Source organism: Vigna unguiculata, chromosome 11 (assembly GCF_037176805.1).
Source record: "Vigna unguiculata cultivar grain cowpea cultivar isolate G323 ecotype 2 chromosome 11, ASM3717680v1, whole genome shotgun sequence".
NCBI lineage: Eukaryota > Viridiplantae > Streptophyta > Magnoliopsida > Fabales > Fabaceae > Vigna > Vigna unguiculata.
In genome coordinates, this window is record NC_140802.1 from 10,936,133 (window position 1) to 11,008,221 (window position 72,089).

Here is a 72,089-nt window from a genome sequence, read left to right on the forward strand (position 1 = left end):
ATATTGGTTTTGTAATGCTCACATTGAAATAGGGGATCACTAATATCTTCGTAATGCTTAAATATATAAAATATGTATTTAGTAAAGATTAAATATTATTTTCAATACAAATATAGTTTGAAGTTAAAAAAATATATAATCTTATGTATGAATCCATTGTTGTTTGCGCCACTTCATCTACTAGTATTTATTTATTATCAGAATTTATTTGTGTGCACTAACATATCTAATCACATATCAGTAAAAAATTGTTAATAACAACTTAATATATGGTAAAATAGTAACCAAGTAATGAATATATATCATTCTGCAGTTGTATAACAAATATTAAATAACACTTTTTGGTTGGCTAATGAAATGCTGAAGTATTATATTTATCGTATCCATTTTAGTATGATGGATCAAAGGGATTGCTGTGTCTTTTGTTCATATGATGATTGTTTTGTGACTTATGCTTGATTAAAAAAATCATTGATATATATATATATATATATATATATATATATATATATATATATATATATATATAACTTGTGGAAACACATTAGTTATTATTATTATTATTATTAGGAAAATTTATAGAAAGGGAATAATAAGAGGACACTTGTCACAATAAAGCATGGACTATAATTTATGTGAATCAAGATCTGAAGAACTTGTTCACGAAAGAGAAGATGATTAACAAAAAATTCAAACAAGACACATGACTAAAATAATTTTTTTTTTCTAATTTATCTTTCTAATAACTACTTTTTTAAATTTAAATAATTACTCAAAAAATTATTTTTCAAGTAACTATTATTTTAAATTCAAATGATTAGTCATAATAAAAAATTATTTACAAAATAAAAAATATATAAAAAATATTTATTTTATGATTATTTTTTATAACAATTATTTTATAATTTATGAATATTTTTATTTCAGAAAACTATAAACATTTTATAGTTTAATAAAAATTTTGTAATAAAAAAGGGTGAAGAGGAAGAAAAAAAAGGTTTAATTATGTCTTTCGTCCCCATTTTGGAGTCAAAATCTCAAAATGGTACCTAAATTTTTAAAAGTCTCAAAATGGTCCCCTTTTTTGTTGAAACGTCTCACATCTGCCCTTCCCGTTAAGTCAAGGTTGACGCCGTTAGAGGGAGTGTCACGTGTCAGTTCCTCAATTGTTTGAATTTTTTTATTAATTTTTTTTGAATTTTTTTTATTTTTAATTTTTTTTTGAATTTTTTTAAAAAAATCAAAAAATTGTCACGTGTCAAGCTGTCTTCGTGCCACGTGGCAGTGACAGTGACACGTGTCAATATTACACCACGTGTCATTTTGTTAGTCTCAATTTGGTCCCTTTATTTTAATTTGTCTCAATTTAGTCCCAATTTTTTGTAAAAAGGAGCAATTTTGTCCCCCTTCAAATTGAAACAAAATTTAATTTTATATAAATGTTATACCAATATTTTTATTAAATTACTTTACTTAAAATTGTTTTCAAATTTTAAATTTATATGTGTTTTATTGTAACATGAACTAAGTAATTTATGATTTTTTTTTCTATTAACATTATTTTCTATTAACAACTTTTAAACCATTTTAAATAAAGTTCAATGTAAAATATTAATTAAATGAACTTAATTTGGTTAAAAATATTTACTTGAAATATCAATTTTGATGGAAATATTTGTGTACATTTATACAGAAATTAAATTTGATTTCAATTTGGAGAGGGATAAAATTGCTCCATTTTTACAAAAATTGGGACTAAATTGAGACAAATTAAAATAAAGGGACCAAATTGAAACTAAGAAAATGACATGTGGCGTAATACTGACACGTGTCACTGTCATTGCCACGTGGCACGATGACAACTTGACACGTGACAATTTTTTTAATTTTTTTAAAAAAATTCAAAAAAAAATTAAAAATAAAAAAAATTCAAAAAAAAATTAATAAAAAAATTCAAAAAATCGAGGAACTGACACGTGGCACTCTCTCTAACGGCGTCAACGTTGACTTAACGACAAGGGCGAACGTGAGACGTTTCAACAAAAAAGGAGACCATTTTGAGACTTTTAAACATTTGGGTATCATTTTGGGATTTTAACTCCAAAATGGAAACCAAAGGTATAATTAAACCAAAAAAAAAAAAGCCTATGCACCTATTATTTTCTTACTTATCGAAAAGAGTAATCGCACTCAGAAGGCAAAAGGGTCGTTTCTTTTGGGTCTTTTGCATCTCAAAGCCCATTTAAAGAAATCCGCATTAATCCCATCACAAAATTCAAATTCAAACTCAAGTCTCTCCCTCGCTCTTTCCATTCAACTCCACTCCATCACCTCCACACCACCGTCACCGTCTCCATTATGTCGTCCTTCACCGTCGCCGATTCCGACACTCCCCCCTCACTCACCTCAACACCGTCGAAAACCCCGTCGTCGAAAATGAAGAGTCGGCGGAGCCAGGCGGAGTCGAAGTCGCGGTTCGAGGCGTACAACCGGCTACAGGCCGCGGCTGTGGCATTCAGCGAGACGATGCCGATCCCAGAGATCGTGGCGGTCGGAGGCCAGTCAGACGGGAAGAGCTCGCTCTTGGAGGCGCTCCTCGGGTTCCGGTTCAACGTGCGCGAGGTCGAGATGGGCACGCGCAGACCCCTCATACTCCAGATGGTTCACGACGCCTCCGCTCTCGAACCACGATGCCGCTTCCAGGTTTTCAATTTTCCCGTTCTCTTTTAGTGAATTGAATGTTGCAGAGTGGATCTTCTTTCAAGAATCCAAGTTTGGTAGAGATATTGTTTGGTTCCGTTGGGTTTCTGAATTTTGAATGTTTCTTTCCTCATTGGGCTTGTATTTGCTGCTTGAGTCAGAGAGGAGGGTGACATTGGGTGTATTATAGCAATATACTTATACTAGTTTGTATTAAAGTTAGGAGAGGTTAAAGTATTTTTACTCTAGAAGCAACATATATTTTCTTCTCGATTCATGGTTTGAAACGAGCATATTTCTATTGGAATTTGAAAGAATACTTTTGTAATTTTCAACCAAATATGTACTAAGTTCTCGAAGTTCTATCTATTGGTGGATTTGGTTTAGAAAGGAAACTTTCTTGCCCGAAATTGGAAATTCGAACAATTTGTTGAGGGGAATGGAATATACTGTTGTCATGTTCCATTAATTCAGGTGTAGAACCGATGGAAGCAAATGTGTTTTTGTCATATGAATTGGTAAATTGAGGATGACATACAATGGAAAGACCTATGCTTTTAGTTTCTCTAAAATTGGGATTGAATATCTCTCGAATTTAAGATAAAATTAATTTAGTTCCTCAAATTTGAATAAAATACTTCTTTAATATGAACATCTTTTCAGATTTGATGAACTAAAATTTCTTTTTTGTTAAATTTAGGAGATTAAAATCGGATTTACTCCAAATTTCACTAACTAAAGACATAATGAAGCATATAGTAGAAACTAGTGAATCCTATTTCATGTTTATCTCCTTCATCTTAAGGAGTAAATGGAATTGAAGTTTTGTGTCATTCAATGGTAACATCAAAAAAATGTAATGGAGATGTTTGTTTCATCACATTTTAATTTTAATAATGCATTCCATTTTATTCTTTCTCATTCTATCAATCCAAGCATAATCTAAGTTAACCAATTTGATTCCTAACTTCAACAAGTATCAGTCAATTTAGTCAATAAAACTAAAAAAAAAACATTGCAGCATGTTGCATTTCAATCTATTTGTCTGTTAAACACTCACAAAGGTAGGTTTTGGTGAAAAAATAGAATGAAATATATCAAGAGTTTTGTATAATGTGTGGTGTACTTCAAAAGAAATTCAGATCACGAGATTAAAAAGTGATAAGATTTTAATTTCATTAAAAGTACAAAACTAAAAACAAAAAATTAAAATGGGTTCTTCTATTTTGTATTGTTTATATGCCGCCAAGCTAGGTTCGGGTTGATTGGTTCTAAGCTTTGACTCTTTGAAAAGGCATAACTTAATTTGGTTGAGATTAAATTAAAATTAGTTAGGTGTTTGGTTCATAGTTTGACCATTTGGCAGCATTGGTTTTGAATTTACATTTCTTTTTGTTTTGCCAATATGTTTTATTCTCGAGTATTGGAAACACAGGAGGAGGATTCAGAAGAGTATGGAAGTCCCATAGTTTTGGCATCTGCGATTGCTGACGTTATAAAGTCCAGAACTGAGGCACTTTTGAAGAAAACAAAGGCAGCAGTTTCTCCAAAGCCAATTGTAATGAGAGCCGAGTATGCACATTGTCCTAACCTTACTATTATTGACACACCTGGGTTTGTTCTTAAGGTGAGTTCTTGAAATTCTTGGCCTGTGAGAAGTGAAGGTTTGACATTTATGCCCGCTGAATTGTATTTATGGGAACTCATCTGACACTGCAGGCAAAGAAGGGTGAGCCAGAGAACACACCTGATGAAATCCTTTCCATGGTGAAGTCCTTGGCTAGTCCTCCTCATCGCATTCTCTTGTTCCTTCAGCAGAGTAGTGTTGAGTGGTGCTCCTCATTGTGGTTGGATGCCATTCGCGAAATTGACCCAACATATAGACGGACAGTGATTGTTGTCTCCAAATTTGATAACCGTCTAAAGGTATGGACGAAACCTTTTTGTTGCAACAGTAAAAGTTTGACAAATCTATTTTACTGGTTGGTTGGCAGAAATTGTTAGAGAGATTTTATGCTGAATGTTATTCCTGAGAATTTAGTATTCATTTTAATGTGATCCATGTAGTCGATTTCACGCAATGTGATAAGACTTTTGTGGTGGTATGTCTTTGGCTCAGGAGTTAATGAATCACACTACTCATCAAGTTATGACAGGAAAGGAAAATAAACTATTAGTATGTAATCAACAATCGATGTATATCTTGAGGTTGATGATATTGCCATTAGGCTGCATAAGCATGGATTTAAATTGTGATTGCAGTTGTGGTTGCATTGTGGCAATGCAGTCAGCCGTAACGGCCACTTGATGTGGTTGTAGTAGTGGCAGCCACTGAGATGTTTCATCCTTCATCACACCATAGTTTGATGCATATAATGGTCACATAGTACGCTGTATTTTTAGAGACTGGTTTTAATGATCAGCTTTGCAATGCTTGCAGGAATTTGGTGACCGGTGGGAAGTGGATCGCTATTTGAGTGCGAGTGGTTACCTTGGGGATAGCACTCACCCCTTTTTTGTGGCACTTCCAAAGGATAGGGGTAATGTTTCAAATGATGAGTTCCGGAGGCAGATTTCTCAGGTGGATTCAGAGGTTCTTCGTCATCTGCGTGAGGGTGTAAAGGGAGGTTTCGATGAAGAAAAATTCAAATCTTATATTGGCTTTGGCCGTTTGAGAGATTATTTGGAGTCGGAGCTTCAGAAGAAATACAAAGAAGCCGCCCCAGCAACGCTTGCTTTACTAGAGCAACGCTGCAGTGAAGTGACTTCTGAACTTGCTAGAATGGATTCGAAAATACAGGCCACCTCAGATGTTTCCCATCTCAGGAAATTTGCAATGATGCACGTGGCTTCTATCAGCAACCATGTGGTGGGTAATCATTATGTCTAATATTTTAGCTAGGCATGAACTGATGTTGAACTAAATTAACAATTAGTATTGAACCATTTTTTTTTTGTGATAGCACTTATCTATTTGAAACTTTTTCTTCATTGATGGCTAGTTATACGTAACAAGTTTCTTCTCGTTTTCATTTGTTTTCTTCTGATGGATAACGTATGAATAATGGTTTTCATTGCCTTACAACCTTTAACTTTGGACACTGGTTTAAAGTAAACTATAGGCATGTAGCTTCTTTGCACACCAATGACCTGCAATATTAAGCATCCTTTTAGAAAATGGTTTCAAGGATTACGGATGTTTATTTGAAGTTAATAACCATTTCTTTTGCACTTTTCCAGGGTGCATTGATCGATGGTGCTGCAGATCCTTCCCCTGAGCAGTGGGGGAAAACAACAGTAGAAGAGAGGTCACAAAGTGGTATTGGCGTTTGGCCTGGTGTCATTGCCTCTGTAAATCCTCCCAATGCTACTCTTCGTCTTTATGGAGGAGCTGCATTTGAGAGGGTGATGCATGAATTTCGTTGTGCAGCATATTCCATAGAATGCCCCTCAGTGTCGAGGGAGAAGGTGATTTACTTTTCATAAACGTGTGAGGAATATATTCCTTTATCATTCAATTTTCAACTTCGAATTCTTAGGTATCTTTTATAACAGGTTGCAAATATATTACTCGCCCACGCTGGTCGAGGTGGGGGAAGAGCAAGAACAGAAGCTGCTGCAGAGATTGCTCGAGCGGCTGCTAAATCATGGCTATCTCCTCTTCTTGACACTGCTTGTGACCGACTTGCTTTTGTCTTGGGAAGTTTATTTGATTTAGCTTTAGAAAGAAACCGTATTCAAGATTTAGAATGTAAGTGAAGAACCTTAGTTATTAGGTTCTGTCTTCATTACTTAAATGTTACAATTTTCTTCGATAGCTGTTCCTTTTTCTGTTCTAAATCATGGCATCATGTCATTCTTCGATAGTTAGCTATTTTAGTCTAAGAAATGCAACGGGTTATTTAATGGGACAGCAATTCATTAGGTCCAATTGAAGGTGGGATTTTGTTGGTAGACCAGCTGTATATAAATAAAGGAGGGATGTCATGTCAACTCAAAACTTAGGCCTCTGGGATGGGAGGGCCTTGAAGTTCTGCAGGGTAGACAGTGTATTGAGGGAGAAATCCTATATTCTTTCTTGTTGGAAGTCCCATATGCACTAGGAAGGAATAAGTTCAAATTATAATGTATAAGTGCAATGCAATTCTTTCTTTACAGGCTAGTTTTGTGAGATTGATTAGGCATAAACTCATTAAGATTTGTAGTCAGATACCGGTTTCTATCAGAGGTTATGATTTCTTCAGCTTAAAGATTCTTACAAAAAATGCCATTGGGAGGAGTTGAAACACTAATTTTATTTGTTTAGGAAGTTGAATATTTCTTGTCCTTCGAGAACTGAAATGATACAACAATTACAGAGTGTTACGCTATCTTCTTTTTCACTATGTTCCTATGGTTAATAATTCATTTTCATTTTATGTCAATTTCATGGAATTAGAAATTGAAAATTTTCTTGTCCTCCGAGAACTGAAATGATACAACAATAAAAAAGTATTGTGCTATCTTCTTTCACTATGTTCCTATGGTAATAATTCATTTTCATTTTATGTCAATTTCATGGAATTATTTTTATTATCTCGTGTATATTTTGAGAATGCTCTTGTTCAATTTTATCCTCTAGATTTTGTGTATATGCTTCCCTGTAACTGATTAGAAAATCTCTGACTGGTGCTTATGTTCGTGAAGGTGAGATTAAAGGGGGAGACATGGATGGCTATGTAGGTTTCCATGCTGCTTTAAGATGTGCTTATAATCGCTTCATAGGGAATCTTGCCAAGCATTGCAAGCAGCTTGTAAGGCACCACCTTGATTCTGCTACTAGTCCATACTCACAGGTCTGCTACTTCAATGACTATGCACCCTCTTATAACAAATTCAGCCAGGCTTCAGCCTCTTCGTTTTTCCTTGAGCTAAGTGATACTGGTTCAGCTTCCCACGATGCAAGGAGGGATCAGGAAAATATACCTCCAGAAAACAATGCACAAGAAACCACACCAGGTAAAGCCGCAGAAACTAGAGATCCGTTGAGAGAAAGTCACATAACTATCCCTGAGACCCCATCTCCTGATCAACCAGGTGATGCAGTATATGGGGTGGTTAAAAAGGAGCTTGGAATTTGCAATGACGTGGGACCAAGAAAGAGAGCGTCCAGAATGGGAGGGAATAGCAAAAATTCTGACTATGTTGCGCTGCAAAATGGTGGCGCTTTATTTGGAAATGGAGAGAGATCAAGTTCAGCTTACGCGGATATCTGTATATCAGCTGCTCAGCATTTTGCACGTATTCGTGAAGTTCTTGTTGAGAGAGGCGTGACATCAACATTAAATTCTGGATTTCTAACCCCTTGGTAAGCTTCTGTCTTGTTTGAAATCAGTTTGTGCTTACGCAAATGCGGAACTTAACTAGTTTTCTATTGACTAAACCGCTATATAAAATTATGTAAGGACTAAAACTTGGAAAAGGAGCAACTACGGGGTATAGTTTGAACCCTCAATTATTTTAAGTTCGCGTACACTTGTGCAATTACATGACATAATAATTCTGTCTAAATGGTCCACATACCTTAGTACATTTAACTTTCATTTTCTATGGGACAATAGCCTTATTTGTTATGCTACCTTGTGCAGCCGAGACCGGATATTCGTGGCCCTTGGGTTGGATTTATTTGCTGTAAACGATGAGAAATTCATGGACATGTTTGTAGCTCCTGGGGCCATAGATGTGCTACAAAATGAACGAGAGTCTCTCATGAAGCGTCAGAAGATGCTTCAATCTTGCTTGAATGAATTTAAAAGTGTTGCTCAGGCACTGTGATCAGAGTTACTAGCTTTCCAAGGAGCCAAGATTTTTTGGCTTGGTTATGCTTTTGTGAATTAGTGTGCCAGGAGTTCTTAATCAATTGGACAATAATGACGGTATGCCAAAGTATGTAGTTTAGAGAAAGCATCCCTCTACCTGTGTTTTATTGTACCCTACTTTGGTACAACTTTCATTTAATGAATGAATGCAACTTGGGCAAATTCTCGCTTTGGTTGCTTATGGAAGCATTTGTGTAACTGCTTCAGAGTTTCACTTGAACTCTGTTTGCATGCTTGACACTGATTGGTAAGGTACAACTTTCATCTAGTGTGCCAAATTCCAAGATCATGGCTATTCTAATTGCAGGTTATAGAATGGGTAGGGAGCTATTGCCCCTTTTGGGGTTGAGTTGCAGACTGTCAATGAAAGAAGTGCAAGTTTACGCTTCTAGAAATGGATGACCATTTGAATTTTAAATGCTTTCATGATGATCGTATCATTCTTGAAAGAGAAAACAGGCCAAGACTGCAGTAAATTAAATAGGGGACAGCCATAATGTAAGCACTCTCTAAACACAATTTACGAGCCTCTGAAATGGCAAATTTAAAGTTAGTTTGAAGTGATCTTCCTGATTTCCAAGGTCTAAGTGAAAATAAAATATTAGACTTTCTTTAAATATTGTAGCATAGAATACAAAATAGAGGTCAATTTCAATATTTGAGTTGCTGTAGTAATAAAAATTGAGGGTTTAAGGATTCAAGAACATGAAATGTAAACTGAAAAACTAAATTAAATATTAAAAGCAAATTTCAGAAGATTCAGATAGATCTATCTACATATTCAGATAATTAAACAATTCAAAAATCATTGTTTTCTAAAGATTAGATCTAAGTTTAAATAATTAAAATTAGTCATTTATAAGAATTAAATTTCAATGTCATTCAATTAATTTGTATTCAATTATTAAATTAAAATTCAATGAATTCTTAATTTCAATTATAATTTTAGAAATGTAAATTGGTATCATAAGTTAATAAGTTAATGTCAAACGTCATTATAAATTTTGATATCTCAATTATGGTGATATCACAAAACTTATCTATCATTTGCCATCACATGAAAATTTATTAAAATAAATTAACAATAAAAGAATACAAAAACTTAGGGGGACCGTAAGAAACCCATGATAAGAAATTATACTTCACAAAACATAAACAACTTGAACTTATTTTAAAAAAGGAAAATCATATTTTGACTCCTATTTTGTACTCTCTCTCCTTAATGTGACTTTAACGTGAAGCATTGATTAATGTACTACTATATTTTTCTTTGAATGAATCAAAGTCCAATACTAAGCCAATTCAGGGAGTACAAAATGGAGTCAAATTATGAGAGTCAAAATATCATTGTTCTTTAAAAACATCTAAAGAAATATATGGTGACAATACATCAAACCACTTATATTGTTCTTGATGAGTAAAAGTCAAATTAGTTAACTTATCAACAAAATGATCACCCTCACGAAAAACATGAAAAACCTTAAATTGCAAATGTTGAATAAATGAACAAGCATCTGCACCATATCCTTTTAAGAGCACAAGGTGCCACTCGTTGATCCACAAAACATTTATAAACCAAAATAGAATCATTATCCAACCAAAGCGTCGAAAGCCTTCCCTTCATGCATGCTTTAAAGCATAAATATCATTGTTCTTTAAAAAAAATCTAAAGAAATATATGGTGACAATACATCAGACCACTTATATTGTTCTTGATGAGTAAAAGTCAAATTAGTTAACTTATCAACGAAATGATCACCCTCACAAAAAACATGAAAAACCTTAAACTGCAAATGCTGAATAAATGAACAAGCATCTGCACCATCTCCTTTTAAGAGCACAAGGTACCACTCGTTGATCCACAAAACATTTATAAACCAAAATAGAATCATTATCCAACCAAAGCGTCGAAAGCCCTCCCTTCATGCATGCTTCAAAGCATAAATAACCCCTATAAACTCAACTTAAAGTGAAGTTTTACCCTAAATAAACTGAAAAACTAAATATATCTCCTTTGTGTCCTCGAAAAATTCAAGTACACATAGCCAAAGCAAAACATCACTGAGTTACACCATCAATATTCACCTTAAGCCAATTAGCATATGGAACCTACCAGATAATTTCCTTAAACGAAATTGCTTTGCTCTCTCGTGTATGAATATTGAAAAATTTCAGCACTAAAAGAATAAAGACAAAGTTACTTACATGCTTATTAGATTTATTCCCTACCATTCACACCAACCCTTTAATTTGAAAAATAGCATAAGTAAATGTAAAAAAGACCTGAAATCTATTATAATTGTGCTCCAAATCATCCAGATAACTGCAGTAACCGCAACCACCTCAATCACATTAACTAGAGGACTAGAAAGAGTCCTCATAAACTGAACAACCGAATCCAGAGATGAAAACCACAAATCCTAAAATGGACCTTGTAACACTCTCATAATCTCATAACAACAGACTAAATGAAGAATAAATGAGAATGAGATTCAAAATCTCATCCACATAAAAAACACAAAGAACATAGAAAGCCCCTTCTTTTTTGTACCTCCAAATTAGTAGGTAATTAACTGTATAAAAGCTTCCAAAGCACCAAAGTTTTAGCACGTGACACTACATGCAACCAAATAAGTTTCCCCCGATCAACACATGCCACATGAAAAGAATAAAAATGTTTTGCAAGTTTTTTAGAAGGCAAGCCAAAAGCATAAAAAACCCAATTGAGTACGTCATCATCATCATCATCATCATCATCATCATCATCATCATTAACAATAAAGGAAGAAAAATCACATAAATTGGTAACAAAAGAAGGAAAATTCGAACCAACACTTATCCAAGTAGAGTGAATAACATAAATTAATTTGACCTATCAAGGTAAGGTATTCTTGCCAATTTAAATATACAAATGTCAGAACCCCAACGATCATTCCCAAAATTAATATTGTCATCTTTACCCAAAATCAAAAACATATTTTCCAGATCAATATCATATGGATTCTTAACACCATGTCAAATTGAGGACAAATTATAGTACAAATACTTTTGATATTTTGATTTAAGAAAAAATGAAGCCACATGAGCTCTACCAAAGTCATCTTAACAAATATTTAGATTACCAACTGAATCCTCCTTATCATGCTGAGCAACTTTCCTTTCAAAGAGGAGAGCTTAGTGCGGATCTTATCAACAAAAGGCTAGAAAAAATCAAGTCTTAGGAGTCCCCACAAAAATTAGCAAACAAAATAATAAAAGGAAGACGATATTTTGTTTAATGTTTGTAACGTCCTAGCCGGAAATTATTATTATGGGATTGTTTTTCAGCCCCTTTGGCTGCCTTAACGTGGCTGCTAGGTTCCCTACCTCTTTCTCTTCTTTGTCAAAAATCAAGTTTAGCAAAAAGAAAACTTAATTTAGGTCTCACCAAGGTTTGAACCCCTAACCCTGCAAATATTAAGTCAATGCTAACCATCATGCCAATTCATGTTTCATGCTAAACTAACATAACTCAATTACTATATTCTTACTTAACATGCACATTCATATTATTAAAACAATAATAATTAAATAACACATAAGTGGCATACATAGGACTCGAACCCAAGTCCTCTCACACAACCAAAGTACTCTCAACCATTTGAGCTAATACTATTCCACATCACATCAACCACTATTAAATGCCATACAGGCTTCCACGACCCGCATTTATTAATTAATTATTTATTTAATTATTTATTTATTTAATTAATTAAATTTCACGGGTCTTACATTCCCCCACCTTAAAAATTTTCGTCCTTAAAAATTAGTGTTTATTAAAAATTAGTTGCGGTTAAGACTATCTCATTAAGTCCTCCATCTCCACAGTCAGATCCGTCATGAACCTAGATCTTGTTAGCTTCAAACACATGCGGAGGGTCTGCAATGTACTTCTGCAATACTTGACCCCTGCGTACACATGCCTTTCCTCTAAATTGCAGAACGTCGTCTTTACCCATCCGCTTCAGAAAACACTACACTGCACCGTCTACAGTTCATAATGACGTGATTGTCCGATAACCAGTCCATGCCAAGTATTACGTCCAGACCCTCCAACGGTAAACAAACGAGATTCACTTTAAACTTGTGTCCTGCCACTTCAATAAGACATCCGACGCAAACTAAGTTGGTCAAGACTTCTCCCGAGGCAAGTGTCGAGACCGCCAGTTCGTACCCCAAATCTTGGACTACTAGTCCCAGTCTACTCACACATTCTTGTGAGATGAACGAGTAAGTAGCTCCAGAGTCAAACAGTACCAAAACATTGTTATCAAACAATAAACATCGGTCAAGTATGAGATTACCTGACTTAGTGGCCTCAGTATTGGTTAATGCAAACACTCTCCCTGCTGCTCGAGGTCGATCAACTATCACCCTCTGCTGCTTCTGCGATGATGGTGTTTCTTCGATCGCCTTCTTATCTGGACATTGACTCGCATAATGTCCCATCTTCTCGCACTTGTAGCACTTCACATATTCATTACTAGCACCTGAACTACCCGGAGCCTTAGTACAGTTCCTGCGAAGGTGGGGCCCACCGTAATTATAACATCTCAGGCCTGAAGATGGCGACGAAGACCTGTCGTATGGCGCCTTCTGATGTCTGGTCTCAAAGGTATTCTTCTGCGTCCTCGTGATTCGACTAGATCCAAACTCTAACTCCTCCACAGTCCTGGCCTGCTCCACCAGAATTGGAAACTCTCTGATCCGTAGCGGCATCAGGAATATACGCAGCTCATGCCTCAAGCCTCCCTCAAACTTGCGACAACGCCATTCCTCTATGATCCCTTGCGAGTAGAATCTCGCCAAGTACTCGAACCGGTCTATGTAAGCCTGTACTGGTTTACTACCTTGTTGTAGTGTCAGAAACTCCGCCTCGAGTGCATGTTTTGCCAAGTCTGGAAAATACTTCTCCAGGAACCTCTTCCTGAAGTTTACCCAGTTCACCTCTTCTTGTCGGGTCTGTATTTGTTGCTACATTCCTGTCCACCAGTACTCAGCATCGCCAACAAGTAGGAAAGTGGCGAAATTCAACTATTGTGCCTCTGTGCACTACAGTACTCTAAATATCTTCTCACACTCCTTGAGCCAAGCATCAGCCTCATCAGGGGTAGCTTTGCCGTTGAACTTGGACGGCTTGTGTTTCAGAACATCCTCCATAGTCACTGCTCTAATGGGTGGCACTATGGCTCTAGGCTGTGCCGCAACAGGCTGCATGGCATCAACCATTCTGTGGATCGCTTGAGCAATCTCATCAGCGCCTGCATCGCTTCTTCTTCTCCTATTCGCCATAGCCTGTATGCGCCACATTGTAACTGATAAATCAAACAACTTGTATTTTTTTAATTTCATACCAAGGTAAAACAATACATACACATATCAATACGATAGGCTCACTCCCCAAAGACCCCATGAAATCATTGAAATCACGGCTCTGATACCAAATGTAACGTTCTAGTCGGAAATTACTATTTAAAAATAAATAAAAAATAATATTTATAAAACATCGCATTTATTCTCGTAATTTCCCAAAAACGCGGGAAAATTAAAAGTTCAGCATAGCTTCCATAGTAATTAAAATCATACTATTCCGTTATGACAAAATCAAACCATAAAAAATTACAAAAGTAAATCATAATAAAATTGAGTAAATAATCTCGTCACGATCCCCACTTCGTCTCTACGTATCCGCCTACTCACCTGCATTATCATCTGCTCCCATGTAACAAGTTACATGATCATCGCCACACACATAGATAGGGTGAGCTCATTTAAATAAAACCAAACACATAAAATAGTAAATACAACATGGCAACCTTAAAACCCCGAGTTAGTGTTCTTCTCCCTTGTTCCTTACTTCTCCACTTCCAATACTTTCATTAGACGTCTATCATTTCTATACCCTTTAGGTGAGGACGATGATCGATCTTTGCTGCACGAGTGTCTACTCGCCCCTCCGACTACAGGCCACCACCTGATAGTCCACACGTGGGAATAACATTGCCACAACATCTCACCGTGACACCAAGTGGAGTTCCCCGAAACAAACATGAAGTTTGTAGCTGTTCCAGACTACCAAAGCTCTATCAGAATCACTCTGAAGAGGGCAATCACCTGAACCTCGCTGTACGAGCCACAACTCCCACACTCCACTGGACTTCCTAAACCACCAGGCTACAACCTAGAGTGGTCACGTGTTACCCCAATACAAGATTACACTCGTAACTAGGCCCCTAGCCAAAGCATCGCATCATGAACAACCCCCAAAGCTGTGTAGAAACATTTCCTCGCGCACCATCACTGAACCAAAACCGCTTGGCGCGCATCCCACGTCGCCAGGCACACACTAGGTTCAGACCGCCTGGCGAGCATCACACACCGCCAAACGCCACGCGCCCGCAGAATCATCACTGCACTGTCACCCCTGGTGGGGGACACGTACCGCCAGGTGCCACGCGCCTGCAGAATCATCACTGCACCGTCACTGCCTGGCAAGGGACACGTACCGCCAAGCGCCATGCGCCTGCAAAATCATCTCTGCACCATCACCGCCTAGTGGACTTCGTCCCGTCGCCAGGCGCCACTCGTCGCCATCGCCTGGCGCACCCGTCTCACGCCGCCAGGCACCAGTCTCCTTCCAGCCCCTCTGCTGTTCCATTCTGCCTGGCGGAACCCTCCCTACCGCCAGGCACCACGCGTCAACAGTGGCCACTGCCACTGATTTGTGTTCCGTTCACCTAGTGGCTCGCTTGCGCTGCCAGGCGCCATACTAGTAGAATAGTGCTATTGGTTTCTTGGCACTTAAACAGATCCCCAAGGGATCCCAATCATACAACATAACAATTTACAACACAACCTGGTTTTCCAGTTATACAACTATAATAAGATTACACCACACCCATTCAAACATGCCATCAAATCAAGTATTGTCATGCACCCATACTCTCCTTCACTTACCCCTTTAAACATGCCACATATAATTCCACATACACCCCGTCTTAGGATCATACAGTCTGATATTTTTATAAACTCATGACACCACTCTTTTGTCAATATTGCATATGTACCTCAATAAAAATTCACAAGCACAAAACCACGACTAGGGTAAAGTTTCACCATCCATATCATATCTCACATAATTATCTCACTCGTACCCAATTAACATACATTCTGAATTTAACTTACCACATGCACCCAATTATGCTTCATTAGAAGTTACTTGAACTCATCAAAGGCTTATTCATGTATTTTACAAACTCCAAAATCATCAATATTAAATAATGTATATCTCTAGCTACTGACCTTCAAATCCAATCTCCTCCGTTCAAAGTGAAGAACCACATGTTATGGACCACCTGTCAAAATTTCACCTAAATAGGACGATTAACGAATCGGAAAATGCAGTTTTACGAAAACTGTGCGAACCAGAAAAATTGGTGGTGCCTAGCGCCCAGAATCAGACGACTAGCGCCAGCGGGACTAAAATACCACCCGGCGGTTACTGTTACGCGAAAAGTACGAAAAATAGCGTTTTTCATGAATCAACACACCATGCACCTCTGGTGTGGCGCCTAGCGGCCAATATGGTGCCGCCAAGCGGTTCTTGCAGTTCCAGGAACCCAGAAATATCCTCAACACCTTCAAACCTTATTCCAACCCCTACAATTCTGATTCCACTTGATTTACGATCCAATAGGCGGCCTTCACATGTTTATATTCATTATTCCTTAATAATACTCCTCCATATACGAAATTCCACTAACCTTACCACTTAATCTAGTGCGACTATGAAATCCCCAATTAATCAACCCACCAATTGATATTCATGCAATTTTCAAGTTCATGCAAATTTCATCAATTTAGTCACTACAAACAATAATTCATCATGCAATTGATGTATGTGCAATAAGAATTCAATCCAAACACAACATCACTGACCAATCACCCAAACGAGAAAAAAAAAATAGCAACAACAGTATAGCGCCCGACGGGTCACTCCCGACCGCCAGGCGGATCATCCGCAAACCCAGAAAACTGGGTGTAACCACATGTGCCGCTAGGCAGCAATTCATGCGCCGCCAGGCGGTTTCTGAAAAAATCCAGAAAACGTGAAATAAAGCAGAAATTGAGGTTTTCCCAATTCAAGTATGGCCCAAAACACATCTTCATACAATATAGAAATAAAAAATGCAATACGAACTCCCCTAACCTGGGTTTTCCGTAGCTTTTCCTTAGCTCTCGCAAGCTTTCCCTTGACCGCCAATGTCTCCCTTCTCCTTTCTCTCAAGACAGCCCTCAGTTTCACTCAAAACTCACCCAACTCACTCCCTTCCCTCTGATTTCTCTCCCTTCTTGTGCAATAGCAGTCCAGACCAAGAAAACCCTCTTTCTCCCTTCAATTTGTCTTTTAATTACTTCTTAATGAAGGTTAATTAGCCAAAAACGAAAATTGGTTTTAATGCTTGTGATAAGTGTCATTCCAGACCATTATGGGATTGTTTTTCAGCCCCTTTGGCTACTAGGTTCCCTACCTCTTTCTCTTCTTTGTCAAAAATCAAGTTTAGCAAAAAGAAAACTTAATTTAGGTCTCACCAAGGTTTGAACCCCTAACCCTGCGAATATTAAGTCAATGTTAACCATCATGCAAATTCATGTTTCATGCTAAACTAACATAACTCAATTAATATATTCTTACTTAACATGCACATTCATATTATTAAAACAATAATAACTAAATAACACATAAATGGCATACATAGGACTTGAACCCAAGTCCTCTCACACAACCAAAGTACTCTCAACCATTTGAGCTAGTACTATTCCACATCATATCAACCACTATTAAATGCCATAAAGGCTTCCACGACCCGCATTTATTAATTAAGGGTCTTACAATGTTCATTATATGAATTGATCCTTATAGATTTAGTTCTTCATTAGGAAATAACTAAAATGCAACAAAAGAATATGAAAAGATGAAAATAGATTATAACTTATGCAATTAATTTTTATGTGTTGTTTTTAGTAGAATTAGGCCTCAAATAGGTTGTGAACCTAAACCATAATTTTGCAAACCCAACAAACCCAACAAACCCAAAAACATTATGGGTCTATTATGGCCTCTATCAAGGTTTAGAAGCTCAATTACAAAAGTAAAATCTACCTCAACTTCTAACAATCGTAAAAAATATTAGAGGAGTCCAAATCCAACAATACATTTGTCCATTTTGAAGCCCATAAAATACAACTAGAATAAGCCAAAAAGATATTTACAAGGAAAATTATGGCTCTAATAACAAACAAAGGTTAGATAAGATAAAAATACAAAATTAAAACAATTATATTAAATGAACCCAATTTGTTACTAATAATAAAATTAAACTAAAATTGGAAATAAGACAAATGGAAATTTTAATCAATGCATAATAAAACTATAAAAGGTGTGTACATAATAAAATTATAAATTATCACTTATTTGTTTTTTTCATTATAACTAGCTTTTCAAAATTCTTACTTTTTTTTTTTTGAAAATAAAAGAATGTTTTGACAAACTTGAAAGAGTTACTATATCCATATAGGAAAATGATATATTAACAACCTTTTTTTAACAACTTCTCTCACTACCTGACATGGCAGTGATTTTTTAATTTTTAATTTTTCTTTTCACACTTCCACGTACGAGAGAGAAAGAGAGTGAAAGAGAGGTTGATGGAGTGACAAAAGTAAGAGAAGCAAGGAGAGAGAGAGGTTGAGAGCGAGAGAGAAAGGGAGGTTGATTCGGGAAAGAAGTGGAAGTCGTGAGAGAAGTGGAGAGCAGTTTGTTTTTTCTCCATCCCCAATTTTGTTCTTCCTCCTTCCCCTAAGTTTTTTCTTCCTCCATCTTCGAAGTGTCTTCTTTGTCCATCCCCTAAGTTTCTTCTTCCTCCATTCCCCAAGTTTGTTGTTCCTCCGTTTTCGAAGTTATTTTTTGATGGGGTTCGTCATTTCCCCGTTGGTGGAGCAGAAAAAGTATTAGGTTTACCCACTGCAACAAATTCGTGGTTTAAGGTTTAGGTTTGTGGAAATGAGGCATTTTTTTCCCTTTTTGGTGAATATTTGATAAAGTGTGGATTTTTTTTGTAACAGTATTGTTCAAGAGCGGAAGCGGAAGGTCAGTTGTAGAAAATAGTCACTTTAAAGCAGAATCTGCAGGATTGGTGTTTCCAGTTTATGTGCAAAGCAATGGGTTCGTAAATGCGAACCTGCATTTTTCTGCATTACCTTGGTTTGCACTTCAATCCAAGATGAGGAGTGACACAACCATCTATTGAAATGGGTTCACCTTATACCAACCCACCTCATCCACGAACCAAACATGTTAAATTCTCAAAACTTAAGAGCTACTATTTTCATGAGGGTGAGGGAAAATAATGTAATGTAGAAAGTGCAGGTTTGCACTTACGATAACATGACTTTGCACTTAAACTGGAAGTTTTTATTATGCAATACATATGGCACCATCTGCAAAATTTACAAATATAATTCCTTAGTACTTGGTGTGAGTTAACTTTATTAATAAAGTGTATAAATTACTCACGCCACCAACGGGATACTTATAAGCCAAGTGAAGAATGGGAAAGATTTTGTTCAAATCATTTAACGTAGGTTAGCAAAGTACACACCTTGGTTTGCACTTAAATTCGGGATCACGAGTGACACTACCCTTTCTTGAAATGGGTTCACCTTATTACATTTCACCTCAACCATGAACCACACATGTTAAATTGTAAAAACTTAATGGCTACTACTTTAATGAGGGTGAGGGAAAACAATGTAATGCATAAAAGTGCAAGCTTGCACTTACGATAACACCCTTTTTCACATAAACTGCAATTTTTTCGTATGCAAGACGTATGGTACAATCTGCAAAAATTTCTCGTTATAACTTCCTCTTACATCACTTAATTAACAAATTTTATAAATTATTGATGCCACCAAGGGGACTGTTTAAAGGGATACTTATAAAGAAAGTCAACGAGGGAAAAGCTTTTGTTCAAATGATTTAGCGTAGGTTAGCATAACCCAAATCATTACTTAGCATTTAAATGTGGGACAACGAGTGACATAACCATTTTTTTAAATGGGTACACCTTATTCCCACCCACTTCAACCATGATGCAGACATGTTAAATTCTCAAAACCTAATGGCTACTACGCACACCACGGTAAGGGATAACAAAGTAATGCAGAAAAATGCAGGTTTGCATTTACGAACCCATTGTTTTGCACATAAATCGGAAGCACCAATCCTGCAGATTCCGCTTTAGAGTGATTATTTTCTACAACTAACCTTCCGCTTCCGCTCTTGAACAATACTGTTACAAAAAAAATCACACTTTATCAAATATTCACCAAAAAGGGAAACAAAAATGCCTCATTTCCACAAACCTAAACCTTAAACCACGAATTTGTTGCAGTGGGTAACCCCAATACTTTTTCTGCTCCACCAACGGGAAAATGACGAATTCCATCGAAAAATAACTTCAAAAACGAAGGAACAACAAACTTGGGGAATGGAGGAAGAAGAAACTTAGGGGATGAATGAAGAAGACACTTCGAAGATGGAGGAAGAAAAAACTTGGGGGAAGGAGGAAGAACAAATTTGGGAATGGAGAAAGAACAAACTGCTCTCCACTTCTCTCACGACTTCCACTCCTCTCTCTCCTTGCCCTTCACTCGCTTTTCTCCCGAATCAACCTCAATTTCTCTCTCGCTCTCAACCTCTCTCTCTCTCTCTCTCCTTGCTTCTCTCACTTTTGTCACTCCATCAACCTCTCTTTCTCTCTCTTTCTCCCGCGTACGTGGAAGTGTGAAAAGAAAAATTAAAAATTAAAAAATCACTGCCACGCAGGTAGTAAGAGAACTTGTTAAAAAATGGTTGTTCATATATCATTTTCCATCCATATTTGAGTCACATTTTGTCTTTTCTTTTTTTAATTTTAGAAAAAAAGAATAAGATTAGATGAGAAACTTGATATGGGTTAACCCATACAAACTAGATAAAACTGCATGTAATAGAATAATTATTTTTGTTTTGTGACATCATTATGTTGATAGAATATTTAGAATAATATTATCACCAAGGAATAAAATTTAAAACTAAACTTACAAAACAAGCCACTAAATCATTTTCATCATTAAAACTTCTAACATATTTCTTATATTTTGTAAAACACATACATCTTGACAGAACGAATGAACAAACGGTGGCACAATAAGTAAATAGTGGTGTAACAAGCAAATGGTGGTACAACGACGAGATTTTGAGATGAATAAAGAAGCGAACAAGATTGTAGAACAAGAAGATGAGTGAAACCATAATCAAATCATGGTGAGTTTTATTCACTTTCGCACACAAAATGACCTTCGCTGCTATCGTTTTGTGTTCAAAAAAAATCCCCTTTGAACTTGCAAACTCAGTTGCAAGCTTGCAAGTTTGGGTGAGTTCACCAAGTTCATTGTGATTCTACTGAGTTTGCAACAAAAATAAGTTTACTTCTGAGTCAACTCGGAAGCTATGAGTAGAAACCTAAACTTGTACGAGAAGTTAACTCACAAATTTGATAATCATGATTTCACTTCACACTGTTACTAGAAATCAACATTTCAAACATAACATAGTAAAATGTACCTAAAGAAAAAAAAATTAATAATGTAATACATGAATGTTCTCTATTATGAGTATACGTCACTTCCAAGTTTCCACTTTTTGTAATTTACCATATCGGAATAAATCAACCACTAGTACAAAAAAAGCCTATTACATCGGTTATTTTGGGCCTATTACATCGGTTTTTTCACCGATGTAGTAGTTCCCGATGTAGTAAGTGTTTGATATATTACATCGGTCCCTGGAATCGCTGTAATATATTACATCAGAAGCGGCAGCAGCGGAAAGCGGCAGCAGTGAAAAACCAACGGCAACAGCAGTAAACCCTAAACCCTCAACGACGCGGTGGTGCGATGGAACGACGGCAGCGCGAAGGGGCACGATTCAGAGCGCGATTCGGAGCTCGATTCGGAGCTCGACTAACGGCGGAGGAACTCCCAAGCAGCAGCGTCGTTGTTCGAATAGCAAAGAGCGGCTCCGTGAATGGTGGCGCGATTCGCGAAGGTCGAGGAGCAGCTGCGTTGAACGAAGAGCGGCAGCGCGAAGAGGGTCTGCGCGGAGGAGAGGAGCGCTTGCGCGGAGGAGTGGTTGCGTGGAGGAGCGGTCGCGCGAGGAGAACCTGCGGTGTTGTGCGGTGGCCGTGCGGGGCTGGTGTGGAGCGCCTGCGCGACGCCTGCGCGGAGGAGTGGTTGCGTGGAGGAGCGGCCGTGCGAGGAGAACTTGCGATGTTATGGGGTGGCCGTGCGGTGTTGGTGTGGTGCGGTGGCCGTGCGGTGCTGGTGTGGTGTGGTGTGGTGGTTGGGAACGAAGAGCGAAGAGAATGCAAAGAGAATGAAGAAAGCACGAAGACGAAAAGGAGAAATGAGGGGGAAAACCCTGCTGAGAAAAATAAGGCGTACTACATCGGTTAAACTGGGGAACCGATGTAATATAACTGCTCTGTGCAGAAAACCTTTTTTTTTTAATTTTTTTTTAAAAAATGAGTATTACATCGGGTGTGTTGGGGAACCGATGTAATATAGTTCGCAGAAATTTCAAAAATGCCACCGCGCACTGTACTACATCGTTTTTCGTGTAACTGATGTAATATCTTGTTGTAATATACCATTTTTGCACTAGTGAACTAATAATTGCAGAACTTACAAATTGTCAATACATACATAAAAAATAATTTTTATGAAACTAACCTTCACGATTTTGTCTAAGAAACAAGAGAAAAATAATTTGGTCTTACTAATGAACAAACATCGCAATACATGTGTGCTCTACTAGTGTTTATATTTCAAAGTTCAGTACTTGAAACACAACAACCACTTTGAACAAATATACCAAATTAAAGAAAAACTTATTCTAATTGTATTATCTATTATAATATCTAAACAAAAAAATTGAGTCTAATAATATAAGAAGTCGTATAATAAAAACTTAAAGTCTAATTTATTATATGCATACTTATATTAATAGACGCGTTAGATCTTAAAAGAATAAGGTACAACAATTTTTGTTTCCTAATTTACCCTCTAAGCTAACATATGATAACCATATCATATCTTCAAAAAATTAATGAAGATATCTTCCAAAAAAATAATTCAAATTTAACCTTAGTATTTATTTTTAATGAATGACTTCAAAAATGACCATAATTACACCAAAAAGACTAATTAAAACTTATCAAAATATTAAACTAGTAATATTTATAATACTGATAATAATAAAAATACTACTACTAATAATAATAATAATAATTAAAGTGAGATAAACAACTTAAATAAATTAATACTCACAATATTGGATGATGTAGCTTAGATGATGAACCAACTACACTAGTAGATTCAACTTATTTTGATGTTACGTCAACTCCTCCTATCTTGTAATCTTAAACTTCTAAAATAAATTAAAACCAAACATTATTAATATACACATGAACATACTCATCATTGATTTTAAAACCATCAAATGAAGTTATTGTGGTCTTTAACTAATTTTAAGGACAAATAAGTGGATTTAATAAACTTTAAAAGGCATCCAAATCCATGCTCTCAATACTACTAGAGGCCATTGTGGAAATGGAGGTGATCAACATATCTTTAACCATTTTTGATAGAATGGAAAAGTAGGGAGAATTTAATTTCCACCTAACCAAATTATCAAATTGGTTATTACCATCTCCAACAAATTCATTCAAATACATTTCATTCTTTCTATCTATGGAGTCAATTTCTCTAAAATGCATTTTAAAAGCATGATCTTTCCTAATATTTTGAAATTTCAATAATTGTTGATGTATTAGATTGAGAGACAAAGTCTATTACACCAACATGTGATTGCTTAGATATGTGTTATTGCTCATCATGAGCTAATTTATATAAATAATACATTTTAAAACTATTTTGCATAGTTAATTCTACAACTTTGTTTGAATCATATTTATATATTTAATGAAATATCAAAATCACATATTCAAAATTGTAACAATGATATACAATGACACAAAAGTAGTGATTGATGTTATCAACATTATTCCAATATTTGCCTCATGCCACAATTAATAGTGGCAAGATTCATAACTGCACAATGAATATTAGGCATTTGGAAAAATGCAAGATGTGTACTCACATCAAATAAGGTGGAAAAAGCTTTATTGACTACACAACTTTTTTTTAGAAACTAAATAAATGCTTGGACATGTTTCCAAATCATTAGTAGGAAGGTGAGTTGTGTACTCGCATCCAATAATGTGGAAAAAATTTTAGAGGCTTTACGAAAACTTTTTTATAAACTTAATAAACTTTTGGGCAGATTTCCAAATAATTAGTAATTGGGGGACTTTCATCCAAAAAGAACCATATAACTATATTCTTCATTTTTAAGTCCGTACAACACAACTTGAAATTTTGTCAATAGATATAATATCATAAATATGAAATTTCACCTTGTGGGAACATTGGGACACAATAGTATTTTGCAATCACATTTTGAAAACTATATGCATTCTTTAAACTTAGTCGATCCTTATAATTAAAACCTTACAAATACAACAATATTCCTAATACTTGTTATTGATTTGTATTACTCTTTTAAACAATCACCTTCAATTAAGTTTAGTATTGGGCATAACATCTCAATGGAAAAATTGTTCATCATTTACTAATTTACTCATATTCTTAACCTTTTTAAATATGTAATAACCACATAATTAGACAATGCATTATTAATTATAAGTGTGGACACATTTCTATGTCCTCATCTCCTAGATACGTCTTTAACTTTTTTACCTATATTGTGTTCCTTTATGGGGAGGTATGATAAAAAAATAATTTTCCTTTTCTAATACCTTCGAACATTGTGTAGAAAGTGTGCAATGAGTGTGAATAGTTTATGTTTTGATTTATTGTCCAACAATATGTGGTGAGTACTACTTTAACACAATTTAACATAAAAGAAGACCTTTAACCTAATTTTTTTTTATCATATATCTAGATATTGTAAACCTTGATGAGAAAAGAAACAAAGGTTTTAATTGTATGCAAAAGTTCTTTAAACTCTCATCCTCCACCATCCTAAATGGTTGTGCATCTATAATGAAAAAAATAACAATGGTCTCTAGGAAAACTTGAGTATTATACTTTTTCAGTTGTAGGTGTTGGTTGGTTAGCTTGTTGTGTACCACCATTTTTGGCATTGGAAAATTATTGGTTGGATTTTCATATACAAACTTAATATTTAAAGGATTTTCATATACAATCACATGACTTAAACCTCATTTGGATGTTTATTTTCAAGGAGTGCACATGACCTAGAATTGGACTTTTAGGAACATACAAGGATTATATTTTTAAATTTTCTCTCCTAAAATTCTTGGCCATGCCTCTTACAAATAGGTCCTTGAGGATCTTTGTAAATCACTTGAATTTTGACTCAAAGTATCGTCAGTATAATGAATTTCTTTAAGACTCAAAAAGTTATTTTTCTTGACTCATATCTTGCTTCGTTCAATTTGGTGACCAGTGGCAGAGCCATGACGGGGCAAGCGAGGCCATTCCCCCCCTCCAACTTTTTTAACCTTTTTAAAATTATATATATTTAGAATTTTTAAATTATATATATTTTTTAATTTTTTAAATTATAATTATCACTTTAAATTAAATAATAGTATACTGAAAATTAATGAAAATTAAATTAGATATTTTTTATTTCTTTTATAAAGTACAACATTTAATGGTAATAAATAGTACAATATAAAATTGAATATAATAAAATAAAATTGTTAAGATCATTTTTATTTTCTCTTTACATTATTTTTTGAGTTTTTTTTCGTATTGTACTCATTTCTCATCCTTACCTGATTTTTTCTTTCTTCTGTTATTGAATAGAAAAAAAGTTCAACAAAATTTTATTATTTCTGTCCTCATTTTTTTCATATCTTCTTTCATTCTTAAAGAAAAAAAAATTATCTTGTCTCACTTGGTAGTGCAATAATTGTTTAATATTTAGTCTTGTTTTTTTTTTATCTCATTACCCTTTTGTATATCCATTTTTTATGAATATAGAAGAGCAAGTAATGTATTATGTGATTTTTTATAGAGGATTTTTAATTGTAACTCGATCATCATACTTTTTTTTTAGTAATTATGTCTCTCAATTTTTATTATATTATAATAAAAAAAATGGTCTTAAACTTGTTTTATAGATAGGTATATTGATAAAAAAAAATTCATTTTTTAAAATTGATAAAAAAAGAAGGGAAGATAAGAACAAGACAATAAGGTTGCTCATCGCATAAGCATAACAATGATGAAATGAAAATTTGTGATGACTTTTGAATTGATTTGCACAAATTAGTAAAATGGAAAATGAATATTTTATATATAATATGATTATTTACATTAAACAAAAAATAGCTGAAAAATTTAGTTATGATTCAATTATTTGATAAGTTAAAAAATATGAAAAAACGAATAACAATAATTTAGATATGTGTATTTTCTGTTATAGGTATAACTATATTAAATTATGTATTAATTTTAAGTGAATGAGCGACAAAAATGTTAAATATATAAATTTTAAGTATATTATTTTGGCTCCTCCAGAAATCTTAATCAAGATCCGCTACTGGTGGTGACTACTATATTCATCCATTGGATTCCTTTGTGAGTGGCCTGGTTTCACTCACCAATCCTCATAAGTGTCTTTGTCCATTTTTTACTTAGTTTTTTTTTTCATCTTTGTCTATTCAATTTGGTGCCATGATTTGTCTTGTTTATTTGATTCATGATTATTTTGAAGCAACTTTCACACTTATATGATGCAAATGGATTAAATTCTTATTTAGTGGCAAAAGTCCTAGAGTATACTGTTACCCAATTTCTAAAATCAATTCATTATAAAACTTTCAAGTCATTCTTTGTTAAAATCTCATCACGTGCAATTTGATTCATATTAGATATCCTACCACACATATGTATGAAGTAAATGAAAAAATTAAACAAGACCAATTATTTATTTAAAAATAACATGAGCACTTAACAAAGTTGATAATATCACTTAACTCAGTTGAGTAGACTATTAGAATTAAGTTCTTTAAGTCATAATTCTTAATCCTTAAGAAATAAATAATATATAAAATAGTTTCACCCTATAATCAATGTAAGATTTTTTTTTTCTTTTACCCTAAAATAGATATATTTTCATTGCAAAAGAATTGTATATGTCGTGCCTGGACTTTAAGAAAAGAAAATAAAAAAGTATGAAGATAATTACAAAGAAAACTACTACTATATGAACAATACATGAAAATAAATAAAAGATGATATAGAGAAATGAAAATATGGAAGACAAAAAGAAATTTGACCTTGTTTCAAACTTGAATTATGATCTAAAGTCTCAATTACTTAATTAAGCAAATGCTTTGCTTGAATGAAAATCTTTTATTTCAATCTAGACTTGGTATCTTGTTTTACTAAAACCATCTAACTTTACTTGAGAGGAAAATCTTAAAAAAATAAAAATAAAAAAAGGTTAAATTACTTTTTTGTCCTTATATTTGTCACATAGTGTCAATTTGGTCTTTATGTTTTTTTCTGTCTCAATTTGGTCCTTGTTTTTAAAAAAAGTAATTCAATTTGGTCCTTACCGTTAATTTGACCAAACAATGTAGTCAACGCCATGTGTCCATTTTTTTTTTAATTTTTAAATTTTTTACACATGTCACTTCATAGTTGTGTCATGTGTCAAAATGATTCAATTTAATCTCTTTATTTCTTTTTAGTTTCAATTTAGTCCCAATTTTTATAAAAAAGAAGCATTATTGTCTCTCCTTAAATTGAGACTCAATTTACTTTTTGTACAAATCTTATGGTGATATTTGTACTAAAATTAACGTTTTTATTAAATATTTCTAGAAATATTTTTAAATTAATTTTAAATTCTATACAAAACTTTAAATTTTGGCTTTGTTTTGATTGAACTTGAAATTTAATCCCTAAACTTATGTCTGACAAGTTATTTGATTTTTGATTTTTAATTTTCACTAATTTTGTATAATATAATACACTTGATGCCTTTATACATGATGACAAAATGGTTAATTATTAAAATTAGGTTTGTGGTTTAACTTTGTTTAATAATAAAACTAAAAACAAAAAGTTTGTTTAAAAACCAGAAATTGAAACGTGATGTTGACTTTAAAATTATTTGGTCAAAATTGACAGCAAAGACCAAATTAAATCATTTTTAAAAAACAAGGACCAAATTTAGACAAAGAAGAACTAAATGACCAATTTGGCACTATTTAACAAATATAAAGACTAAAAGAGTAATTTAACCAAATAAAAACATAAAAATTATAATAAAAATATAAAGAATTACATTTGAACAAGAAATTATTAAAATATATCATAAAATCATGATAACTATAAGTCATAAAAATTAAACCATCAATTTTATTATTTAAAGATAACACAATATAATAATTGGAATATATATAATATTAAAATAAGGGAAGTGTGAAACTCATTGTATAATATGACATCTAATTCTTTGCATTTCTTATGATGGGTCTAGTCAAGCCTCATTTTCTAATTTTATTACACTATCTTCCCCATTTAAGGCACACATTCATCATGCTTTAAATTATTATTATATTTAGGGAACAGATTTGCAATGACCAATTAAAATGAGACACATAATAAATACACTGTTGAAATTTGTGAAATTGTATACATGACTCTTCCGATATAAATAATACTCCAATATGTTTGACTAATTTATAGCATCATGAAATATTTTAATTTTTTCCATGCCTACAATGTTATGGAATATATGGAAATCTATGCAATGATTGTTTGTTTCTAAATTTTAGAACATCATCATCAACACAGAATCTTGATTATTGTTTTCTCGTCACGGCCAAAAAAATGTACTTAAAAAGGATTTCTTATAAATAAATTAAGAAAATGCATAATTGGTCCTCAATTGAGGTAACATTATTTCAGATCTCAAGAATATGTTTCAAAAACTTCATTATAGAAAATAAAGAAAAAGTAAAAATAAAATATATAATTGATATATATATATATATAAATTAATTTTTATAAGTGTACATATATTAACGTTTTAAAAATCTCATTTTTTCTTTATTTATAAATTAATTTTAAATATATTTTTTTCTAATTTTCACGTCATAAAAGTGTTTATAGAAATAATTTATCGAAATTGCTTACTCTCCGAAATTAATATTTGAAAATATAATTTACGATTTATTTTAGTCTAAAATATACAAGTTTTTGTGATTTAAATGACAATATTGATAACTTTTCGAGAAATCTAGCGAAAAACAAAAATATTAAAGTAATAATATTAAATAATAATTAAATTTAAGAACTATGACATCATATAAATTATTTTTACATACTAATTTAACAAATGTTTACAATTATGTACGTAACCAATAAAATAATTTGGACTATTATCATATAAGAAGTTATTGCGCGCGCGGGTTAATTATATTAATGATCAAGACGAATATGAAGTATAGTATTAATCATATTGTTCCATATTCAAATATAAAATATATTGATTCTTTGAATTCGTACGAACGAATAAAATTTTCTATGTGAGTTCCCTGAGTTTAATTATTTAATACAAAATTGTCTTTTTCTTTTATTAAATTGAAGGTCACTTGAACATCACTTAATCACAACATCAAATCGAAAGTTAAATACTAAATCATAACGTAAATATGAAGGAATTTTAAGAAATTAAAATAAATTACTAGAAGAAGGATTACAGGTGTAAGGTTTTTGATTGGAGGAACATTAAAAGCATTTAGTATATATTTACCCTTTTGCAAACTCCCTCTTTTTGGCACGAGGAAACTTGAATTTGACTTTATGCATGTAAGAATATTGATATTGAGTTAAATGTTTTGGCTTAATTGTATTTTTAGTTTGTATTATAGTAATAACAATTTAATGTTTTTTTATTAATTTTTAATTTAATATGAATTTTATATTTTTAAGTTTTTTAATATAGTCTTTTTGTTAGATTACGTTTACATCATTTTTTATTTTTATTTTTTATAGATTTGGACAATACGCACTACAAGAAAAAATATTTTTAACGGAGGTTTATTTTTACATTATCCAGGGTTAAAACCTCTACTAAGTTCTTTACCCGGGGTTTCGATTTCCCCCGCTAAACCATCCCTGGAGAATGTGTTAGTCGGGGTTTTTATGAACCCCAGGAAGCACCAATCAATAACGGAGGTTTTTTATCCTCTTGTATTTAACATAGGTTTTAAAACCTCAATTAAGTTTTGTGAGTTTAAAACCCCAGTTAATTACCATGAATTTTGAAACCTCCATAAAATATCGTGGATTTTGAAACCTCCATAAAATACTATGGATTTTAGAACCTCCATAAAATAACATAGGTTTTAGAACCCCCATAAAATACCATGGGTTTCAAAACCTCCTAAAATACCCTGGGCTTCAAAACCTCCGTAAAATACTATAGGTTTCAAAACCTCCGTAAAATACCATAGATTTTTAAATTATTATTATTATTATATTTTTTTACTCATTTATCATTTATGTATTCATATATATTTTTTCAATCACAATTATTTACATTTATTCTATTTTTTTAATCTATATTTAATGAAATTATACATAAATAGATATAAACTCATCAAATTGATAAATTATTTATAAATGACTAAATGTATATCAAAGTATATCAAATATACGAATTCAAATTCAAATTCAAGTACAATATTAGTCAGCAAAAACTATCATGAAGTACTGCAAGGGTTCTCAAAACATAAAATGGTTCAACTAACTTCCACATTATATTATATTCTTCAACTATCACATATGATTTTCCTCATGTCCAAAACTTGTTGTATTAGTTTGCACACTTCCTTGATTAGAAACCTACAATATAAATGTGAATCATAATTACAAATGTAAACTTTAAAAAATAAAAGAACTTATGCAGTCTTAAACATTACCGGTGCAAGATTGAACATAGTCAACTCATGAGACAATATTAACATCCTTAGCTCTCTCCACAAGGTAATATCTGCATAGTCATCAATCTAGCTTAGTAAATTTGAAGATATAAGATGGTTTACACAAGACAGAGTAGTGTGTTTATATTGGGATACATACCTACGTTTAAGAATCCTCCTTTGTTGAAACAAGTATGTCACCATTTGATTTTCATTTGCATCATATCTGAGTAAAACAACAGAAATCATAATAATTATAATCATGATTCAGAAAGAAACCTAAAGTAGAAAATAAGTTGAGAAGTTTTTTCATTTCATATACATGTTATACAAGTATAAAGAAAAATTAAAACAGAGTAATAATTTCTGGGAGATTAGCTTCCCAAAATATACCCTTTTGTTAGAGATGCCGTATAACACATGACATGTTTACCAACTACTTTCCTCGTGCCATTTCATGATATAAATACATTGTAAAGGATAACATAAATTTAGTTCAGGTGGTGATGATAGGAACCATACAAAATTATAGTTAACATAAGCATATGTTTAATCACATCATTGAACTAGAGATCAAAATTCATAAGCTCAAAATCCAATACCACTCATAATTGGCCAGATAACTTTTTCATTAGAAATATAAAGGGCAAGATCGTGAATCTCACGAAATCGCAATCCTGCCACCAATCCAACTCACATATATATTTATTTATAAAGTAAATTAACAATTTCACTTAATAATTATGGCTGAAAGGTTTAAAAGTTAAAATTAACAAAATCTTATTTAACATGAATAATTTTCAAGAAAATCAAAGGAGTTAACTAATTTTACTATCTATGAAAAATCACGAAAAGAAATATTCTTAAAATGAAAAATAAAATATAAATAAAATTATGATACTTGAATGACCTTAATTTTCTGTTATCATCCTTGTTTTTTCATTTCCCCCCATAGTTTCATTTCGAGTGAATGCTTTTGGTGCATTGAAGAGCTAGTGAACCCACTCTTGGCATGAGATCTCAACTGCTACACTCTGCCTCTTCCTCGAGTCCAGTAAATACCAAACCCTCAAAAACCAAATGCTAACAAACCACAAAAGAACCAACTACACTTTCTACTTCTGAATTGAAAATCAAAGTTCAAGACGTTATATATAGATGTAGTTACTCACATATGAGAAATATATCACACTTTGTTATTTGACTTTGCCATGGCTCGGCCACTTGTAATGATCCACCCTCTACCAACCATTTCACATATTGGCTACACTATGATGACCCTTATGGTGTGTGCCATTGCATTGCTTATGTGTGCTTCTCATTCTTGCAAATGGCGGAAGTGGGCCTCTTGCTATGCCTTTGGAGAAGAACCTGTCATGTAATCTAAACCTAAATAAAGTTAACCAAATTGAATGAAACTATTTATTTGCATGGTGTGCATGTGTTTAAATAAAATCACAACACTATTGTCAAATCAAATGAATAACCTAGCATGAAGCCATTAATAACAATTATCCACAAAAAAACACTTTAAGAAATGAAAATAGGTTTTCTAGAAATTAACAAAACCTTATACAGCCTGGATAGGTTCAACCCAAGCTACAAACCCTATAAATCACTAGAAAGCATAGGTAAAGTATCTATCAATTCAAAATCATGACTATCATCTGGTATTATGTCTTTGGCGTATGTGTCAAACAATTCCTTATCCTGAAAAGAAAAGAATGATACTAATGGATATAATTGTGTCAAACAATTCCAGAAATAGTGTATTGCATAAGATAAATGCAACAATGAATCAAGTATGATAAATGCAACTAGATATTAGTTAATGTAATGTAACAGATATACCTTCCATGCTTTTGCAACAAAGATCTGTGAACAGAATGAGTAGGATTAGAAATTAGGACCAAATCTACAGTTTGGTTCATGAGAGCATCAAAGACTTCTTGGGGAGTCTTCTTTAGTTAAGTCACAAGGCTCTTCAAGGTCTGTTCAATGTTTGACTCTGTCATGGCAGAGTTCTCATATGCAAAATCAAACTTATCAACAAATCATAAAGTCAATCATTTCTTTTATTTCATCATAACCACACACATATAAATACACTCAATTTTCTTCTACAATGTTTGACAGAAAAACCATAGATTATACATGTTATCTAGTCTAAGAGAATCTTAGTCTGAAATGTAGTAATGCTACCTAATTTTCTAGTCTTATAAAGAATTTTGCAAGGAGTCTGATACTCTACAAGGAGTCTTTACATGAGTGTTTATTAAAAAACCCTTGAGCACTTGGATATTATTTTCTTCTGTTTTCTTCTCATTATTTGCAACTGCTACTCTATTCATATGCAACCACACCCTCAACATCAATCCTCCTTCTTCAGCATTTTATAAATCTACAATATGCCCGAAGGAGGACATCTTCTATGGCACATCTAATGTTGATGAGTCCTTCAGTTACTATTCCGAAGAGCTTCATGGTTCTTATTTTGAACAGTGTTCAATGGTTAGACTTCCAATAAGAGATGCAGAGCTTGTACCTAACTCGAATGAAAGCCTCTTTGACTATGTATCAGCTGATATTCTGGTTAAAATAGATGTGTCTGGTGAGTGTTCTTCTTGTTACCGTCTTAGACGAGGCCAATGTCAACTTGACAGCCAAGGGAAGTTCTTATGTATACAAGGTACCTTGTTTATTGATGGAAATAATTTGTTTCAACTAGCTCCTAGGCTGATGATTTATCTCTCGTAATTCTGATGTGGAATGAAGAAACCTGATCTAAGTATATCTAACTGGTTAAGTAATGAAACAAGCACTTAAGGATCCAATATGAGTTCTCACTTTCTCATGAAGTTTAGTTATAAGAAATGGTTATTTAACCGATCCAAGTTACCACTTATTTCTACTTACGGTTTTATTGTTATTTGTTTTTGTTTAATTCCTGTTTTTTTTTCATGTTTTGCAGAGAAAACTAGTAGAAAGATGAAGATAGTGGTAGCAGGTACAACTTTTTCAAACTGTAATTCTCTCTGCAGTGATTTATTTAACTTCGAACACAAAAGTACAACATTTTGTAAATTATTTGTCAATCTTGTATCATAGCAGGTTAAATATCTTCACTGGTTGATGGAGTTTTCCAATATAAGTTCATCTTATGAATATGATAAGTGATTAAATACAGAAAAAAGATGTAGATGTATGGTGACTTCCTATAACAAAAGTAAATAAATAAACAATCTCCTGCAGACAATCTCATATGAAAATAAACAAAGCATCATGGAGGGTATGTTTTTTTCTTATTTTAACTCCTTACTGTAATAAACCTATAGCTACATCAGTTGCTGGAGCATTGGGAATTTTGATGGTGTTGGCTTGCATCTTACGAAGATACTATTTCCACAAGAAGAACCCCATTTACATAATGATCGAGAACTTTCTGAAACAACATGGACACCTTTCAGCCAAAAGGTACAGTTATATATATATATATATATAAATTGAAGCCATTAAGTAATTTTTTATTTAACAGGGAGGTTTCATACCAGTTTATAAGGTGATTGAAACTACTGAACTTATGCATTCATAATTTTGCTTCAGAGGAGTAATCACCTTTTGTTCTCGTTTCAAAAGGAAAAAGCAGAAAAACAACTCTTAACAAATATTACAAGTATCAAGGCTCAACCAATCAACCAAAAACTCAATCCATGAGTGTAAATTAAAATGAAATCCACAAGCAGATTATAAACTAAATCCAGAAGCAAGAAGCAAAACACTTCTACTACATAACAATTCCAGTTCAAAGTAATTAAAATCTAAGAATATTTATTCAATAAACTCACCTTACGAGACCGTCTTCATTAAATCACGAATCAATCTTTAGCTTGACCAACCTTTACTCGTTTTTCGTCTCTAAACCACAAGAATTCTCTGTTTAGGTTAGTGTTCACAGAGGCTTTTTATTTACAATTAATCAATCGAGGGTTCTAGTAAAATGTTACCCAAAGTGTGATAATCTAACCTTACAACTCACCACCGGCACCGGGAACGAAGAATGGGGATGAGATGAGTGCCCTGTGCTGCTGGAAGTCGTGAGTTTTTCTTGGTGAGAGATGGAAAACAAAATTGAATGAGATGAAAATAAAAGCATGTGATGAAATCGAAAGAGTAATGACACGAAATTTTAAGCAAAGGAAAAATTGAAAGCAAGGAGAACAGTGGTGAGGCACAATCGTTGATCGATAACAAAAGTGAAATCTAACCTTGAGCGAAGAGGAAGAAATCAGACACTTTTGTTATCGATCAACGATCGTTCCTCCTAGGCACTATGATTTGAAATCAGGGAGAAGAAAATTTGTTGGAAGGCACGCGAAGATCATAGATGAGACGTGAGGCAAGTTGCTTCTCAGTTTTTGACTGAAAATAAAAAATAAATAAATTAGAAACTAAATTTTGCTGAGGTTTCTTGAAAAAATCCTGGAACTTAAGGAGGGTTTCTAAAACCTCTGTTATGTTTAATCTTAGTAGGGGTTATTACAACCCCAAATAATAAACCTCTACTAAAATTATACTTTTTTGTAGTGACGCATCTATAATAAGTATTAACAGAAAAGAAAACTCATGGACCTAAGCTGATCTAACAAAACTAACCACATTAAATCTTTTTTAAAATGATTTAATGAGTTTCTTTTTTGTTAGATTAACGTCAATGCTATTTATTCCATTCTATTTTCGGGTTTGGACTGTATGTACAATAAATAAATATTAACATAAGTTAATTAATTGACGTTAATATTGATATAACGAAACTGACTATATCAAGTATTTTTAAAAATTATAAAATCCATAGTAAGTCAAATAAAACATATTAAATTATTTGTTAAAAAATATAACCACTAAAAATGTTATTAAACCTTTGTGATTTTAGAGAAATGAAACAAAAGTGAACCATTATCTCACGTAACAAAATGGGATAAGACCATTAACCACCAATTTTATTGAATGATGATGATGATGATGATTTTGAAACCAGAATGTTTAAATTCTCCAACCATGATATGTGAGCAACAACAAGAGGCAAAGAACAAAAAGAAAAGAAAAGAATTTGTCACTTTAGAAGGTAGATTAAGAGTTGACTTAATTTTAGAATGGCTTTTGTTGTTCGAGATATGTGATTATAATGCTTACTCATTTCCCACTTGAAGGTGGGTATGGTATCTCTCACTTTTTTTCCTTTTGTCTTTGAAATATAGTTTCCATCACCAAATTTAATTATCTCACTATTTTTCTTTTCTTTTCAGAATTTGCCATGTGATTTTAATCCCACTCTTCCCAAAATATACTACTTTCATCCTAAAATAATTAATATTCTCACTCTTATTGTATGTAGTTTGTTCTAAAATGATTAGATTCTTATTTTATAATGTATTGTTAATTATTATTTTTTATTTGTTCTCATAAATACTCTTAATAATTAATTAATAAAAAATTAATATTAATATAATCGATAATGAGACAATTATATATATATATATATATATATATATATATATATATATATATATATATATATATATATATATATATTTCTAAAAAGTCTAGTCGAGTTGGCCACCATTGAAAAATAAGTCAGGAATTGCAACTCGTCTCGCTAAAAGGCAGGCTGGCAGGCTAGCTCATCATTTTTTTAATTATATATATATATATTTATTTGTAAATGAATATTTAAAGCATATTTAGTCATATAAATATTTTCTAACATGTTAATTCATCAATTAAAACTTTTAATTGGATAAATTATAATAATTATTACATTTATATTTAAAATTACTATATTATAACTTAATTTGTAAGTGTTAGTGATTTAAGTTATAATAGTGGTGCATATTTACATCTTTACAAAAATATAATATAAAAAATTTAATCTTTTTAATTTTTTTAATTAAAAAAAATAAAAATAAAAATGGACCAGTGGGCCGGGGATGGGTTGTTAGGTGGGTTGGGCCAAAATGGGCTGGCGGGTTGAAAATTTTAACTCGGTTGGTCCCATTTTGGCAGGGTGGCGGGCTGGCCCGCAGGCCTAGCCCACTTAGCCACCCATACTAACTTGAAAAAAGGTAAACAAGGTGCTCAATCATTGGAATGATGTTGAAACTATGACTTGAAAGTGGCGAATAAGGTGTCGAAACCTTGGCGAGTGTCGAAACCCCTACTTGAAAGCGATGAACAAGGTGTCAAAACCTTGATGGGTGTCAAAACCTCAACTCAAAAATAGTAAAAAAGGTGTTGAAACCTTGGCGGGGTGGCGAAATCCTGACTCAAAAATGACGACCAAGGTGTTAAAACCTCAGTTGGGTGTCGAAAACCTGACTTGAAAGTGGTGAATAAGGTGTCGAAACCTTGGCGGGATGTTAAAACCCCGAATTAAAGCGACGGACAAAGTGTTAAAACTTTGGTGGGGTGTCAAAACTTTGATTAAAAAGTGGTGAACAAGGTGTCGAAACCCTAACTTGAAAGCGATGAACAAGTGTAGAAACCTTCGTGCAAGGATTAGGGTGTCAGAATCCCGATATGTAGAAGAATTAAGGTGTTAAAGCCTTGACTAAGTGAGAAACAAGGTGTGGAAACTTTGAGAAAGGGATCGGGGTGTCAAAACCCTGATGTGTAGGACAAATAAGATGTTGAAACCTTGGTGTAGGGATCAAAGTATCAAAACCTCAATATACGAGAGAAACAAAGCATCAGAACCTAAATGTAAGGATCATGGTGTCAAAATCCCAATATGAGAGAGAAAGAAGGCATCAAAATCTTGACGCAAGGATCAGGGTATCAAAACCCCGATGTGAAAGAGAAATAAAGTGTCAGATCGTTGGTGCAGGGATAAGGGTGTCAGAACACCTGATACGCAAGAGAAAACCTAATCAATTAAAATTTTTAACTTGAAGGAGTAAGTCTTAATGTATGTCAATCTCTTTGTATTTCTTTTTTTAAGAAAATGAGTCAAGAATCATCTATATGAATGAATAAGGCTGCGATCCGGAAGAGAAATTTTTTATTTTTTCTTTGTTTTTATTTTAATGAAATTTTGATTTTTTTTTTTGAAATATGGATTTGACCATCCCTAAGGAAAATGTATCTATCTGAAAGGATTCGATGACCATTAACTTGTAAAGGGTCTCACAATCTGAATGAGTAAAAATTACGTTTGATTTTTTTTTTTTTAATTTTGAATTTGACTTTTCTTTTTAACTATGAAATGTTTGAATTTAACAACTCCCAAGAAGAGGGTTTTAATTTAATAAAGAGAACAACGAGGTGTAGAAACCTCATGGAGAGTGTATCAACCTTATAGATGGAAGAATTGAGGTGCACCAACCTCGTGGGGGGGTGTACAAACCCTATGGTAAATTGATGATATATAGCTCATTCATCATATGAAGAGGATCATATTCCAGGGAATATCAAAGAACCTAAATTTATGTTTGTTTTGAATTTGTATATAAAAGGATTCTACAAGCATTCATATAAATGAATCACGATTCGATCCGATATATTTTTTCTTTTTCCTTTCTGAAAGATTGATGGACATAATGCATGATAATGTTGACACATGTTGTGATCCTATTTTTGAATTTGATAAATATATGTGAATAATGCTTGGTTATGTCCATCAAAACAAACATGTGTTATATCCTCAAATTTAGTGTGTTTTGTTTTGTGTTTTAGTTGTTTTATGGTTGTTTTGCCTCTAATATGTCTTTTAAGTATGTTAAATAAGTTAATAGGAAACATTTGTGGTGGAGGAAAACAAGCAAGAACTCAAGAAAGCATGATTCGATAAGAAAATATTGATTTTTAAGCAAATACCTGCGTCGAGCACCACTGAAAAACTGGGGTTGAGCGGTGGCGAACTGGGGCTAAGCACCACAAGGCTGAGCGATAACGTCATTGACATGTTAAAAAACGGGGTTTTAATTTTGTTTTTCGCGAAGGTTTGGATCATTCCTCATTTTGCACGATATAAAAACACTTTTGGGTGCTTGGAGATCCTCTTTGAGATTGATAGGGGTGTTGGGAAGCTCACTCACTCCTCCTTGGGCCTTCTCCTCCATTCATGGTTAGTTTTCCCCTTTTTGGGTTGGAGAAGAGATAGGTCACGATTGGAAGCTGGAGATGCGAATGTGAGGTACAATTGGAGCATGTAGTGGCAGGTAAGAACCCAGGGAGAGGGCTTGTATCTTCTCTTTGGTTTCCATTTCTTCCTTATCTCTTCTATTTGGAAACCTTGGGTTCTCCACCATGGAGAGTTAAACCTATGTGTTGAGATTAGATGTAATAAATTGAATCTTGTGCATTTTTGTGATGTTAATCCATATCCTTCTCCATTTATATGTTAGTATTTGATTTCCATGCTTAAAGCTTGCTTTGGTTTAGCCACCCATGCATGATTTGTGGTTCTTGAGGTGTTGGAAAATGTCTTTTGAACCTAGAACTTAAATTGAATGCCTAATGGAGCTTGTATTTAGGGATAGAACATGATTCATTAGTAATCTTAAGACTCTTGAACTTAATGCATGATTTCACTTGTTGAGGATTGAAACTTGATGAGTTATCATAGACTCAAAGTCACTAGGAATAGGATTTGAGTATTCTTGTGAGTTGATTTTGACATGAAAATAGAATTGACATGTTTGGGAATGCATGCGAATGAAGTGAATGAAATCTAGTCTTGATATTTGTATATACTCTATCTTAAATTTTTGTTTCACACCAACTGTTTGATAAAAATACAAAAAGAGTTTCTTAGTATTTTTGTGAACTTTGTTGTCTAATTGAATTGTGAATTGCTAGAGTTGACATGTGTTGCACAAGTCCCTGTGGAGAGAATGATATAATTATTACTTGCTATGTGGGACCAATGCACTTACCGTTTTTCACTAACAAAGGGTCAATGTCGAAATTGGAGTTTAGGGTCTGTGTAGAAACTATGCTTAGGGGCCATGTGAGTTAGGCTTAAAGTAGGAAGGATTCAAGAAATTTGAGTTGAGCGGTGGTTGCATGTATGTATGACTTGGTATGTGTGTATGTGCCTTTTTTTTGTTTAGAAAAACATTTTTGAATGATATGAAATTTTCAATTGATTCTCATTTCATTGTTACCTTGGATGCATAGAATCATTTTGCTTTAACATTTTTTTCTTATTCTCTATTTTTTTTATTGAAATCAACTCTGTGGTCTAATTAGTTTGTTGAGAAACCCTTTTTTTGTATAATATCTTTTGAATCATTGTTTGAACAACATGCATGAAATTCCAAAGGATCTTGGAAGCATTAGGATGAGTGGTGATGACTGACTAAGACATTGCCCCAATTTGAAAGTTAAGGCATTGACTTTAGGACATAAAATATGTTTGACTTTTCCCAATTGTTAATGACATCAGAAGGTCGGTCGTAATGGCGAATTGCAAACTTGCCCCAAATGTGGGAGTCTAGATTGGTGCAAAAAATGGCATTGGGCTCGCCCTAGTTATTGATGGCTTGAAAAGGTTGAAAATGACAAGGACTTCACAAGCTTCTTCTAATGTGACTCGGTCAGTCAATTTGAGAATTTGCTTAGTCACAGGATGAATGTATGAAATGTATGGATGACAAACAACAGAATTGCCCCAGTTTAGGTTCAAAAACAAGGGAAATGCATGATGGTAGGAAAAGATTGGTTAGGATTTAGGTTGAAAGTGGAGTATATGGTAAGAAGCAAAGATGGAGTTCATAAAGAATGAAAGAGGGTGGCCCTTGTCTAATCGATGGGTGTTGCTAACTTTATAGCTTTTGAAACATATTTCAAGTCAAGTCATGATTGTTTTATTCTAAAAAAAATATTTTGATTCATGGTTTCACAAACTTGTTATTTTTTGTATTTGATGAGTGCGTATTTTTGCCCTCATTTAGTGTTTAATTCTGGGTATTTAATTGAACTTTTTTCTGCTTAAGGATTGATCTAATTAGGATTTGTGATTATTAGATTTATTGAGTACGTAAGTAAAAAATGGCATAAAATTTAGTTGCATAAAATATTATTGGATATTCTAACGTTTGTTAATGCATCTGAAATTTAATTTGGGTCATTAAAAGTTTGGATTTGAAATATTCAAAGTTACAAAATAAGTCCAAAATCGGAAAATTCTGGAAAAGAAATAGTCAGGAGCTAAATGCACCCCCAATTTTTATTTACACACTCCTCCTACAAGTGGACCGCAAGAACCTGTTCTGCACCCCCAGTTTTTACTAAGTTGCACCCTTCCTACCACTTAAACTCCACTCAACCAGATTATGCCATATGGCAATCCCCACCTTTTAAACATGTCCAACCACATGATGACATGTGTCATCCTATCATTGCACAGTCAAAGGGTCAAATCTGGTCAAGCATTCAAAAGCTGGTCAAACAGTCAACTGTGGTCAAAGACTGGTCAAAGGAGAGGGTTTAACTGCAAGTATTGATATTTTTGGATTTTCAAGCAAATTTGGACCATAGGATTAAAAATGGCTTATTGAGAAAATTAATGCAAATATTATTTGTTAATAATTTATTAGATATATTTAAATAATTAATTTATTTAATTATATCATAAATTATTAACCAAACTATATTTGTAAATTAGTTTAGATCTCTCCAAATATTTTTGAATATTTATCTTTATCTTTATTTTAAAATATATTTGAGAGGTTTTAACAATCGAAAAGCCCAGTCCAAGTCCTATATAAAGAAACCAAGGGAGAAGTAGAAGGAAAGAGACTCGACACTTCGGAATTTAGGAACCCTTAGGGGGGCCTAATTTCTTTCTCTCCCCTTTCTTCTTCTATTTTTATTTTATTTTCTGTTTCATGGAGTGCTAAACTTCTTGGGTTGATTCTGTTGTAATTTCATTATGGATTCTGAGGTTAGAATGAAATAATTTCTTTGTTCTTTTTATTATTGTTGTGGTTTTCATTCATCTATGTCTTTTATCTTTGAATCACGTAAATTGTAATGATTTTAAATCTATATCCATGTTGATCATATGAGTCAAAGGGTTTTTTAAATCTAATTGAGACTTTACTTTGATTTTATTTAGAAACTTTCATGTGATTAAATGAGTTTTTACCAATAATTGAGACTTTACTTTGATTAAAGGTATTTACTCTAACGAAAATAATATGAGACTTTACTTTGATTAATTAAGCTTTTTATTTGGTGAGGAGATAAAAGAATAAACATGATTAGGCATAGTAAAATTTGACTGAGACTGTACTTTGATTGAATTTACTGTGGATAATCTAAAAGTTCTCACTTTTAATTGAGACTGTACTTTGGTTAAAAGTGAGAACGCCAACAAATTAATTGAAACTTTACATTGATTAATTTGTAAATCTACAATAATAATTAATTGAGCAATAATCTTTAGATAACCAATGATGAATCTATTTTGAAAAAGTAATGGAATCAATCTATTTTCTTTACTATTATTTTTATCTCTTCTTATCTTTTCTATTTCTTTCTTGTTCATCTTTATCCTCCTATATTTTTATTATTTTATTTGACTAACTCTTTTGTATAGATTTTATAAGAACTATTTTGTTAAAAATCAATTTCGTGTTTGTTGGGAGACGACTTTGGGTTACTTTACCCTTTCTATTTTCTTGACTACTATCTTAGCAATACTGAAGTCTTTATAGTTTAGTAGTATTAATTTGATCGCGTCAACGACAATTTATCAAATTTGGCGCCATTGCCGGGGAACAGGGTTAGAATTTTTATCATTTTAGTTCTTATTTTTTATTTTTATTTATTTTTAATTTTTTTTATCACTAACATTTTTTTTTCTAACATTTATTTTATTTTCTTTAGTTATTTATTTTTATTTTATTTTATTTTAAGCATAGTTTTTGTTTTGAGGAATTTTGTTGGGAAATTTGTGAAACTAGTTGGGAAAATCTTTGGCTAAGGAAAGATAAGGTACTTAAGTTGTCCATTGAGACGCACCTCTCTTTCCTGGAAGTCTATTCAGCAAGCTTTCAACTTATTTCTTTTCAGAAAACCTCTTTCAAAAATGAAAAATAATTTTTCTTACGAAAATAATCAACATTGTAGTTTTCAAATGGATTACAATTGCTATCCACAACAACCACGTTATTTTTGTAAGACCCGTGAAAATTAATTAATTAATAAATGTGGGTAGAAAGTACTTTGGTTGTGTGAAAGGACTAGCTCAAGTGGTTGAGAATACTTTGGTTGTGTGAAAGGACTTGGGTTCGAGTCTTATGTATGCCATTTGTGTGTTGTTTGAATTATTCTTGTTTTGTTTTGGGTATATAATTGTGACTATTGAGTGATATTATAGTCATAAGATTGTAATGGTTATTAAAAAATTTGAATTGGCATAATAGTTGTGTTTTGGCCTTATGGGTGAAGGGTCCCAGGTTCAAACCTTGAGGGACATAAAGTTGACTTTATTTTTGTTAAAACTAGGGTTGACTTGAATGTGAAAGGGCAGCGAGAACTCTAGCAGAAGGGGTTGAAAAACCATAGTTAATATTGAATAAGATTGCACTGTTCTCAAATTGGATTTTTATGTGGTGTGATTTTTGGTATAATGTACACGGTAGAGGATTTGGGAATGGAATGTGGAGTGTAAAGTATTTTGGGTATGAAACAAGAATTTGAGGAGGGTTTTGGGTACTGATATTTTGATTTATGGTCAACTTCTGCGTTTTGAGGATACAAATGTGTTTAAAATATGTTTTTATAGTTTGATTGATGAATTGGAGATAATGAACATGATTGCATTGTGAATTGGTAATTATTTTGGTGTTGGTGGTGCTTGAGCAATGGCGAAACTCTGCAAGTTTCGCCCAAGCGACTCTTTCTTGCCTAGGCGAGAGTTGCAGGAGTTCATTCAGGGTTTAGGATCGCGCAATTCGCTAAGGCGACCAAGGCTGGAGTTCATTCAGGGTTTAGTCTCGCTCAGGCGAGATTGGCTCACCTAAGCGAGTTCGCGAGGAAGCTTGTACCATTTTGAGCGCGACTTCTCGCCCAGGCGAGAAGTTTTGAGTCTTGAGCGATGGATACTCTCGCCTAGGCAAGAATGGCTCGCCTAAGCGAGTTCACGAAGTAGTTTGACGCAAATCCTAAGTTTAATTCTCGTTCAGGTGAGGGCTGGGTGTTTTTGGGCGTAAGTATAACTCGCTCAGGCGAGAAGAGCTCGCCTAAGCGAGATGTGGTGGTGAAGTCACTGTTGAACACTCGCTCAGGCGAGGTGAGGCGGCTGAAGCGAGGCTGACGGGCTAGCCTGGGCGAGGAGCTCTAGCTTAAGCGAGTGTACTACGAGTTTGTGTTTGTGGGTGATGTATGGACTGTTTGTTTGTGAGTTTCTAAAGTATAGGAATTATATGCTTGCATTTGTGGTGTTTGGGCTTGATGGACTAAGTCCAATAAGGGTCTGGGATGTGCTTGATGGTTGGACGCATGATGGGCATGGAACTGTGTAGTTTCCGTTGGCTGCTAAGTGGCGAGGAGTCCTTAGTATGGTGATTACATGCGTCAGACGCACGATGGGCAAGGAACTGTTATGTTCCTGTCGGTTGCTATTGGGCGAGGAGTCCATAGTATGGTGATTGCGTGCATGCCGTGGTCCGAGCGAGTGCGGCTTGGATGGTTTACTATAGACGAGGAGTTTGTAGGGCAAGACTATGAGTAGGATAGGCTCGTAGGGTTGGACCACGAATGGGTTAGTTTCGTGGGAGCATAGTAAAGTCCCAAGACCTAGTACATGCATATGACTCATGAAGGACTATGAGATCAGGGATGGGTAATTTGAAAATAATGAAATACATTGGGAAGGTTAGCTTCTTTGGGAAGACTGATATATTTATTTTATGTTTTATGTATTTATATATATGTGCATAGCTCACCCTATCTCTGTGTGTGTGGCAATGATCGGATAATTTGTTATCTGGGAGTAGATGATTTGACAGGTGAGCCAGGAGATACTTAGAGACAGAGTGCAGGGGCTACCCGGGCTTTTGGAAAGGATTTTCATGTTAAGACTTTTGATGTAATTTTAATTATGTTGAATTTTGGTGGATTTTGTAATAATGAAATTTACGAACTTTTGAATTATGTTATAGTTAAAGTTTTGTTTTAATTTCCCGCGTTTTTAGGAAATGGACTTATAATAAATGTGATTTTATTTTCTTATTTTTATTTTATTATTTAAAACCGTAATATCCTATTGGGATGTTACAATTTTCAGCAACAAATTGTCACACCTACTTTTGCACCTGATATAAGTGGGTTAACTTTACGACAACTTAATGATCTATATCCTAGATCATCTTTTTTGGGATATGAGCAACAACTATATTCTGAGTGTCCACCTCAGCAACCATATGTTCCAAATAGTTTTCAACAACAATATGTACCACCATAGCAAGTTGAAGCAACTAATGGACCATCCTACAGAGAAGTTATGATATTAATGGGTGAAGTTATATAGAAATTAGAGTCCATGGATGAAAGGTTGCGAGTTGATCAAAGATGCAGAAATATTGAGCAAGAGTGGTACGAAAATAAGTAAATATTGTATGATATGTTGAGGGATGCAAGTAAGAACAACTTCATAGAATTACTTGTAACTGTTAATACCACCCCTCAATCCCATCAGAGATTTCTTGAAAATCCAGATTTTAACGAACTTCGTCATGAAATCAAAGATATGCTTCTAAAGTTGGCCATCAGAGCTGAATAAATGTCTGAACATTTGAGTAAGCTAATGAATGATACAGTTAGAAAGGTCACTTTGGAAGATATGATGAATATGATGTCTGAAATGATGAAGATGAATCAGACGGATCAAAAAGAGATGATGAATGCCTCCACACAAAGCTTGCAAAATCAGTCTGAAAAACCAATAGCGGAATCACATCACATTGATATATCTACTGATGGATATAATGATTGTCATAGTAATATGTCTACTAATGGACATGTTAAGGATGTTGCTGAAGTTGATGAAAAAATTAAAGATTCTCACACAAACATATCTATTGATGGATATGTTAATGATGCTCAATGTGAATATAAAGTTGTACCCGTTGATGAGGATATGAGTACAAATGATCATTTTCAAGAGGAAAGTTGTGAGGATAATACAATAGAGGAACCAAGTGTAGTTGAAGAGCCAACAATATTCGAAGATGCAGTTGAAGCATCTACTATTGCAACTGACTTGGTTAATGATGAAGCAGTAGAGTCAACAACACCAAGTGGAAATTTTTTCTCAAAAGATGAGATTATGAGGATTACTGATGATCCGCTTAACCATCCAAATGCACCTGATGATGCTCAAGTTGAGTTCAAGCCACACACTCCACACATCAAGTTTGTTGATGTGAATGATGCAAATAAGTTTTCAATGGTTATCTTTGTTGACATGGCTATAGAAAAAGAGAAAGGTTGTTGCAACAGGTAAAAAGCTTAGATTAAAATTCTTTTGAAATCATTGTTGATAGAAAAGTTAAATTGCATGCATGTTTATTTTTTGTTTCTATTTTTAATTTTAAAAATATTAAAAAAAATTCAAAAATATGTGTTTTCATTTTTAGTATTCATAAAAATAAAAATGTAAAAATTAAAAAAGTGGTACAAGTTGATTTGTACTTTGTAAAATTAAAGAAAATAAATTTTGACATATGGCCAAATTGAGCCAGAAGTCACATGATTTTCCATCTCCTCCCCAAAATAAGTCCATCAAGGTGTAGGTAGGATTTTCCTTTTTCTGTTTTTTGTTTTTTTTTTCATTTAAAAAAATTGCGATTTCTTTTTGAGAAAATTGTGAAAGTATTAACTTTGTACTAAGTGAAACTTTTAAACAATATGTCTCATAAGAAATCCACCAAAAATATTTCCCTGCTTTCAATACAACATATTGACATTGGATTTTGGGATTTGATTCAATAATTAGGATGATCATAATTCTGGAAAAATAAAAGCCGTGTTGATATGAGTGGATTGTTTCTATGATTTGCTAATTGAGTTGATTTGAGAATTTCTTGATTAAATCTTTTGTGAAAGAGTTTGACCTTGTGAGTCTTGAGCCTTAATGTAAAGGATGGACCATTACATGTGCCACTCCTATTTTTCTTGAGTGACTTGCTCATGTTTTGTTTATACTCAAATGTTTAGCTTGATTATTTTGTTTTGCATCTTAGGTGAATATGCATGATTTGATATGACTGAGGCATTTCTTATTTTTAGCTACTTGGCCACATAAGCCCACCTTGATATTAATCCATTGGTATCCCCTTTGAGCTTTAAGCATCTTTTTCTTGTTTTAAGCCCATTGCATAACCTTGAAAAGAAAAAGACCATATTCTACCTTAGGAAGAAAGAATGAGCTAATGAATTGTGTTCAGGAATGGTTGAGGAATAAAGTGTGTGGGAGAGTACCTCACCCACAAATTTATAAAAATGGCAAAAGGAAAAATTGTTGATGAAAAAGTGTTGAAATAATTGCTTTCTAGAAAAAAAAAATAGAGAGAGCAACAAAGCAATAAACGAAAAAGAGTTGTTTTTGAAATTAAGCTCCATTATTCTTCCTACATTACTATTTCAAAAACCCAAAAATCCTAAAATTTTTCCTACCTTTGCCTTGGCCCCGTTATAACCCGTGAAAACTCCTCATGATTTTTGATTGCATATTTTCTGAAAGTTTGTGAATATTAGAGTCTTATTAAGTATTAGGAATATTTACTTGCATGGGTATTTTGAGTGAAAACACAAGCCAAAACACTTGAGAGAATAGAACTTAAGTGCTTTCTTTCATAATTGATTGTCTTGTGAATTCAAAAGATTAACGCAAGTGTGAAAAATAGAACTTTTCCGTTTGTATATGCATGATAACTTGATTTCTAGAGTATTGATTTGTCTCCAGTATGTTCATTCCTTTGATCTAGTATTGATGTGAAATAAAATACCTCAGAACAAGTTTTGGAAAGCTCAATTTTGCCCAGAAGTCCAAAAGGATAAGTGTGTGGTTATGATGAGTGCGTATTTTTACCCTCATTTAGTGTTTAATTATGGGTATTTAATTGAACTTTTTTGTGCTTAAGGATTGATTTAATTAGGATTTGTGATTATTGGATTTATTGAGTACGTAAGTACAAAATGGCGTAAAAATTGATTTTCGTTGCATAAAATATTATTGGATATTCTAACGTTTGTTAATGCAGATGGAATTTAATTTGGGTCATTAAAAGTTTGGATTTGAAATATTCAAAGTTGCAAAATAAGTCCAAAATCAGAAAATTCTGGAAAAGAAATAGTCAGGAGCTAAATGCACCCCCAGTTTTTATTTACAGACTCCTCCTGCAAGTGGACCACAAAAACCTGTTCTGCACCCCCAATTTTTACTAAGTTGCACCTCTGCTACCACTTAAACTCCATTCAACCAGATTATGCCATGTGGCAATCCCCACCTTCTAAACTTGTCCAACCACATGATGACACATGTCATCCTATCATTGCATAGTCAAAGGGTCAAATCTGGTCAAGCATTCAAAAGCTGGTCAAATAGTCAACTCTGGTCAAAGACTGGTTAAAGGAGAGTGGTTTAACTGCAAATATTGATATTTTTGGATTTTCCAACAAATTTGGACTATAGGATTAAAAATGGCTTATTGAGAAAATTAATGCAAATATTATTTGTTAATAATTTATTAGATATATTTAAATAATTAATTTATTTAATTATATAATAAATTATTAACCAAACTATATTTGTCAATTAGTTTAGATCTCTCCAAATATTTTTGAATATTTATCTTTATCTTTATTTTAAAATATATTTGAGAGGTTTTAACAACCGAAAAGCCCAGTCTAAGTCCTATATAAAGAAACCAAGGGAGAAGCAGAAGGAAAGAGGCTCGACACTTCGAAATTTAGGAACCCTTAGGGGGGCCTATATTCTTTCTCTCCCCTTTCTTCTTCTATTTTTATTTTATTTTCTGTTTCATGGAGTGCTAAACTTCTTGGGTTGATTCTGTTGTAATTTCATTATGGATTCTGAGGTTAGAATGAAATAATTTCTTTGTTCTTTTTATTATTGTTAAGGTTTTCATTCATATATGTCTTTTATCTTTGAATCACGTAAAAATTAATGATTTTAAATCTATATGCATGTTGATCATATGAGTCAAAGGATTTTTAAATCTAATTGAGACTTTACTTTGATTTTATTTAGAAACTTTCATGTGATTAAATGAGTTTTTACCAATAATTGAGACCTTACTTTGATTAAAGGTATTTACTCTAACAAAAATTAATTGAGACTTTACTTTGATTAATTAAGCTTTTTCTTTGGTGAGGAGATAAAAGAATAGACATGATTAGGCATAGTAAAATTTGAGACTGTACTTTGATTGAATTTATTGTGGATAATCTAAAAGTTCTCACATTTAATTGAGACTATACTTTAGTTAAAAGTGAGAATGCCAACAAATTAATTGAGACTTTACATTGATTAATTTGTAAATCTACAACAATAATTAATTGAGAAATAATCTTTAGATAACCGATGATGAATCTATTTTGAAAAATCAATGGAATCAATCTATTTTCTTTACTATTATTTTTATCTCTTCTTATCTTTTATATTTCTTTCTTGTTCATCTTAATCCTCCTATATTTTTATTATTTTATTTGACTCACTCTTTTGTATAGATTTTATAAGAACTAATTTGTTAAAAATCAATTCCGTGTTCGTTGGGAGACGACTTTGGGTTACTTTACCCTTTCTATTTTCTTGACTAATATCTTAGCAATACTGAAGTTGTTATAGTTTAGTAGTATTAATTTGATTGCGTCAACGACAACGTTATCAATATTATTTCTCTCTTTTTTTGTCTTATTTTTGCATAGATCTCCCATGCTCTTCGTCTCTACGCATCACCAACATCACCTGTAATAACATCTGCTCTCATGTAACAAATCACACAATCATCGCCAATCACAAATAAAAAGGGTGAGTTTATAAAATAAAAATAACATATAATGTAACAGAATAAAAGCAATACACCCATCTAACTCATCCTAGTTAGTTCTTGGCTAATACCTTAATCCCTAAGGCATATAATGTGAAGTCTTGCCACTCTATACATGGTCCATTACTTATATTCCAAATTCCTAATTCGCTCTAGTCATGACTTAGGGTTTATCAAGCTTGCTATCACTTTCCAAGAATTTGTTCTAACTTAATGACATTAACACATCATCCAGCACGTCTAATAACTCAATTTCTATACCTTCATATTAAAGCTTATTGCACTCACTTGCCATTTTAGTTTCCTTTATCTTTCAATCTTAGCTTAAAAATGTGATATTTTAAGTTGTTTTCAGAAGCTGCAGTATCGCCTGGCGGTATTTATTATTGCCCGACGCATCTTAAAGGATCTTTTTCCACTGTCACGTTCCTGCCCGGCGCTACCCTGCTGCCGCCAGGCTCTGGCAGAAAAATGCTGATTTTTCAGCACTGACCTTTGCTGCTTGTTTTGATCATAACTTTCTCTACAGGTCCAAATGAGTTGGTTCTTGTTGCGTTGGATTCTACACTCAAAGAGATTTAATTGAAGTGGTAGAAAGCAATTTTTTGAATTTTGTGCGAGATGCAGTTTACTCTGGAAGATGGCAGCTGTTACAAAGGAAAAAAAAACCACCTCATGTTTTCGTTGAAAATTTGGTGCATTTAGTAAAGCCTTGAAAAATGTCCCATACTAATGGATTCGGGTCCACGACGATGGGTTCAAATGTACGAGTTCTTGTAGCACTTAACAATGAGGCCCTATCGATTAGTATTATACAAAAAAAATCCATCATAGACACTAATATAATTAGTTTTGTTCTTCATAGACAAACTTGGGATTTCCGATCTCAGGTAAGATCGGTTCAGGATCATGGGATCCTTTTCTATCAGATAGGAAGGGCTGTTTCACAAAATGTACTTCTAAGTAATTGCTCCATAGATCCTATAAGGGTATCATGCATTAGGAATACTTCTTCGTTGCTCTTGCACTGAGAGCACTTGTGCAAGTCTATATGTCCAAGTACTATGATTCTTAACTTGACTACTAATGCATAATTAGAACCTTATTAATCTTGTTCTTAACAAGGTTTGAACCCACAACCACTCAATCACAAATCAAGTGCACAACCAATTCAACCAATCATGTTTCGTGATAATTCCTATAATTTTAGGATTACATTATCACTACTCACATTCAATCATTTCATTAAAATAATACACATATTAAAATAATATACAATTTAGTATACATATGACTCGAACCCAAGTCCTCTCAACACAATCAAGTACTCTCAACCATTTGAGCTAGTACTTTTCCACATCACAACAAATTGCATTGAATGTGGTAAAGGCTCCTACTACCCGTATTTATTAAATAATTATTTATTTAATTATTTAAATTTCTCGGGTCTCACATAATACAGAAAAAAAGGTTTAAGGTAGAAAGATGATGGAAAAAGGAATGAGTTTGAGCAATTTCATGTACACATATTAGAGCAATGCTTCAAAAATACGTCACTTTTTCATAAAAAAATAAAAATTATCCATTTATTCAACTAACTAATTTGACTAAAGAATACTTTATTTTCTCCTCTCATTTTTATTTTTTTCATTTTTCACAAGAAAGACTCCATTAATATATTAATAAAAATGGGGAAGAATAAATTTGAATTTATTGTAGTGTAACTTTTTTTTTGTTTTTTTAAAGATTTTATGTTGATGCATGTTATGCGTTAGGAAATAGAATTTGGAAAATTAGTTGTATGCATGTGTATGACAACATATGGATGCATGTTATATACGCTATGCAAGATGACATGAAAAAGAAATCAAAGGATACATGTATTATGTAATGTGACCTGAATGCAAAATGAATCTATGTTATGTGACTCATGAAAGCTAGATGCATGAAGGAAGACATAATGTGGATGTAATGCATGCTAATGCATCTAGAGGCATGTATTCACATTATATATTGATGGAAATGTGACGCAATTGGAAATTAACTAAATGTTTTATAAAAAATGAAAAGGTTAAAAGAAAGATAAGGAGATGATGCACGCTCCCTTTGTGTCCTATAAGGTATAAGAAAACCTAATTTTTGGTATATGGGCTTTTATATGATAACTACATGGATAGCTCTAAATAATATCACAGACCTCTAGAGTTGAGCTCCACCTCAAAACATAATCCTGATATGTGGTATGTCAAGAAGAAACAAACTCTATATGAGGTTTTCACAATAGCCAAATAGATCTGAGATCTAACATGACAATTGTTGAACCTCCACTCCTTAAAGCTCACTCAGGATCAGGTATAGGTCTGTGTAGTATGTATGAAGGAAGCAACCTAAGGCTAACCAAACCCACACCTGCAAAACAACCATAAAGTTTGTAAACAGATATAACAATTGTCATCTACCCTAGGGTTCAAAGTTTTAACAATATAATCAACTAGGAAATCAAAGCATATATAAATGCAATCAAGAGAAACAAAGGTAAGTACAAAAAGGAAAACTAAAACAAAGGGGAAAACAAATATGAAAAAACAACATATATTCTTCACACTTAACTAATATGGTCGACTCTCAAACAAATCCCTAGTGGAGTCGTTACCTGTCGCAATAAAAATCCTGATGGGACGGCGAAAATAATTTAAAGATATAGAGGAGCTACCATCGTAGTTTATCTTAGAAAACTATAGAAAAACCTTAAAAAAATATTCCTTGAAAGCAAATTTGGAATCAAAAGTCGGTTACATGTAAATAAGGTATTAGAACCCCATAATATTTGTCTTAAGACGATTCTCCTTAATTAAGTGAACAAAATAAAAGTAATTTTTTAAGATATTTGTGCCTCCAAAAAGTAAAACAAAACCATGCATATATAAAATAACAAAGAAAAATAAATAAATTTATTTAGGCCTAACAAGGATTGATCATGCTCTTACACATTGTTATTCACAATGGGAAATTAGGATTACGTAGTTCTTTTAAAAAAATCTATTGGAAAAATGATTTTGAAATTTCTTGATTTTTTTTGAAAGTGAACCTAACAAAGAATAGTCTCGCTCCTATGCATTTCCATTCACAATGAAAAATCAGGGATCACTTGATTCTTAAAAAACCATTTGAGAAAATGTTGATTTTTTATTTTTTAAAATTTTATATTGTTTTGATATTTTTTGAATTATTTGAAAATAATTACGACTAAACAGAAACCATAAGAAATGAGGAAAAATCTTTTTTATGATTTTTAAAACAAGATATTTACAAATAGTAAAAATAATGTTCCTATAGGAAAATTCCAAAGTAAGGAGAAACACAAATGCATACAATATTCCAAAATACACACACACACACACACACACACACACATATATATATATATATATATATGATAATGACATATCTTCCAAACTTTTATATTCCTCTTTTTCTCTATCAATCTCACTCTCTTGTTCCCTACATTATAAATGTCTTTTCTCCTTTTTTATTTTTTTTTTTAATTCTATCTATGTCATTCTCTAAGTTTTTTGTTTTTTCTCCCAATAATGATGTAGCTGTCAAACAATATAGTTTTCATACGATAATTCGTTATAAAAAAGTACTTTAGGATCTTTAAGACTTAAGATTCTCGCACACAATAAAACATAATAGAGCACTAACCTTGATTCATAAGAATGCATTCTTCAATTTGTCTGTTCTCTAACCACTGTTTCCCAATTTATCTCTTTATCTTTCTTTCGCATCTCACACGTTCTTGATAGCTTACTATGAAAGAACCTTATGGATAGAGTCAAAACTCCAATCGCTTTTATAAACCAACATCCATCAAGTTGGTTTTTATTTTATTTTATTATCACTTCCTATAATATAACCAATAGGTCCTTATATTTTATTAAATCATAGTTGGGTCCATCATAATATTTCAAATGATTCACATAATAAAATTAATTTTTTAATTAATTCTAACATTCTCCCACTTGACTCATATGATATCATAATATTATGTGATTTAACACATAAACATAATGCGCATAGAAAGACCTTACATAAATTGGTTCCATCATTATCCATAATTAAAGATATATATATAGTAAGAGTCATGACGATCACACATCATTCAGTCAACATGGTCCCTTCCAAGTACTACAATATTATCTCTTTCTCCTTAATATGACCTTAAAATGAGAAGTCCGTAATGGGTTCAAACATATGTCATTTTTTAATAACAATAACGTAACATAATTTGTTTTCTTCATCATAATTTGCATGCATAAACATAAAGAAGAAAACACAAATTTCGTAAACTTATATATTAAAGAGCTTAGAGTGTCACATAAAAATTAATAACATTAACATTTAACATTCACTAGTAAACATAATGACATATTCTTTACATGGACAACATACAATTTGGGCGGTAACCCTTTTGTCAAAGGGTCAACAATCATAAGATCTATGCTAATATGTTCTATTGACACTCTACGTTTCTAAACTTCTTCTTTAACAACAAAGTATTTCAACTCTATATGCTTAACACCTTTAGAATATTTGTCGTTCTTAGAAAAGAAGACCGTCGACTACTCCAATTCCCAAAAAAAAATTCCACATCCAATTAGCCCGAATTGTGGCCTTAAAGCATGCCACAAATTCAGCTTCATGGTGGATGCAACAATGCCAAACTGCTTCACACTTTTCCATTAAATCGCTCATTCGGCTAAAAGATACACATAACCAAATGTAGACTTTCTTGTATCTATACAACTGACAAAGTCTGAATCTGTACAACCTATCACCTCAAGGTGATCAAACTTTCTATAAGTAAGCATGTGATTCTTTGTTCCTTGTAGGTATCTTAAAAATTTCTTTGCAACTTTCCAATGCTCCAATCCTGGATTACTTTGGTATCTACCAAGTATACCAACTACACAGCTAATATCTGGCCTCGTACATGTTTGAGCATACATTAAACTTCCAACAAGGTATTCATAAGGGATATCTTTCATCTGTTTCCGTTCCAAATCATTCTTTGGACATTGCATAAGACTAAAATTGTCTCCTTTCTGTATTGAAAGAGGAGATACTGAACATTTATCCATTCTAAATATATCTAAAACTTTATTAATATGCGCTTTTTGAGATAAACCTAACCGTCTTTATGATCTATCACAGAATATTTCTATACCTGTGACATAATATGCCTCACACATATCTTTTATTTCAAAGTTATTAGGAAAAAAACATCTTAGTCTCACTTAATAGACCAAGATCATTAGTCGTAAGCAAGATATTATAACCATACAAATTATAAATATAAACTTGTTCCAACTGACCTTCAGATATATACACCGATCAACAGTGTTTTCCTTAAATCCAAAGGACACAACAATATCATTGAACTTAAGATACCATTCTCGAGAAGCTTTCATAAGTCCATATATTGATCTCTTAAGTTTACACACCATGTGTTCCTTTCCTTCTTTAGTGAACCCCACTAGTTTGTCCATATAAACATCCTGTTCTAAATCCCCATTCAGAAAGGTAGTTTTAATATCCCTTTGATCAACTCAAAATCATAATGAACTACTAATGCCATGATAATTCCAAGAGAATCTTTCTTAGAAATAGGCGAAAACATTTCCTTATAATCAATGCCATCTTTCTAAGTAAAACCTTTGGAAACAAGTCGGGCCTTGTAACATTCGATATTGCCATGAGAGTCACGCTTAGTCTTAAAGACCCATTTACACCTAACTCTCTTTCATTTAAGCTCATCTTTCATGGCATCTAACCACTTATCAGAATTATCACCATTAGTGGCTTCTAAAAATGAAACTGAATCATTATCAATACTTAAATCATTTTCTAACTCTTATAGATAAACCACATAGTCATTCAAAATAGCAAGCTTTCTTTCTCTAAGATCTTCTTAATACTATTTCTTTTGGTCGTTCTACCACAGGCTCATTGTTAACCTCAAGATCCTTAATTTGTTATTCTTCTTGATTATTGTGAGTTTCTAAAACATGGAGAACAACAACTCTTAAAGAAGAAGTACTAGTTACCGGAATTTGTACTTGAACTTCCTTAATCTACACATTTCATGAAGCTTCATTCCCACTAGTTTCACCACTCTTAATGAACCGAACATTTCCAGTTTCAAAGATTCTTGTACTATAGGTATAACAACAAAACATATACCCTTTTATTTTTCTGGATAACCAATGAAATATCCATTGATTGTTCTTTCATCCAGTTTCTTTTATTATGGATTGTATATTCTTACTTCTGCTTGACAACCCTAAACATGTAGGTGTCTCAAACTGAGTTTCCTACTCGTCCATAACTCAAAAGGAGTCTTTCGAATAGCTTTACTAGGAACTCTATTCAATAAATACATTGCAGTCTTTAAAGCATACATACTCTTAACCATATCCATTAAGGTTCGATTATGCCTTTTTGATACATCATATTTTTGTGGTGTGTATGGCATTATGTATTGAGCATAAATACCATGTTTCTTAAGGAACTTAGCGAACAGACCAGGGTGTTGTCCATAATGTGAAAAATTATCAATAAAGGTAATGAAATACTTCTCTTGGTTGAAGTAATTTACATCAAACGGACCACATATATCAATGTGTATGATTTCAAGAAGTTGAGTGCTTCTTGTAGCTTTGTTCTTTGTATGTTTTGTTTGTTTATCTTTAATACAATCCACACACACATTCAAATAAGTAAAATCCAAATCCAGAAGAATTTCATTCTTTAATAATCTTTGAATTCTTTCTTTGGAAATGTGTCCCAAACACCTATGCCACAAATAAGAAGATTGTTCATCCATTAAACTATGTTTAGTGCAAAACATCGTGATGCAAGGTCATAAGAGTTTCAACATATAAATTTTCCAAATTAAATTTATATAAACCATCATAAAGTGTACTAGATCCAATCATATAAGTATGCTTAAGCAAACTGAAATAACCATTCTCAAACTTAAAAGAGTATCCAACACCATCAAGCTTAGAGAAAGAAATTAAATTCCTACAGATACTAGGTGCATACATAAGGTCTAGGTGATATCCAACATCGAGGATTAGATGAAAAGTCTTGATAACTTCCATTGGAACTTTCTATTTATTCCCCATGAATACGAACTTCTCATATGGGTTTATGGTTCGGGTTGCAAGAAATTCATGCATCACATTAGAAACATGAGTCATACATCTAGAATCAATCCACGAAGTATTATGGGGACTTCAGTTAAGTGTGATTCAAAACATACATAAGCGTTATGCTCACATTTCTTTTTGAACCAAGCTCTAGACTTTATACACTCCTTTTGGAAATGTCCAAACTTTCCGCAGAAATGAGATTTGTCATTTTGCTTATGGATTTTGGTTGAGGACTCATCAATCTTCAGTGGTCCTTCACCCTTTCTATGTTTCTTTCTAACTTTCTTTCCAACTCCTTTATTCTTCACATGCTGAATAAAGTGGTTTCAGTTGAGTCTCCTCCTAAGCTAGCATACTGTGCATTTCATGCATGTTCCACTTGTTTTTCCATGGTGTTGTGTATTATAACATTGTTTTTCATGTTCCAATCCAGTCGAGTCTCCTCTTGAACTAACATAAACATAATGATGTTAATCATATTATAACATTAATGATAATTAAAATATGCATCAACTAGAATCATCCACTACCTTTGAGTATATAAATAAAATTAGTGACACATACATAATTATCCACCATCATGCTCATTAATTATAAGAATAAGTAATCAATCTTTGGGTGATCCTAAGATGCCTTATAATAATGAACTTCAATTATCCTATAAATCAATTATTCAAAATTTAGCATCCATTGAAATAAAATCATTAATAATTTGAAATAAAAAAACTTAAAAGTTTTGGCCAATTTGGTGACTAACAAAATTTATCATGTGTGATTTCAAATAAATAAATATACATTTAATTGTTATTAATCATACGTAACATTCTCATCGATTTTAATTTAACAATGACAAAACGTAAACATTATTGCAAATTAAGCAAAACACATTATTCATATAATAAAAAATATTATATGCCATAAATAAATTGAAACCCATTAATTTTAATTTAATTTAATTAAAATATGCTAACGCAACAAAAACAGATATTTGCCTACCATGGAAGCACAATTTTATGTTTCAATTTCAATGACATGCGTTTACATCATTTATGTTTTTCATTCAAATCGTTGCACAATTTGATCCATTCACATAACAGTGGGATTGTTTTTTTTTTTTTTCATTCAATCTCTTAAGTAGTGGAAATCATGAAAACCTCAACATCCTATAAGTAGGTTTCATAAAAAAAATTCGAAAAACCATAAATTTCAAAAATCTCCAAATTTATAATTAGGATTTATCTTAACTGGGAACCAAAATCACAAACAGATAAAGATAACATGACAAGAGAATCATAGATCCTACAATATTTGCTCATGTGTTGTGCTCTCATACCACATATATAACAATATAGTTTTCATTTGATAATTTATTATACAAAACTACTTTAGGATTTTAAGATTTAAGATTATGATACAATAAAACAAATAAAGCACTAATCTTGATCTATAAGAGATCCTATGAGAATAAATTCTTCAATTTGTGTATTTTCCAATTACAGTTTCTCAATTTATCTCTTTGTCTTCCTTTCTCCTCTTACACATTTTTGATGACTTAACGTGAACAAACCTTATGACTAGAGACTGAACCTTAATTCCTTTTATAAATCAATATCTATCGAGTTGATTTTTATTTTATCTTTATTTTATTTTATTATCACTGCTTATAATAATCAATAACTTCTTATATTTTATTAAATCATAGTTGGGTCCATCGTAATATTTCACTTGATAGACCGTGTGTTTTTACATAAACACATTGTAATTCTAACCTTAATTACAAATGAACAATATAACGAAATAATTGGTCTTGATGATATTCGGTATATTGATTTTAACTATTATCAATATTGTTTTTAATTATTAAAATCATATTTTTTTCTAACTAAAAAAAGTCATTTCTTTTAAAATACAGATTTCAAAATATTTTCTAATATCATGTCTTGTCAAGGATATAAAATTCAAAAAGTGGGAAGTGAAGACATATAAAACTCTTGAACTCATGTAAAAAGGTGTTATAATAAAATCCAAATTAGATTCACACTTGTTGTTCTTTAGCTATAACATTAAAGTTTTAAAATTTTAAAAATCTTATTTTACTGTTTTTTCACCTACCAAAATTTTCTATTTTTTTAAACAATTTATTTAGTAGGACGAAATTTGTAAGACCCTCTTTATTTTTTGCCCTTATTTTAAAGACCCACCCTAAATCAGTTGGACCTAAAGGTTGGTCCATTGGATACCAAAGACCCTAAAGCAGCCAAAACACTCTCATTCAGCTCTCACTTTACCAACAACCACCTTACACTCTCCTTGAACTATTTTCAGAAGCTTTGCTAGGGTTTGAGTGAGCTCCCCTATGTTTCCTCTACGTTGAACGATTCCCTCCAAGTAAGCTGAGCTCTCTACGTTCCCTTCTTTTCTTCAAGCTTTAGTTCCACGCTAGTCTCTATCAAAGCTCATTTTCGTTCATCCCTTACTATTTTCAGTTCCGTTGTTTGCTTCCGCTTTAGGTGCTAGTTCGCTAAGGATCTCATTCGCTTGAGTTAGAATTTTCCAGGTAAAGGAAGCTAGGGTTTATGTTTTTAAAATTATTTTACCGATTTTTGGTTTGTTTGTATGGTTGTGATGCTTGAATGAGGTTGTTGGTCGAATAAAAATGTATGGTGTGCGAGTATGTTTGATTGATGTGGCGCTACTCCTTTTTCTGCACTGCACACTTTTCATAAAATGAAGGTTCCTACTATGTTAATCATTGGATCGAGCTAAAATTTTAACAGATAATCCTTAAGACATAGTTATTGACTTTGACCGGTCGGATCTTGAATCAGAGCTCTGTAGTGAGAGTAGTTTTTATCGCAAGGTCAGTGTAGTTTGGTTGTTGACAACACTGCACACTTTCCGTAAAATGAAAGTTACTACTTTGTTAACTGTTGGATCGAGCTGAAATTTTAACAGCTGATCCTTAACACATAATTCTTGACTTTGACTTGTCGGAACTTGAATCAGAGCTTTATAGTAAGAGCAATTTTTATCACAAGGTCACTGTAGTTTGGTTGTTGACAACATTGACCTCTGTGCTTGTTTAGTGCATAACTTTCCTTATAGTTATTCAAATAAGTTGGTTCTTGTTTCATTTGGTTCTTGAATCATATTGAATTTGAATATAAATACAAAATTTTTGGAGCTTTACACAAGCTGCAGTTTTATTTCTAAAATCCCAAAATTGTTTACATAATGTGTTGTTAAGATGGATTTCTATGTTAAAGCATGAGATGAGTGAATATGCATGAGTAAAATGGCTTATGGGTTGTGAATGAAGAGTTTGGCATGATCTTGACATCTGATGAGTATGGGATGGTTGGTTATAAATGTGACATGGAATTGGTATGAGCAATAATGTGATATTGATTAATGGAACATGATGTTGGTATGGTTAGGAAGTAATTCCACGATAGTTTCGTGGTGGTGCCTCATTTGGTCAGGGCGTAATTTCATGAATCTCTAGGTGAGATCTCATGGTGGTGTCTCATTTGGTCAGGATGTAATTTAGTATGGATTCAAGGTAATGATTGCATCTTGACACTCTAAAGAGTTAGTTAGTCTCACATAGAGCATACTGACTCAAGTGGTGAGAGTATTAGAAGGCTTTAAACACTTTAAGGCTAACCTTATGCGTGGGGATGAAACACGGTAACAATTAGCTCGGTAGAGCATCTCAGTAGAGTAGTAAAGGCCACCACAAGTGCAAGCATCCACTAATCCGACTAATTATATGTATCCAGATGAGTCGTGTCTTGAGTCTTAGTGTATTGTGTGCATGTCATAACATGATTGGTTGGCATATGCATTTTGGATTATGAAAGTGTATGTAATTGTATGATAAATTATTTTCTACTCTAGCTTACCCTTTGCTTGTTTGATTGTTATGTGTGTGGTCTTCTCTTTTTGCGATGATCATCAATTGATTGATGTGAGCAAATGCGAGAAATCCTCATGTTCAACAGGGAAATGGTGATTTCGCTGCATAGCTTTGAGTTGGATTCCACTTTGTGTCTTCCTTTAAGGTTGTGGCCCATGTTCCGCTTTGTCTTGGCCCTATATTTTGAATACTTTATACCCTTTACCCTGTTTTGTATCGACATCGTGGTCTGTCCCTGATTACTTAAAGTACCTTGAATACTTGTATGAGTGACGTTATACTCCTTCACTCAGGCTTCTTATATTATTATGTGTAATGTTTTCATTTAATTATTTTATTACTTAAATGCAACGTTACAAAATTAAATGTTACCATTTAATACCATGATAATGAGCATAAAAGGGAAAGAATAACAATAATGTAGCATACTGAACATAATACTGTAACATTCCTTAATCTTAAAATCTTAAACAAAATCTTCTAATTATTATTTTCGTGAAATGACAAAATTAATTCCTTTTAAACAGTGAGCTAAAATATGTGTCTATATGAATCTACATAAATCGTAAATTTTTTACATAATATTTAAATATTTGAATATAGAATTATTGAATATATATATATATATATATATATATATATATATATATATATATATATATATATAATTTGAACATAATATTTTTATAACTGGTTTCACCAAATTATTTTTTATAATTCAAGAGTAGTGTAACATCTAGCGGCACTTCTGAGTTTCTATATAACTAGAGATAAGATTTATGCAAAGCCAAAACTTGATTTAGTTAACTTCTTGCTTGAATAATTTTTCAAAATCTGCAACTACCATTTGTGTTTTCTCGTTAATGAATATTTGACGTTTAGCACTGCCCAGCCTGTATTCGTTTTAGTGTGATAATGATATTTGGAAATAGAAAAGAAAAAATTAACTTTTGTCACCATTTTCTTCCACAGAATATTATGGAGACGACTTTAGATTAAACAAACAATAAATACACTCACAATCGTCAGAATCTGTAAATAATAATCAGATGACCCTTTAGCAAATTTCTTTTAACTCCATGGGACCAATTCTTTTTTATCATTAATTTTTTACACGTAACTGTCAATGTTTCGATTTTCTTACACGGAGTTTGAGTCTTAGATAACATTGTAACTACAATATTACCCTGCAATCTTCTTTTACAATACACTTTCAATTAATTCATGCTGTTAAAAAGGGTTAATTTATCAATAATTTGTACGGTTATTCCAGAATTATCTGTACTACTTTGGCAATTAATTTTTTTTCTCTTTTCCCTTATTTTTTATTTATTTAATTAATATATTTAGAAAGAACAATAATTATGTAATATTTTCTTTAATTTTAATATCAATAGAAATGGTTCTATAGAGTGTCTTCAATATGAGGCTCTCAAGAGTTTACTTGTTGACTCCTGATGAAAAATCTTTGACTTTGGAAGAGAGATATATGAAAGAATCTATTACATATTAAGAAAGGAAGATACTACCAAAATTACTACATTACCCATTTTCTTTTACTGACATGTGTTATAAAAATTAGTTTTTTTGTCATTTTAAAACTCTGGTACCGTACCACATCTAACCTGACTCGACCAAATAAGTAAACAATGCATCCACCAGGGCCGCCAAACATTCAACCTAACCCGAGTCAGCCTAACTTATATCGGTTCTAACCTATACATATCGTCAAAGAAGGTAGCCGGTCTAGGCCGGCTACTCCAGCAAACCCGGTAAGATTAAAACCCGGTAAGATTAAAGCCCGACCCAGGCCGACTACTCCAATAAACTTAGCGAGATAGAAGCCCCCGCGTCTAATAAGTCTTAAGGGCCTAGGTTAGGGCCCAGGCCCACTCATAGCCCAAGCTAGAGCCCAAATCAAGGCCCGGCCCATGAGGTGGTCATACATCATTAATGTTCTATAAATACGCGTGGACCCCATTAATTAAAGGTACGCATTCATTAATCACTGATTTGACTCTTTGAGAGCTTTGACTTACTTGAGCTTCGGAGACTCTTCTGCAGGTAACCCCTCCTGGGTTCAAGCTGACATGTATCGACCGGGAAGAGGCCAACTGAAGAGATAGCGGATTACATGGTAAGGTGACGCTTGTGCCTAACTTATCTTATTTGTTCTCTGCAGGAACAATTGGCGCCCACCGTGGGGCACGAGACGAACACCTTTAGTACTCGCTCTTCTCTGAAGATGGTTTCCACCCGCAGCAAAGCTGGAGCGAACAAGTAAGCGGATGCTGGTCCCTCTGGACCTCCTGGCATCACCCCTGATTTGGTCGCCATCCTAGACGGCCAAGCAAAGATGCAACAGGAACTCGCGGATCTGAAAAAACGCAGTGCTGAAGAAATGGAGGCGTTGAGACAAGAAAACACCCACCTCAGGCGAAGGATCGAGGCTGACCCCAACCTGAAGGGAAAAGCCAAAGAAACCTCTGAAGCCGTGAAATCTCCGGCTTTCCAGCCTACAGAGGAAGAAAGTGAATACAATCCTACCCATCCCCATCACCTCTCATCTGGTCAACCGGGGCTTACCGCACCCCCAACCCCCGCCGCCACCCTTCCTACCACCCAGATCCCCTACAACATACCCACCACCCTCCACACCACACATATTCCACCCTATAACCCACAGTATCTTCCCACAACCCACATTCCCCCTCACAACATCACCTCCACCTTTCCTACTATGATCAACCACCCCGTTCCACCTCACATGCTCCCCTCTCACCAACCCAGACGCCGTCACCCATTCACGGACTTTATCGCCAACACCCCTCTCCCAGCCCAATGGGAACCTTTCACCCTGGATCTCTATACTGGCGAAACCGACCCTGACGAGCACCTTAAAGTCTACATCACCCATGTCGCCTTGTACACATCCCAAGACACAGTCTTTTGCAAAGCTTTCCCCACCACCCTCAAAGGCCCTGCCCTAGACTGGTTCACAACTCTTCCACCCTACTCAATCGACAGTTTCGACATCCTCTCCCACATGTTTTCCACCCACTTTGCCGGAAGCCGTCCCCATCAAACCACCACCATATCCCTACTGGGCATCAGACAAGAACCTAACGAACCACTCAGAGCGTTCATCGATCGCTTTAGTAAAGCCGCCCTTCGTACACCGCACCTCAACCAGGAGATGATTCTCTAGTGCATGACTCTTACCCTACAACCCGGCCCCTTCGCCAACAACGTCTATCTCCACCCACCTGCCTCCATGCACGAACTCAAGTTGCGTGTAGCCGACTACGTCCGCATGGAGAAAATGCAAACACTTCACACCAAATTCTGCAACTACTACGTAGCCACCACCGCCAACCCCACCACACAGCCTAACCCACGCCCTGATACCCACCCACGCGAACCCCGCCAACCTCGCTTCACCAGATACGCCCCTCTTACAGTAGCCCGTTCCCGCATTCTGGACGAAGCCCTCCAAGCCGATATAATCCCTCCACCATGCAAGACAACCACACCCCCCAACGCCGACATGACCAAATATTTCCGTTACCACCGCAACCATGGCCACACTACAGAAGAATGCAAAGCACTCCAGGATAAAATAGAAGAACTGGTCCGTGCTAGCCACTTTTGCTCCTTCATCCGTAGAGACGACCATTCCTCCTCCTCTCGATCCCAGCACCCCCTGCGACCTGACCACAGACGTCCACCAAATGACTCTCATCACAACACCTACCCCACCCAACCCAACAATCAACAACCAGAGCCTGCCCGCACCGACATCACCCCTGCCGACCCCCCCTTACGAGGCACCATTAACACCATCTCTGGTGGCTTCGCAAGTGTAGGCTCCACCTCTTCTGCCAGAAAAAGACATCTCCGCCATATACAATCCATCAACCACATCACCCACTCCCACCACAGACGCCGTATGCCTCCTATAGTATTCACAGATGATGACTTCCACGACCTCGACCACCAACAAGATGACCCCATGGTCATCACTGTCGAAATCGAGAAATATGCTGTTAAGAAAGTCCTTGTTGATCAAGGCAGCTCTGTTGATAACCTCTACTGGGCCACTTACCAAAAACTCCAACTTCCTGAAACTGCCATGGTCCCATATGACGAGCCAATATATGGCTTTTCCAGCGAACAGGTATCCACCCGGGGCTACATAGACCTCCACACCGTCTTCCGGGAGGGAACCCAAACCAAAACCATCCCCATCCGCTTTCTTATTGTCGATGCGCCAACATCTTACAACATCCTCCTGGGTCGTCCTTCCCTCAATACCCTTGGTGCAGTCGTCTCCACCCTTCACTTGGCCATGAAATTCCCTGCCCTATCCGGCGACATCCTGACCATACACTGCGACCAGTGCTTAGCACGCGAATGCTACATGGCAAGCTTGCGACCACAACTCCCAATCCAACAAACCAACCACATCGAACGACCCCCTAGTTCCAGCATAGCCCTATCCGGCGAAGACCTTGACCCCAGAATAGGCCAACTACTTCTATAAGGTCATGCCCTTTGGCCTCAAAAACGCTGGGGCAACTTACCAACGGCTAATGGACAAGGTGTTCAGTCACCTAACGAGGCACTGTGTCAAAGTATACGTCGACGACATGGTTGTCAAGTCCCCAAGTCATCACCAACACGCTGAAGACCTGTCAGTAGTGTTATCCGTGCTGCGCTAATATAACCTCCGCCTCAATCCCGACAAATGCGTATTCGGCGTTGACCGAGGCAAATTCCTTGGTTTCATGTTAACCCAACGCGGCATAGAGACTAACCCTGAAAAATGCAAGGCTATCATCGAAATGCGCAGCCCCACTACTGTCAAGAAGGTCCAATGTCTCATTGGCCATCTCACGGCCATCTCTCACTTCTTACCCAAACTCGCCGAACAAACCCAACCCATAATCCAACTCCTAAAGAAATCCACCCGGTTCACGTGGACTGATGATTGTGAACAAATCTTCCAAAAACTCAAAACAACCTTAACCTCACCACTTATCCTCCACAAACCGGACACCAGCCAACCCCTGTTGGTATACATCACGACCACCGACTTCACCGTCAGTGCCGCGCTTGTTCAAGAAATAGAAGGCACACAACATCTTGTGTATTTTATGAGCAGAACATTGCAAGACTCCGAAACCAGATACCAAATGGTAGAAAAACTGGCCCTATCTTTGGTCCATGCGGCACGCCGTCTCCGCCCATATTTCCAGAACCATGCCATAACCGTTAAGAGCGACTACCCAATCCAAAAAATATTACAAAAACCAGATCTAGCCGGACGTATGTCGTCATGGGCCGTGGAACTATCAGAATTCAACATCCGCTACGAACCCCACGGCCCCATCAAAGCCTAATGTCTTTTGGACTTCGTTAACGACCTACAACAAACTCCCATAGAGGATCAATGGACACTTCATGTAGATGGTTCCTCAAATCCAAGGGGTGCCGACGCCAGCATCGTCTTAGAAGGGCCCAACGACATCCTCATCGAGAAATCCCTTCATTTTTCTTTCAAAACGTCCAATAACCAAGCCGAATACGAAGCCATCCTCGTTGGCCTTTCCCTAGCTCGCGAAGTATGCGTCAAAAAGTTAACGTGCAAAACCGACTCCAAACTCACTGTAGGCCATCTAAACGACGAGTTTCAGATCAAAGACCCCATCCTTCTATAATATTACCATCTGGTTCGTGCAGTCATTCAATCCGCCTTCGAACAAGTCCGCGTCGAACACATCCCAAGAACCGATAATGTCAGGGCCGACATACTTTCCAAATTGGCCAACACCAAGCTCAAAAGCCGCCACCGATCCTTACTACAGAAAACACTGTCCACACCTTCCATCACACACACCTGCCAAAACTTAACCCACACCCCAGCAAACAACGTCACCCCCTCCCAAAGCCAAAACTGGACCACCCCCTACATCCAATACCTCAAAACCGGCAACCCCCCCTCGACGCAGATAAAACTTGGCTGGCTAAGGCCGCCAGGTACACCATGATAGGCGATGACCTCTACAAACGCGAATACGGCCAACCCCTACTTAAGTGTGTCACGGTAGAGCAAGCCCAATATATCATCAAAGAGCTACACGAAGGAATTTGCGGTTATCATTCCGGTGCACGCACCATGGCTACAAGAGTTCTCAGAGCTGGATACTTCTGGCCCACTATAGAAGCAGACTGCCAAGATCATGTCAGGAAATGCAAGCCATGTCAGAAACATGGCAACCTTATTCATCAGAAACAGGAACAACTACATCACATACTATCCCCATGGCCATTCGCTAAATGGGGAATGGACATCCTCGGCCCTTTCTCACCCGGCAAGGGGCAGGTAAAATTCTTAATTGTAGCCGTCGACTATTTTACCAAATGGATCGAAGCCAAGCCGCTAACCACCATCATGGCCCAGCAAGTCCAGCAATTCGTGTGGAAGGACATTATATGCAGATATGGTGTACCACACACCATCATCACAAATAATGGCCGACAATTTATTGACAAGGAGTTAGCCAAATTCTACACCGGCCTAGGCATCAAGCACATCACAAGCTGTGTAGAACATCCACAAACCAATGGGCAAGCAGAGGCAGCAAATAAAGTCATCCTCGTAGAGCTGCGCAAAAGGTTGGATACCGCCAAAGGCTGATGGCCTGAAGAGTTAATAGAAGTACTATGGGCTTACAGATGCACCCCCCAATCATCAACAAACGAATCCCCATTCAACTTAGTCTACGGCGCAGACGCCATGATACCAGTAGAAATTGGCGAACCATCCCTGCGCCGAGAACTATACGACCCAACCCACAACCACCAAAACATGGCCTTACACCTCGACCTCCTACCCGAACTCAGAGAAAAAGCCCAGATACGCAATCTAGTTGCAAGCAACGAGCTGTCAGGAAATATAATGCAAATCTGCACCCACGATCATTTGTCGTCGAGGACCTAGTATGCAGAATGGCCAGCAGTGCTAGAAAGAAGGATGGCAAGTTCTCCGCCAATTGGGACGGCCCATACCACATATGAGAAGATGCAGGAGGAGGAGCTTATCGCCTAGAACAATTGTCTGGAGAAGAGATTCCCAACACATGGAATGTATCCCACCTCAAGCTCTACTTCAGCTGAATGTGTAATGTATCCTCACTTGGTCTTTTTTCCCTAAGGAGGGTTTTGGCCAAGGAGGTTTTAACGAGGCACCCTTATTCGATAAATAAAAACAAGGGTTCCCTACTTTACGACTCTATGTGTTTTTATTTATGCTTTAAAATTATTTAAGTTTCCCACCCTTACCACAAGTAAACGGCTTGGGTCGAACACTTGTTATTAACGCTTTAAAATTTTTTAAGTTCCCCACCCTTACCCCAAGTAAGCGGCCTGGGTCGAACACCCTTAACTTGTGGTTAATTCGTTTAAGTTCCCCACCCTTACCCCAAGTAAGCGGCCTGGGTCGAACACCCTTAACTCGTGGTTAATTCGTTTAAGTTCCCCACCCTTACCCCAAGTAAGCGGCTTGGGTCGAACACCCTTAACTCGTGGTTAATTCGTTTAAGTTCCCCACCCTTACCCCAAGTAAGCGGCAAGCGGCCTGGGTCGAACACCCTTAACTCGTGGTTAATTCTTTTAAGTTCCCCACCCTTACCCCAGGTAAGCGGCCTGGGTCGAACAACCTTAACTCGTGGTTAATTCGTTTAAGTTCCCCACCCTTACCCCAAGTAAGCGGCCTGGGTCGAACATCCTTAACTCGTGGTTAATTCGTTTAAGTTCCCCACCCTTACCCCAAGTAAGCGGCCTGGGTCGAACACCCTTAACTCGTGGTTAATTCGTTTAAGTTCCCCACCCTTACCCCAAGTAAGCAGCCTGGGTCGAACACCCTTAACTCGTGGTTAATTCGTTTAAGTTCCCCACCCTTATCCCAAGTAAGCGGCCTGGGTCGAACACCCTTAACTCGTGGTTAATTCGTTTAATTTCCCCACCCTTACCCCAAGTAAGCGGCAAGCGGCCTGGGTCGAACACCCTTAACTCGTGGTTAATTTGTTTAAGTTCCCCACCCTTACCCCAAGTAAGCGGCCTGGGTCGAACACCCTTAACATACAATTCATCGCATCACATATACACACATATCATCGAAACTTAGCATACACATAACATACAGAACATTAATCGCATTAAACATAAACGCAAGTGTACCAAGGAAACATAATGTACCGGCTATTACAGACATAGGCTCAAATATTTTCAAATCAGTTAAAACTAATATCCTATTCCGCTGCATCAGGTGCCACCTCCTCGGCATCACCCGCTTTCTTCTCGTCCTCTACCGCTTTCTCCTACGCCTCTTCATTCCCACCCTCATCCTCCTGGACCAAATTCCCATGAATAACATCCTTATTTACATCAAACCTCGAGTCCGTCACGTCCACATCTTGATGGAAAAAAGCTGCCTGCCGCAATCCCTTCTCAAAACCATTGATGTGCTCCTGTATGATGATGTTCTTCAGATCATCAAGCTCACCGACATCTCCATCATACTTGTCCTTCAAATCATCGTAGTCATCCTCCAACTCCCCTATACGTTTGTTCAACTTTTCCTCAGAGTCCAAGCAACGCACCCTCCATGTTGCCAACCTTTTCCTCTCCGCTTCCCAACCTTCTTTTGCCTTTTCCAATGCAACCTTCTCCAATGCAACCTTCTCCTCCTCTAGTTTATCCACCTTACCCTGCAACTCCTCCACCTTTTCCCGGCCACCCTCCTTCACTTCCCTTCTATAAAGCGACCATACACGCCGGCTCAAAACTAAAGCCTTGCTCCCAAACTCGACCATTGTTCTCACAATGTGCTCCGCGTCCATGTTGTCAATAGAATTTACAACGGTATTCGGGAGGGTGATTGAAATATCCTTCCTCACGGATATCTCCGGCAACTCGATCAACCCAGCTTCCAGCCCCTTCTCCCCACTAGCTGGCCCCGCCCCGCTAGCCGTTCCAAGCAAAGCCGCCCTTATCTTCTTCACATCTTTTCCCTTCCCTGGTCGAGGCGGAAGCTCAGCCTTCTTTTTCGTCCCGCCGTGCACGTGCACCACCACCGATTCTTGTAAGTTGGGAACATCAGCTTTCCCAGCCGCCTTGGCCTTAGCAGCCATTTCCTTCCTCAACGTTTGAAAGAGCGCCAGATTCTTCTTTCCAGACTACGCCATATGCCCTACAATGATACATCACAAATCGGATCAAAACAACTTAGTATTATTAACACAGCTTAAGTAATAAACAGATACCTTCGATATCTATTATAGGGTGCACCGAATTATAAACCCTAACTAGGCCCTTAGTGGGCAACTTATCGACAAACTTCAACAAGGTCTCCACAACCTCCCTATCACCAACCGATAATTCATCCATCCCCATGTCCTTATACCGAGAAGGATTGTTTGTCCAACTCAAAGGGAACTTGGGACTTCCGTCTGCGTTCAAAAAATAAGCTTTTCCTCCTTCCTTGACGATGACCTTGAAGTACCCATCTTTGAAATGCTTGAAAGACTGGGAGAAAGCATCCAGTCTGCTGATGTTGGGATGACTAATCAAAGAGAGCCAAGTAGCCGACCGCCGAGGTCTGGTGTCGTAAAAATATAAAAAGGCATAGGGAGTGGGCTCCAAATATAAGGACTTGCACAGAATGCGGAAAGCCTGCAAGTAGGCCCAACTATTAGGATGTAGCTGGGTAGGTGCCACATTCAACGCCCACAACACACCCATAGTGAAATCGTCTAAGGGCAGTCGCACATGAAGCTGAGAAAAGTGGCACATATACATGTAGAAGAACTTCTCGGTAGCCCCCTCCTGCCCATGGCATACCCGGTCGACGGCACTCACCCTCTCTAGCGAAACAATGTCTCCACTGACACCCTTGGAGATGACGGGTGTGCAGTTCAGCCAAGAGTTCAACAGACGGGACCATCTGAATAAAGATGATTGATCACGAACATCAGCAGCAACCCACCCATAGGCGCCTTTCGCCGGCCAGTTGCTCTCCTCCAACTCTTCGGGGAGATCCTCTCGAACCTCCCTCACAACCTCCATTGGCATCCCGCTCGTAACAACTCCAGAACTCGTACCCTCTCCACCAAGTTGCCTATCCTTACTTCTATCTGACTCGGTACTTTCACTACTACTAGACGTAGACACGCTACCACTACTAGACATACCTGGTTTCATTTTTTACGAGAAGATGTCGGTCGAAATTGAGGACTAGTCGGACAGTTTTACGCGCACAAGATCTCTGAATTCAGAACTCTCACAAATGAAACAAGTAACCCCTCATCTGTTTGCAAACCCATATTTATAGTCCATGATCCCAAACGACGAAACTCTTCCCGCCAAAATAATACCCCAGACCAATCGACACCATCATTGCAAAGGATATGACACTTCAAAACGACGGCGCCAAAACTTTTTCGATTTGACCACTGACGCCCCTTCACCTACCTCCTGACGGTTACCACTTTTTAGCCTTAACACTGTTCACCACACTTAAAGGCTGGGGGACTGGTGTATCACACCTAGCCGGTTCCGCTAGCATACCAACACAACCAACACATATAACCCTTGACCGACAACTCCCATCGGACAAGGCTGGGGGACTGGTGTACCACACCTAGCCTGACTCGACCAAATAAGTAAACAATGCATGCACCAGGGCCGCCAAGCATTCAACCTAACCCAAGTCAGCCTAACTTATATCGGTTCTAACCTATACATATCGTCAAAGAAGGTAGTCGGTCTAGGCCGGCTACTTCAGCGAACCCGGTAAGATTAAAGCCCGACCCAAGCCGACTACTCTAATAAACTTAGCGAGATAGAAGCCCCTACGTCCAATAAGTCTTAAGGGCCTAGGTTAGGGCCTAGGCCCACTCATAGCCCAAGCTAGAGCCCAAATCAAGGCCCGACCCATGAGGTGGTCAAACATCATTAATGTTCTATAAATACGCGTGGACCCCATTAATTAAAGGTACGCATTCATTAATCATTGATTTGACTCTCTGAGAGCTTTGACTTACTTGAGCTTCGAA

The 72,089-nt window shown here is 35.0% G+C and overlaps 2 protein-coding genes and 1 long non-coding RNA gene across 21 annotated transcripts; 1 reads left to right on the forward strand and 2 right to left on the reverse strand.

Moving 5' to 3' along the window:
• Window positions 1-2,258: 2,258 nt before the first annotated feature.
• DRP5A (Dynamin related protein 5A) lies at window positions 2,259-8,744 on the forward strand. 3 transcript variants are annotated; one of them, XM_028053358.2, is made up of 9 exons: window positions 2,260-2,703; window positions 4,136-4,327; window positions 4,420-4,626; window positions 5,141-5,569; window positions 5,941-6,168; window positions 6,256-6,451; window positions 7,387-7,698; window positions 7,777-8,047; window positions 8,328-8,744. In XM_028053358.2, the coding sequence occupies exons 1-9, from the start codon at window positions 2,359-2,361 to the stop codon at window positions 8,512-8,514; spliced, it is 2,367 nt and encodes a 788-aa protein (XP_027909159.1). In that variant the 5' UTR covers window positions 2,260-2,358; the 3' UTR covers window positions 8,515-8,744. The 3 variants fall into 3 exon arrangements, with proteins under 3 accessions (XP_027909157.1, XP_027909159.1, XP_027909158.1); XM_028053356.2 differs by having other exon boundaries at window positions 2,259-2,703; window positions 7,387-8,047; XM_028053357.2 differs by having other exon boundaries at window positions 7,399-8,047.
• A 3,804-nt stretch (window positions 8,745-12,548) lies between these two features.
• Window positions 12,549-13,889, reverse strand: LOC114170165 (uncharacterized). Its single transcript, XM_028055645.2, has 2 exons — window positions 13,659-13,889; window positions 12,549-13,571 (listed from the first exon to the last, which is right to left on the reverse strand). Exons 1-2 carry the CDS (start codon window positions 13,887-13,889, stop codon window positions 12,549-12,551), a joined length of 1,254 nt encoding a protein of 417 aa, XP_027911446.2.
• Window positions 13,890-30,432: 16,543 nt separating this feature from the next.
• LOC146880997 (uncharacterized) lies at window positions 30,433-35,284 on the reverse strand. 17 transcript variants are annotated; one of them, XR_014986281.1, is made up of 9 exons: window positions 35,264-35,284; window positions 34,782-35,176; window positions 34,603-34,672; window positions 34,306-34,372; window positions 32,609-34,199; window positions 31,930-32,140; window positions 30,918-30,983; window positions 30,758-30,828; window positions 30,433-30,680 (listed from the first exon to the last, which is right to left on the reverse strand). It is a non-coding gene; the product is annotated as an uncharacterized LOC146880997 (long non-coding RNA). The 17 variants fall into 17 exon arrangements; XR_014986292.1 differs by lacking the exon at window positions 35,264-35,284 and having other exon boundaries at window positions 34,782-34,861; window positions 35,023-35,257; XR_014986291.1 differs by lacking the exon at window positions 35,264-35,284 and having other exon boundaries at window positions 32,609-32,748; window positions 34,077-34,199; window positions 34,782-35,257.
• Window positions 35,285-72,089: the final 36,805 nt, after the last annotated feature.

Coding starts and splice junctions, on each gene's coding strand:
- DRP5A (XM_028053356.2), top strand. CDS start 2,359: ATGTCGTCCTTCACCGTCGCCGATTCCGACACTCCCCCCTCACTCACC. Junction 2,704..4,135: donor AACCACGATGCCGCTTCCAG/GTTTTCAATTTT, acceptor TTGGAAACACAG/GAGGAGGATTCAGAAGAGTA. Junction 4,328..4,419: donor CACCTGGGTTTGTTCTTAAG/GTGAGTTCTTGA, acceptor CTGACACTGCAG/GCAAAGAAGGGTGAGCCAGA.
- LOC114170165 (XM_028055645.2), bottom strand. CDS start 13,889: ATGGCGAATAGGAGAAGAAGAAGCGATGCAGGCGCTGATGAGATTGCT. Junction 13,572..13,658: donor AGTGTGAGAAGATATTTAGA/GTACTGTAGTGC, acceptor ACAGGAATGTAG/CAACAAATACAGACCCGACA.